The sequence below is a fragment of the Sciurus carolinensis genome, unplaced genomic scaffold (assembly GCF_902686445.1).
Source record: "Sciurus carolinensis unplaced genomic scaffold, mSciCar1.2, whole genome shotgun sequence".
Taxonomy (NCBI): domain Eukaryota; kingdom Metazoa; phylum Chordata; class Mammalia; order Rodentia; family Sciuridae; genus Sciurus; species Sciurus carolinensis.
The window spans coordinates 1,329,825-1,401,913 of NW_025920151.1; the positions used below are offsets into that span (position 1 = coordinate 1,329,825).

The 72,089-nt window shown below is 47.3% G+C and overlaps 1 protein-coding gene across 1 annotated transcript; it reads right to left on the reverse strand.

The window, feature by feature from the left end:
- Positions 1–12,826: 12,826 nt before the first annotated feature.
- Positions 12,827–51,995, reverse strand: LOC124974509 (LHFPL tetraspan subfamily member 3 protein-like). The gene is given in 5 exon segments (XM_047537717.1): positions 12,827–12,881; positions 13,963–14,093; positions 15,706–15,815; positions 51,561–51,683; positions 51,686–51,995. Coding segments are annotated over 5 exon segments (729 nt in total).
- Positions 51,996–72,089: the final 20,094 nt, after the last annotated feature.

A 72,089-nucleotide genomic window follows, 5' to 3' on the forward strand; every position in this document is an offset into this window, starting at 1 on the left:
TGCCTAATAGCCAGATTTCTCTCTGAAATCCATGAAACCAGACTTTCGGCTCCGGAAGAGCCAAACGACCCGTATCTGAATTGTGTTCATGTTCCTTCACTTCCTGCCTCGATGACCCCCGTCCTTGGTGGGTACTCGATGGGACATCACATGGACAGTGACGAGCCCCAAGAGATGCCAATGGATGACAAGAAAATGGGGCAGAGAAAGGAGCTCGGCTTTGAAACGCCGTGACCTCCATGGCGAGGGAACCCGCTCATTCCTCTCCTCCCCGCAGGCTCCTCTGTGCGTGAGGGTGCCGCTGCAGCGCCTTGTGTCTACCCGGAAGCAGAAACATATATAGAGAACAGAACCTGCAGCGCTGGGCCAAATTAAATTCCCAGGCTCTCGCCAAGAGCACAAAATGAAATAAAGCTTCCAGGATTACAGGGAAATTCACACTTAGAATGACAGCCAAAGCAGAAACCATCCCACAGAGATTGAAGGACTCAAGACCCATCTCCTCAGATCAGGAAAGAGGGGCAGCGGGGCGACAAAGGAGGTTGACTTAGGCAGCCCTGAAATACAATCTCGCCGCTCATGATTGCTGAGGCTGCCAAGGAAAGTAGCTTGGGGAGCCACCCCGCAATTTTTCTTTGGGAAAAAAAAAAAGAAACCTGATTATGTAAGAGATGAGCTCATTTCTCATTTAAAAAGTCTAAAATCTTCAGATTTCCAGAATATCCTCAAAGGAATATATGGGAAAGAATCATAAAACTTTAGCAGAAAACTTTATTTTATTTGGTTTACTTCTATTCTTTTTTTTCTTTCTTTCTTTCTTTTTTTTTTTTAGCACCAGGGGTTGAACACAGGGGCACTTAAACACTGAGCCACATTCCCAGACCTTTTTATTTTTTATTTGAGACAGGGTCTCCCTAAGTTGCTTACAGCCTCACTAAGTCGCTGGGGCTGTCTTTGAACCTGCGATCCTCCTGCCTCAGCCTCCCGAGCCACTGGGATGACAGGCTGGTGCCACCACGCCCAGTCACAATAATTGCACCTCTCCACAGAACAGACTCACCTGGCGCAAGGGTCAGATCATGGCGCTCAGCATATCCATCCTCAAACGCGTCTCATGTCTCTGTGGGGAAGACGTTGGTTGAGAGTCTGCTCTTCCTGCTGTTCTGAGTCACTCAGTAGTAACCGTGGTGACACATACCCTCCTGTGCTGGGGGCACCAGCACTGGGTCCTGAGTCATGACATCGACCTGAGAGTCCATCGGTAGATGATGTAAAGAAGGGAGGTAGAAAGGCCCAGAGGAATAGGACCACCCAAGGAGACTGTGATCCTGACGGTTGTGCAACGCAGGTGGACTCCGCCACAGAGAGACAAAGGCCACGCCATCTCACATGGTCCCACATCAGGGATCACAGAATCCCAAAGATCCCACCTCAGGGAAGTGGGAAGAACTGAGGTTCTCAGGGGTTGGTGGGGGTAATTGACAGAGGTTGGTGGGACCAGATCTTAGACTCAACGAGGCCCAGCCCAGACTGGTGTTTGTGCTCATTGCCATCTTGGATGACATACGAACTGGCTTTTAACAATTTAGTTGTGGAACGAAATCCTCAGTAAGTTATAAACTCAGATTTTCCCTCCATTAAACAGCATCTGTCTCAGTCCTTGATATCCCAATTCTCAATTTCTGTGATTTTCTCAATCCAAGTAACAGTGGGCCATCCTGTGGACTGAGCATCAGATGAGGGCCTGTCAATCCAGCATGAGGGAGAGCATGGAACAGCAAGGGTAAGCATAGTCCCCACTTGGAGACCTGGGTCCAGGGAGAAGCTGCTTAGCAGAGCCCTTCCAGGGACTTCCAGAGACTTCCAGAGGCTGCACGCCCCTGGGAAGCAGTATGCAGCTGAGGACCTGATAGATATTAGGCTCATGTAAACAAAGAATGTAGGGAAAGATTGACTCCAGGTACGGCTAGATCCAGGTGTACATGTGTGGCCACAGCTCCTTCTTTCCTCTGGGAGCACTGTTCCCAGGCAGAGCTGTGCCAGTTTGGGGTAAATTCATTGCTAGCACATCCAAGCTGACCTCCCATCAGCTACTAGTTGAAAGAGCAGGAAGAATTAGTTTATTTTCTCAACAAGACCTGGTTCAGAAATTCACTGGACTTGGACATACCACTCACCCATCCACAGAACAGTCCACATGGCCCAGGAATTAGCTAGCTTTGGATCAGGCCCCTCCCTCCCCTGGAGCCAGAGGACAGGTGAGCTTCCCCCTCACACAAATGAACTGAGAGATCTTGGGGGAGAGGCTCCCAAGTTCTTTTCCCACCAGAACATAAGATTACCAAGGCAGGAACCCTGTGTCCTGTTCGCTCCTCTGTCCCTGGTAATTATTCTGCAGCAAAGCACACAAGATCTTCCCAATAAATACACAACAGTCAACCCCAAGCAACAGAGGCCCGGTACCACAGGGCATCGATTTTAGAACTCGGTTGCATTCAGCAAACACATTCTTCCAAGGCAGCCAAGGCTAAACAGGAGTGATTTTCTATTATTCAGTGTTTCTTGGCTGCCTTTAATACTTCTGTGTCACACATAAAGAGCCCACAGAGGGACTCATAGAATCCAGGAGTCTATAGAGGGAGATAAAATCCAAAGGAGTAAATAGATATGGGCAGAGAGCTGGGGAGCAGACAGGCAGGCCAGGTCCTTTTCTCTCTGTACAGCTGGGGACTGAGAATTCCCAGAAACGGGAACAGTTAAGCTGAAAAATAGAGACAGGGCACATTTGAGAGGAAAGGCAGAAGGGGAGGACATTGCAGGCAAAGAAGCTGGTGCTGGTAACGCATGGGACCTTTTAACAATCTTAAATATCTTATTCACAAATTTCTAATCTACAGTGCATTTCAGAGCAATGTCACTTGTACCCCACAGGCCTCCCAGCCCCTGAAGGACACCCCAGCAATCTGCACCTCTAAATGTGATTACTGATGTGACAACACACAGAGGGCTAGACTGGGTGTGGGAAGACAGAACAGTTTCCAGAGTGCCCAATGGCTTTCTTCTCTCCTTTCATCTTTGAAACCTAATTTCCAGATCCTTCTCCTTTCTTCCTCTTTCCCTTTTTCTCCTCTCCTTTCCCTCCCCTTGTCCACCACTCTCCTGTCCTTCTGTATCTCCCAGGTTCCCGACCTCCTGCCAATTCGTCAGTCAGGCCATGATTCCCATTCTAACGCTCCACCTCTGCCTGGCCCTTCCAGGAACTGCATTCGTCTACCGTCCAGTTGGCACTGTGACTTCCACGGTCACTCCCTGTGTTCTCCTGAGCCTACGACTCCAGCCATCTGACCTGGGTCAATCGGCTTTGCCAATGGTGTGATACAGCAAGCGGTCCTGGAGGAGCCTATGAGCCCACGTGCGCAGGGTCAGTGGAGCAAGAATAAGAGGGCGGTCAGGGTCACTTCTGAGTTCAGCTGCTGTCAGGCAGAGCTCTTTCCAGTGTCTGTGACCCATTGAACACTTAGAAATTTTTTTCAAGGGTCAGTGTGAAGGGAATAAAGAAGCATAATTGAGGAGAGAAGCAGTTTGGCTCAACAGCAATACCAGCAACAATTAAGCACTGACTGTGCCAGTGGAAGCACTAGAAAGTCTAGAGCAGGAGAGCACAAAGGAACAGACAATGACAATCAGCCTTATTCTTTAAATAATCGCTCTCCTCCTCCTCCTCCTCTTCCTCCTCCCCTCCTCCTCCCGCCTGCCAGTAGAAGGACTGCCAGAGAAAAATTGCGGGTCTCTCTCTTAGTAGAACCATGGAGCTTGCCCCTTGCAGGCCTCCTGCATGTCAGCAGCTCTGACACTACTCCTGGTCTCAGTCCATGGCTGAGTCCTGGCCACAGGGTTGTCCAGGGAGAAGTCCAGGGTCAAGCACAGTATTACTGGAGGGACTGCTGGACAGAGACCTCAGGGTGTCTCCTCTACTGGACTTGAGAATGGTGTGAGTTGACCTCGGGTCTGTTGTGAGCAGTTTATCTTCCACAGCATGAGTCCTTCCGAGAATGGAGCCAGCTCAGGCCAGAGCCTGGTGGCAGATGCTAGGCAGGGATGACATCTGGTCAGCTCCAGCTGAGTCAGGGTGGGACAAAGCCCCAGCAAGCACAAGCTGTCCTCGTGGTCTGAGGCTCTGGTGCTGGGGGCAGATAGGGTTCGGGCTCAGCATCCCTCCTTCAGGCATCCACGCTGCACTGTCTCCTCAGAGGCTGGATGTGGGTGTCCACTGTGGCTGGAGTCCTCTGTGCATTCCCGAGCAGCCTCCACAGGCCCTGGTGTCCCCAGCCATGGCAGCTACTTGTCCCAGAGTGAGAGGAAGTGGAAATGGACCCAAGAGTGAGTTCAGGGCTGTGGGAGGGCCACGTCCCTCCTCTGCTGCCACCCTAGACATAGAGGCAAGTGCCTGAGTCTGACCATGTCCAAGAGCATCACATTCAGACGCCACCTCTGAAAGCAAGGAGCCAGAGGCTTCTAGATACTCCCTGAAACCACGGCGTCAGCCAGGCACGAGGGTCCATTTCAAGACTTGTGTCTCATGAGCCATTGATTCCACCACCAACCCCCACAATCAAACCTCTTCCTTTTTATCTCAAGTAAACCCCTGGAGCCAGGCTTTCTGTCACTTTCAGCAGACAGAGAATCCTAGGCAGCACAGAAATAAAGTATGAGGCTCTGCCCCAGGAGAACAGTGTCCCTGTATCAATGCAGTGGCCGTCACATTATGGTCTGGCTCCTGACCCTAAAGGGCTGGGATTTTATGCTGTGTGCAGAACACCGGGGCTTCCGAGAACTTCAACAGGGAATACCCATCTTGGGAGATGAAGCGACTTGCCCGGGCACGGTCTGCAGGAAGGCACAGGACGCCTCCATTCGCCTCTGCATCCTGAGCGCCTGAGGAAGTGCCTGGTGTCAATCAGACGCCTCCTGTGCAGTCCCTGAACAGGACACCCTGCTGCCAGGCCACTACTCCATGTGGGCTCGGGTCTAAGCTGGCTGGAATCGGCTTCTAGTCCCTCCTTTGGATGGCGAGGATGCGTTTGAAGCTGGAGCCCTCAGACAGCAAAGCCACCCTCCAGCCCTGGCACTGTGCCTGTGGGGGATCGTGGTCACAAGAAGACAATAGGCTCTGTGATGAGGGACGGATTAGGGACGTTCCAGCTGGCCCCACTACAGGAAACAGGACTGCCTCTCATAGGACGACTCCTAAGTCATCCCGAGAGACACACTTCCTTAAAGCCCCAGCGTCCACGGCTGCTCCGTGGCACGAGGGACCCTTTTACAAGGCCATTAACACTCGCATGCCCCAGAGCCCCACCTCCACGCTGTTGAGCGATGTTTGAGCACCACGTGTGCAAACCCCTCACTTTACTTCACTTATCTCTTAATCTGCACACCTATTGACCCTCCCAGTAGGAAACCAGGAGCCCACCTGCTGGCTGCCCCTGGGAGCCGGAACGCTGGGTCTCCTGACGGTCTGACCCTTCCTGGTCCTTTGAATTCATTTCAGGAAACACTTGCTGTGCAAATACTCCCCAGGTGCCAGTTACAGATGGACTCGATAGGAATGAACGAGCACATCCGGGCGCTGGCATCGGATTGAAACCTGACATTGCAAATGCATGGACTTTGTAAAGCCCAATACCGCATTCCTTCACAGTGCCGGAAGATGCTCCCAGAGGTAGCACAGGCCCTGAGCTGCAGAATCTACAAGGTCACGCTGACCTTCACCTTCCCTTCCCCCTGAAGCGATGTCATGAAGAAATGCTCTGACATCTCCCTCCTAAAACGAGGTCATGGAATTTCCTCTCACAGGGCGCTCTGTATGCCCAGGGGCCCAGCAGAGTCCCCCGCAGTGGGTCTTGCTTGGTTCTGTCCCAGAAGTAACCTCAGGTCATCTCTGCTAGGTGCAGTCATGTCTACCGCCCATTCCCCCGAACCCAAGCCTAAAGAGGCAGGTCCCGGGCTTGGGGTCTTCACTTCTGAAGGCTGCCATGTCACCTGCACCTTCACCGAGGTGAACTCACTTTGCTTTTCTCTTGTTAATCTCTCTTTTCGTACGACTGTCCATCACAGACCCTGCTGCTCTGGATGAGTCAAAGGTGTTCCTTTTTCTCAGGGTGATGACCTTGACAGTGAGTTAGAGCCTGTCGAGCGGAGCACCTCCCAAGCGCTGGCTTCTGCATCCTGGGTGGCTTCCAGTGTGAGCCCTCAGAGGACCTTGATGCATCAGGTGGCCATATAATCTTGGCCAGTGACAGCTGGAAGGAAGCCAGGCTGCAGCATGGCCCAGATCCTGTCACCGGCCCCAGGCACCCCCAGGTAGTATGTGGCCCATCCGTGTCCAGAGGCCCTTCAGCACAGCCTTCAACAGGAGCTGGGCTCTGAACCCGCCTCCCTGGGTCTTGACTCCCGGTCCTCCCTTCCTGAGGAGGAACGAGGGACACATACAGCTCCCGAGGCTGCCGTGTGGATTGCCAGGAAGAGAGCAGCTTGAGACGTCTCAGAGGCACCCGTCCCTGCTCTGGAGGCCCACAAGTCTGAAGTCAAGGTACTGGTGGGGCAGACTCCCTCCGGAGGCCTCAGGGGAGAAGCCACTGCCTTGCCTTCACCTTCAGAGGCCAGCTGCTCTCCTCCGCTTCAGGACCCTTCCCCAGATCTGCTTCAGTTGTCCTCACTTATTCTGCAGTCAGGTCTGCCTCCACCCCTCTCATGAGGAACCCTGGGATTTCACTGGGCCCCTCGCCCACACCGCAAGGCCTCTGTACCGGGTGAGGCATTTACTCAGAGGCTGCAGGATCCAGAAGACACATGTTAGGTGAAAGTGGCAGGGATGGGAGGCATTGTCCAGTCCATCACCGGCACAATTTCAGCTGCCCACATTTTTCTGGGCCTCGGTTTCATGTTTCATAACGTGGGGATGATGTTTTTGCCAAATGAGCTAGGTCTAGAGTAAGCAGAGTAAGACACTTGGAAGAGGCTAGTCTGCATGTATCCATCAGCAAATGCAGATGCCCCTCAAGATAATTCATTTGTACAGTATTATAATGTGAGAAATTAATTCCAATTCCTGACTGGAGGGTTCTGAAGTGGGTCATAATGCTTTAATGAAGAGGGAATGTCTGAAGATAAAGAACCAGGGCGATGAAGAGGCCCCAGTCATAGGTGGGGGTGGGGGAAACACTGCGGATTTGTTCCCTGGGACAGCAACCGGCCACTCAGGAGGACCAGCTTCAAGGGTGTCGGGCCGTTTCACTGACCCAAGTTAAAACAGTACTTGACAGTAAATACTAAATGAAATTTTCCTCCCCATGCAAAATTCAATTCACATCTTCCCATAAATCCTGCCTGAGGCCTCCGATACAATTTCTGAGGCTCATAACACCATCACAAGGTCACTCTGAAATGAGTTTGGAGGCAGCTGGCTGTGTGGCAGGCATGGAGGACCAGGAACAGGGAAATCATGCGCAGCTTCTTTCGGATGATATTTTATACTTTCAAAGTAAATCCAACTTCTCATGCCATCAACCACCTCAAAATGGTTTGCTTGCCTTTCTTCTTTGCATGATTTCACCTTGTCTCCTGAGCTAACTATGTAATGCAATAGACGCCTTCAACTTACCTTGCCAAAGTGTAGTCAGCCCTTGTGTGGTGTAGCTTATGAGCATTTCAGCTATTTCTTACTCCAAAGCAAAGAGAAATTAGCACTGTGCTCCCAATGTCAAAAAATGTGTTGACGTATTCCACTGCCTGATCATCGGAAGGCAATGACTTCCAAAGAAAGCTCTTCTTCCATGGAGACTCAGTTTCATTCCTAATGCCTCAATGGTTATGGTCACACCAACCCCAATTTCGTTTATGTTTCTCCACGGTGGTGACAGGAGAATTAAGACTCCAAGACATGCCTTTTGTAACTGATAAAAGTAATGCCTGCTTGTTGTAGAAGACGTGGAAACTGCCCACGCTTGGAAGGAGGAGGCTCCATCCTGTGTCAGCACAGGTGGACTTGGGCTTTGTCTGACATTGCTCTTCTCAGGTGGACAGCCCAGAGCTTGGCAGTCACAAAACAGGTGATGTTTTGAGTTCAGGAGTAAAAACATCACCCACAATCTCTGTCATTAAAGTTGTGCTCTATCTACATTTCAATCTCGTGTTGAGATTGGGCGTGTGTGTATGTGTGTGTGCCTACATATGCACACCTGTGCACTTTACATCGTGGTTATTAACTTATCAGCTTGCTGATCTATATGTTATATTCTATGCCTTTTTAACAGACTAGTAATTGACAGTATCTTTCCAGGCCAGGAAATTTTTTCCAACACCATTTTATCAGCTCCGTTACATTTTGCTATGTAAATTTGCTAAGGATGTTTGATCATGCCTCTCTTCCTAGCAGTTAGGGGACTTCAAATTTTTCTATTATTAATGCCAAGGTGGAAACCAGGCTATTTCTGACTATTGATGAAGACAAATCCCTAGTATGTAACATCCAAAGATAAGCAAACGCTTCAGTGACTCTTGGCACCTGTGGACTATAGTTCCTCCTCTTCTTTTTACTTTATTGTATTGATTGACTGATTGATTGAGCAACTGATGGATTGATTGAGGTGCTGGGGATGGAACCCTGACTCCCACACATGCTGGGCAAAACCTGTTGCTCTTGGGCATAGGAATTCTGCAGAGTTTTCCTGTTGTTTACAGTTACATTTGCAAAGCTTTAACACATCTACACTCCCAGCTGGGGCCTCAAGAAGCTTCGGCTTCCACATGTTGAAGATGGGCTTGCTTTTTTCTGTGTTTTACCCCATTTTAAGACACTCAGGCTTCTTTAAGGAAAAGGTCACTAATCTGGTGTGTACAGATTTAGAACTCAGGGTCTATAAACTTGCATGGGGAAAAAAAATGCATCATTATTTTTCTGAGCCTCTTAGCCTCTGAAACCAGCATATCCTGCCAACGTGAACATGCCAGCCAGGGCAGTGGGAATGGTGGCCCTTCACCTGCGATGTCCCGGGTCTCCGCGCCACACTGCATGGTTACAGGTGCCTCCCGTCAGCCCTCCCTGGCACGCATCTGCAGCCTCAGCACCATGAGACCTGCAGCCGGGCCTTGTTTCCAAGGTCTCACTCTGGATGCAGTAGAATCGGCCACCTTGCAATTCTTAATCTATTTTGAAAACTGCCTGCAGACCTCTGGGTGTGCGCTGGCTGGTGGGACTGCAGGCCTGAGGTCACACCCTGCTCCTCCTGCTCTCGGTCTTTGGCTCTCCTCACTCTCTTGTTCTCTGGAAGTGCCCTTTCTTACTTCCATGGATTCCTCCTCTTCTTCTCAAGTTTCTCCTTCTCCTGGAGTTTATGCTCAACCAGGCTGACCTGGTTTTCTGGAGAAGCGAATCCAACAGCCAAGGCAGTACAACTTCTCTCCTCCGTTCCAACCTCCAGCGCCTGACACAGCAAGTGTGGGCTGACCCTTGAAGGAAGAAGGCTTCGCTTGAATCTAGAAGACGGACCAAGTTCTGAAATCCTCTCTATTCATGCAGGAAATCCTGCTCTGTCTGTGATGTTTTGAGGTTTCCCCTGACTTGTGTGAAGCATCCACATGTCTCTGGGCACCCTGCCAGGAGCAGGCCTCGAGATGCACGCGGGTCCCCTGGCCACTCAGCCCTGGCAGTCACCCATGCAGAGGGAGACCCTGCTGGCTCTGGCAGGTTCACGCCCACCAGCAGCCCCTCCCACTGCCTGTGTTAGGCTGTTCCTGATCCTGTGCCCGGATCCCCGCCAGCACTCCTGGCCCTGTCTTTATCACTGAGGCCCAGCAGAGATGGGCCTCACATCCTTCTTCAATCTGCACCTTGGCCAACATTGCTCTGCCATTCCAGGGCCATGCTGATGAGGTTTCCATGGGAACCTGGGAGCAGGAGGCCATCTTGAGGTACCACCAACCCTCCTTCATCTTCCCACTGGAACTCTGCAGCATTTCCTCTCTACAAATTGCTGAAACAGAGGTTGGTGGCTTCCACACACACCCAGTCAGCTCTTTCTTCTGCGGGTGGGATGATGGTTCTGAATCAGGCACGCTGCCTGCACAAGTGGTTTCCCAAACCCCTTTGAAGTCTGGTGTAGAAATGTGGTCATGTTCTGACCAACGAGAAGCAAGAGAGAAAATGGGGATCAGCAGAGAAGTTAAGAAGAGTTGTCCCCACAAAACCTTTCCTGTCACTCTTCTTTGACCTGCAATGCAGATGCAATGACTGGCACCCCCACAGCCATCTTATCTATGAGGCCACCAGCCATGAGTTAGTGTGACAGGTGCCTGGGACCTTAACAGTACAGAGGAGCTGCTTTAGCAGCCCTGGCCAGTCTGGTTCATGCCTTCTTTTATGTGAGAGAGAAATTTCTATCCTATTGAAGCCATTCTTATTTGTTTTTTAAAAAAAATCCTAATCCTAAGGAATGTAGTTTGAGGCTTGTTTAGCAAGTGGTAGTCATCCCATATTTATATATTTAAGATTTCAATTGTATCTGGTTGGATCTGAAATACCAATTAAATATCAATTACTCTTTATTTATGATAGCTCATGTTATTCCTTAAAATGCATTTGCTTTAAAATGAAGCCCATTCATTACCTATGGAAAGCAGAAAGTCGGTACTGCGTGGAATAAGCAGATGATGATTCTGAGAAAGAGATGAAAGACATTTGCAAGGGACTGAGGCTTTCAAGACACATGGTGCCTGGCACTGTGTGCCACCTGACATCACCCAGGATCTGCCGTGGTGAGCCTGGGTGACACTGGTGTCAGGAGAACGCAAAGCACAGGATGCCTCTTGCCACCTATTTACCTGAGCGAAAGCAGACTTGGAAACGCGGGATGGAACTCGAGGGACAGAGTGTGATTATTGTCTGTTGCAGACAGAGCTGGTGCTGCTTTGTCAAAAGCGATCCGAGAGCTGCGATCACATTCACTTCAGCCCAGTAGGGAGGAGACGCTCCACAACCCGACCCTTCAGACAAGGAAGATGCGTGTCAGGGCAGATGAGAGATCTGCACTCACTCTGGCTGAGCTCGTCGCCCCCACCGAAGCGTCTCCTTAATCCATGAAATTACACCCGTCACAGGGACTTAACTTCATTAACGGACTTCCTGATCCGCGGTAGATTATCGTCAATACAGAGCCTCCTGCACATCCTGGTGACCATGCAGCCGCTAAGAATAACAGCACAGCATGCAGGACGGTTAAAGGACCTAGGAAGCAAAGCAACCGCAGGGCAACGGCCACTGGACAACACACTTCCTCGTTGTCCTGTGGGTCTCCCCCCTGCCCTTCACTCCTGGCCACCCTGGGACTGGCTTCCCTTCATGGAATTATCGATAGCTGAAGTAAAATAAAGTTTCAAGCGAGGATAACAGTTGAACATATGAGTAATGTGTTCTAAAGTCTCTATTCCGCCATGTACATCTTATGAAAGGTAACGTGCGCACACGGGGAAGTCCTCAAGAGCCCAATGGCTCCCTGCACTCAGTCGCTAACCTCCAGCTTTCCCCCACTTCCCCAGCTCTCAGGAGCTGCCATCTGTGTGCAGCCCTCTTGGGACATCCTCTGTTCACGGTCATACCCGTCTCTGTGTCCCTGGAAGGATCTCAATGCACTGCTAGGCACTTCCTCTTTCAAACAGGTAGGTCAGAGGTCATTCAGACAGGGTGCATGCAGATTTTATCTCACTACATCCACTAGCAGAGACCCTCCTTCCACAAACATTCCTTCAACAAACATTTATAGACAGCCCTGTGTGCACCTGACGTGCCAGAAGGCTTGGGACCCGGTTGCAAACCAGCCTGGATTCCTAGACCCAAAGGGCCACCACCTTGGACTTCCCTCAGCAAGTAGTGCCTGCCTGCCTGCCTGGCCGTCGTGCAATGACCCCCAAGCACATGTGTCTTAACTTACATGTCACATACACCATGTGCATGTAGGAGCACTTAGGCTTATGGGACCATCTCTCACACACATCCATGTGCACATGCAGCATCTTCTATGAGCATACACCACACAATGCACTACACGTACAATCACAATTTTTCTATGTCCTACTCTGAAAGCAAGTTTCCAATCCCGACATTGGAAATTGTGAGGGATGAGGAAGGTTCCCCAGGTGGGTGGTGCAAGAACACCAGGCCTTCTGGTGGTCCCTGGGTGTCCTGTCAGGACCCTGAATCTTAGAGGAGACACTGACTCAGATTAAAGAAGAGCCAGTGGCAAACGTGTGTCTAGAGACTCTCTGGGGGTATGAGATCTGGAGGTGCCCAGAAAAGAGGCTTGTGCATCCACGGACAGCAGTAGCCCTTGGAGAGGTCCATTCTTCCCTCTGTGCCCAAAACGAACTCAATTTGAATCAGAAAGTCCTTTTGCAATTCATGGACAACATCACAACTGCTAATGCGAATCACTCAAGACAGTAAATGGCAAAAAATCATGAGAGAAAATAAAAATAATAGAGCACTGGTTGAAACCCCTTCCCCCAAACTTACCCCCTCCTCTTCTGGTAAAGAACAAAATTATTCATCCATCTGTCATCCATCCATCCATCCATCCATCATCCACCTGTCCATCATCCATCCATTCATCATCCACTCATCCATCAATACATCCATCATCCATCCATCCATCTATAATCCACCCATCCATCATCCATCTATACATCCATCCGTCCATCTGTCCACCTCTCCCACTTTCTGCAGCCACATGATACAAAGGAGGGCTTCTGTAGAGAGAGCACCCCAGGCCCCTCAGCCCCCTGCTGGCACCAGCACAGGCACATGTGTGGGGTCACCAAATTCATCCCTGTGGCCACCAGGGGCAGAACTCAAAACTCAAACACAGACTGCCTCTTTCTCTTCCCATTGGCTCAACAAGCGAATCTTCAGGGGGAAGAAAGAAATCTTCAAATATAAGAGGAAGGGCACAAGCAAGGGCTGCAGAGGACCCAGATTCTCAGCTCCAACATGGAGCAAAAGGCACGGAAGGGAATTCAGTTCAAATCTCCCCAACCTGGGTTCACACGCTCCTCGGCAATGAATCAAGGAAAAAATAGTAATAACCATCAACCGAGATTCATTACCTCCATATTATAATAAATAATTGAAAATGATATATTTTCCAAACATGGAGCTATGAAGTTTAAAACTTCATTCCAGAAATAATGGGGTCCATAAGCAGATCCGTGCTTTCATTATTGTTCACATTTTCAGCAATATAAGAGCAAAAAGAAATCTAAAAGTGACAAAAATGTGACCAGACTAGGAATGCTCCAGAGCCACAATGAGGTTCTGGGAAAGCGGAATAAATCAGAAACCATCGAGTCTCCGCCTCTCTCTCTGCCCAGTGGGAACTGACTGTTTCTAATTTGGTGGGCATCCGAGAGATTTCAGGTTTTCATTTCCCCCCAGAGCGACTCACAGTTCCCTGATTTCACAGCTGAGAGTTCCCCTTTCCTCAGAAACGCCTGCTCACAAACACGGTCGCTCACAGGTTCAATCCTGCACCGCACGGTGGGAGGTCCCCCTGCACAGAGGACTGCGCCGAGGCCTTTGACACTTATAAAATGGGCCACGTTGCCAGACACCCAGACTCTCGGCTCGCCGAGTGACACAGGCTAGCAGGAGGTCACGGGGAAGTGTAGCATCTGGGGTGGGTCCTTCCACCTGCGGGAGAGTCCTCGCAGGTGCCTGAGCTGTGCTGGGGTTTGTCAGGGCCACTGTGAATAAGCACCCACGTCACCAGGGTAAGGAATCTGCCCGTCCTGCCGCAGGCACCCAGGATACCCACCAAACACGGCCACGGTCCAGACAGCAGCTGGCAAATATGGAGAAAGGTGGCCTTTGCTGCCACAGGTGCAGAGCGGGCTTTGAGGCCCGGGACTCACCTGTCTTCTGAGCCAGCAACCTTCTTCTGACAGCTGACGACGGCGGGCGCGTACCTCCCAGCGTACTCCGCGCACTGCTGGACATCCCAGATGGAGGGGCTGCTGGCGCGCATCCGCCACTGAGCCTCACCCTTGTTCACGGTGGAAGTTTGAGCTTAGTGTCCGCTGGTTCAAATAAGATGTTATGTAAATAACGTTTCTAATTTTAAAAGAGGTTCCCATCCCCCACCACACCTGGTCTGCCATTCAGCAGGTACTGGGCTGGGTGCAGGGCTGCTGCCTCCCACCCAGAACCCAGGAGGCCCACCCACTGCCTCCTGTCCCCAATCTGCTTTCACTCCAGGGGCAGCTACAGGAGCAGGACTCTGAGTCAGGGGTGCCCAAACCTTGCTGCTGCACATTAGAGACCCCTGGGGAGCTCATCAACACCCCTATATGCCAACACCAGCCCACAGCAACTACACGGGGTATGCCGGGGTTGGAGCCAATCGCTGGTGTTTGAAGAGCGTCTGACACTTCCAGTGTGCACTCAGAGAGGGGATTGGGTTCTGGGATCCTCAGCTTCCCCATCTGTGAACTGGGGAGGCTCCCGCCCCTCGCATGCTACAGCAGCCCTGGGGGAAACCGCCCCTGCAGTGCACTCCGCTGCACGTAGGCGCTCAGTGGAACTGAGGGTCATTGCTGTTAAGAGTGCAGGCAGGGTCTCTCAGCATTCAGGGTAGCTTCTAGGGACAGCAGAGAAGGTGGGCTCACAGCCGCTTCCCAGCAGGAACCTGCACGGCAGGGGCAGCTCCAGGGCACCACCTCAGTGGAACCTCACCCAAGCCATAGGGTCCGGGCTCACCTCACAGACAAGGGGCCCTCCGGGGATGTTCAGCACGTGAGTGGTTTGATCAGATTTGTATTTTGTAAAGTTCATTCTCGAGGAAGTAGAAAGAGTTTTTTTGAAAATGGGCTGAGAAGCAGGCATCCAGAAAGAAACTCCCTGGGCAGCTCCATGCCACATCCTCAGGGAAGACAAGGGCTGGGCAGAGTGGCCCAGCTAAAGGCCCACAGACCAGAAGAGGGCCTCGAGCAGCCCCACACTTGCTCACAGCCACACTCTACATTCCTCTGACTACCCCCTGCCATCTGTGAGCTCCATGCCCCTGCTCCCCTGCCCCCACCCAGGCCACCGTCTGTGTCACCAGCTTGTTTGGAAGCTGGTTGTTTTCCCTTCACTTTCAACCCACTTGCAAAGGCATGGAGACCAGCTGGGACTTAGGTAGAACAGGAGTGTTATTTCTCAATGGAAGCAGCATTTCTGGGGGCTTAGGAAGGTTTTAGAGAAGGAAAATCAGAAGTCTCAGCAGAGGGTTCCTCCATTTTCGGCAAGTCAACACGTATTCACCAACTTTCCTCTCTCAAAACCCCGAGGGAAAGAAGGTTTGGGGAAAGTAGCATATGTTGGCTTCTGTCTCTGTTTTGGGAGTCAGAAGCAGCCATGGACACTGGACATCAGCAGATCTTGCACAGGTTCCAAAGGCCCAGGGAACCTGATCCAGTGTCTGTCCTTCCTGGTGTGGAGGAGCCTCGGACAGGAGGGTGCAGGTCACAACAGGGACAAAAGGTGGTGGCAGCTGAGACGCAAGCCCCTGCTCTGGCCCTCTCTGGCTTTGTGAGTCAGGTCTTGTTGGAAGGCACCCACACCCACTCTCCAGAATCTTCCAGGCTCCTGGGGTCTCTGGCTCCTCAGCCGCTTACTCTCCTGCCCTCTACCCGATGCAGTGCCAGCGCCAGCCCTGGCAGCTCACCACCTGGGTCTGCATCTCGCACCTCTCCTGCATAACCAGCGAATGCCTTGAAGTCTCTACCTGAGAGCAGGATTGGGACAGAGTCACCTTGTGGGGTTGCAGAATTAATGAATGAACCTGCTGTTGGGAGCAGTACCCAGGGAGCCCGGGTACTGCTCCTGGAAAGCCTTAGCGACTGTGGTTGTGCATATGCACCTCAGGTGTGCCCCATCACCGGCCTCCCCAGGGACATGGGAGTCACCTGGCCCTCAGCCTCCTGCATTAGAGGGACTCCACTCTTCCGCCCCCTTACAGCTGAGCTGCTGCCAAGAGGGAGGCACAGCATTAGAAGCCAGCTGTCTTCTCAAGTCACGCCACGGACTTAAGTGGCTGTGAGGCTTCCCAGGACATGAACACTCTCCTCTCTAATCCACTCTGTTTACACAACAGGAGAGGCACTTTCCCCCTTCATTCCACTTTGCTTTTTCTGCTCACAAATCAGACATTCAGCCCCAGGCAGTTGCTGGTTCTCTCATTAGGACCCCATGCTGGGGAATTCATTGCCTCAAAAACTCTTGATTTCTGAGCTGATACCTATTTCTAAAGTCAAAGCAAATCACTACAACAGCAAAATCGTTTATTTATGATGATATTCAGGAAGGCTTTCTTCTTTTCTTCCCTTCTGTTTTGGTGTTCCTCAGGGTATGTATTCTGGGTCTCTTTATAGACTGCAATGAGCTGCTCAGAGCTCTCATCAAAGGAATTTCTGTTGTAATTTGTTCTGTGGCAATGGCCCACCAAGGAGCTGCACGCTCCTGGCTCTACCCTGGGCCACTGAAGGTCCCCATCAAGCATTTGGCTGAAGGCAGCACATGAGCTCAGTTGCTGAAGCAACAGCCAGGGAAGCTGGCCAGACCGTGCCATCCTACAGCTGACCAATCCCCAGCACCAGGCTCTGCACTGGGCATCCGCCACCCCTGTCACATCCCCGACACCCCATCTGCAACCTGTCAGCAGAAATGCAGACTTTCAGATGAAATCGCCTCAAAATATGAACAATTGTATTTGTTAGGAAAAAACGTTCAGGCGAAACTGACCATACCTAGGACCACTGGGGTATCACTGTTCCAGGCCCTAACACAAATGCATGCGCTCTATGATTTCCCAAAGTAATCAATATTGTGTTCAGATAACCTAGTCACCTCCCCTTACCATGTCCTACCTTCTTGTCAGAGATGGACTCAGGGCAGGGAATGTGATAGGACTCAGTCCTCAGATGCCGGATATTTCTGGAAAATGCTACTGCTATGAAAAGAGATGCCCTAATAGACTTCCCCTTGGGCATTGGAATGTGTCACATTGTAGAGGATCCCTGTGACAGCCTGAGGAGCAAACTGACATGGCAGGACACAGTGACAGGAGGAAAGGAACCTGGGTCATGGATGAAATGGAATGGACTTATCCAACTCTGAAGAGTGACTTGCAGTATTCCAAGTGAGCTGAAACAACGGCATTCTTCTGTTGTGCTAAGGCCATTTGAGCCGGGGCGTTCTGTTCTCTATTAAGCCTCATAATAATTTTGCAAGGTAAAGCGTGCTTGTACTTTTGTTATAAAGAGACCAATGAGGCTCCTCTTGGCCAAGGGTCCAAGGGTGTATGGTTGCTAGGGACCCAGCCTGGGTCTGAATGCACACCATCTGGATGCAAACTCACAGCTCCTTTTCAGTCGTTTATTTTTTCATTGACAAAGAAACACTGTATGTATTTGTGGTGCACAACATGATGTTTTGAAATACACAGACATTGGGGAAAGGCTAAGTGAAGCAATTCCATATTTTCTAACATATTTATTATGTGTGCTAATAAGATTTAAAAATTATCTTAGCAATTTTCAGTAATAAAAACATTGTTATTAACATAGACCTCATGATGTACAAAAATTCCCATAAACGTATTCTTCTTGTCTAAAGGAAACTTACCCTTCGACCTCATGTCCCCAGCCTTTCCCTCCCAGCCTCTGGTAACTGCAGTTCTCCTGTCTGCTCCTATTAGTTTGTTATGGTTTGATCTTTCCTGTTCTCTGAAAAATTCATGTGTTGAAAGTGTGCTGCCCCATCCAGCAAGGTTTGGAGGTGGGACTTCAAGGTGAGAATCAGGTGATTAGTGCTGTGACCCATTGGTGGATCAGTTCATTTTCTGGATTAATAGTTTGAATGGACTACAGGTGGTCACTGCAGGCAGGTAGGGTGTGGTGAGAGGAAGCAGGCCCCTGGGGCACAGCCTGGGCTCTCTCTGTCCCGTTGCTTTCTCTGTCCCTCCTTTGCTTTCTCACTGCCATAGCTGAGCAGATCTCCTCCACTATTCCCTCACCAAGACGTTCTTGCTCACGTCAGGCCTAGAGCAATGGAGTTGGCCAACCACGAACTGAACCTCTGAAACTCGAGCCAAAGCAAACTTCTCCTCCTCTAAGTTGTTTTTGTCAGGTATTTTAGTCACAGTGATGGAAAACGAACACACTAACTTTTTGAGATTCTACATGCAAATAACTCCACATGGCAATTGTATTTCTAGGACTAGCTTATTTTAGTTACCATCTTCCGGTTCATCTATATTGTCACAAAAGGCAGAATTTCCATCTTTTTGAGATTGAATAGCATTCCATGTGTTGTACATATGTAATATGTGTGTGTGTATGTGTGTGTGCATGATATTTTCTTTATCCATTCATCAATTGATGAATACTTCAATTGGTTCCATATCTTAAATAATGTAAATAACATTGTACTCAACATGGGAGATATGAAATATCACTTTGATCTAATGATTTCATTTCCCAAAGGGCCATAGTAGGACCACATAGTAAACCTAATTTTATTCTTTTAAGAACCCCCGTAGGTTTCCATAACAGCTGTGTAATTTACAGTCCCACAGGGGTACCAGGGGTCCCATCCTTCCACATCCTTGATGATAGCCACCCTAACAGGCATGAAATTGTAGCCCTTTTTGGTTCTAATATGCATTTCCCTAGTGATCATTGATGTTGACATTTTTTTCATATACCTATGGGCCAATCATATGTCTCATTTAAAAAAAAATGTGTATTCTAGTTCTTGGTCCAATTTTAGTCGGGTTGTTCTCTTACTATCCAGTTGTCTGAGTTCCTATACTAAAATAAATTAATAAAGTCAAATGTGCTTTCAATGTAGCTTGTACTGTTACCAGACAAATGTCTTCCAAAAAAATGAATGTTTCTCAAAATTTGAGAGCATGCTTAGAATACAACTCAGTACAAAGTTCTGCACCTGCTGGTCTGTCTCCATCCAAGCATTTTATCTCCCCACTTGAGAGATTTGGGAAGCAACAACAGTGCTTGCAAGCTTAGGATGAGATCCCAGAGGTCACATGCATCACACTGTCCCAAGGACCTGTGCTACTAGCCTCCTATGGAGAAATCCTTCAGAGTAGATGCTGTGGGCACAGGTGCTGGGGCCACAGGCTTAGGTGCATTGTTAGTCACATAAGTTAGTCACATAAAAGGCAAAGATTTCGACAGGTAAATAGGTTTTCTAGGAGGAAAATAAGAGAGAGGGTGCTCTGCAGAGTTTTGCAAACTTCTATTAAAATGAATTAGGACAGTTTCCATTCCTAAAACAAATACTCCTGCAAAAAGAAGAAGACAATGTATCATAGCTCAAAGTATAAAGCTCTAAACACTGTTGAACTCTGATTTCAGGGGCAGGGTAAGAAGTAAATATGAACAGTGGTCAAACTACCTATCCCACACACACGAAGTGCAAAAAGGACTTAAAAAGACCCCGCCTGACAAGACCTGTGTGATGCAAAATAAGTTGCCAAGAGAAGGCTGGATACCCGAATGGATGACTGGTGGTCACTGCAGGCAGGTGGGTGTGGCAGGAGGAAGTAGGTCAGTATTTCTCTAGAGACCAGGCTTTCAGAACCTAGCCAATCCAAGTGTTCCGGAGAAAGCTGAGCTCAGGAGTCAAGCCTCAGTCTCACACAGGTGTTAATGCTGTGGCACTTCGTCGTCCCTCACCGTGGCCAGCACTGGGTGAGACCTCTGCTTACGCCAGCCCTATTCTGAGCTGCCTGACAAATGCTATCTGCCAACTCTGATCCACAGAATTGACTCTTAGTCCAGTTCTGCACATGGGTGCTACCTCTGCAGCCTCCCACCAGGGTCTGGCCAGACTGCTGGGGTTTCTCGCTCTGACTGTGTCTCCATCCATGTCATCACTAGAGACTCCCAGCATCTCCTCTTGTGCATCCATGATGTAATCCAAGTTACAGAAAAGTAATCTCTCTCTTAGTCCTCAGGGCTTCTGAACAGAAGAGACATTTCACCAAGTACTTTTAGGACCAGAAAGCAAAGACCAAAGAAATGTTTCTACGGGCTAGAGAGGTGTTATCATCACGACTGGAATGTTGGGGACAAAGCAGGGTGGAAGGAGCCCCTTTCGCTGGAAGGATGAACCTGCTTCTCAGATAGGAAAGATCCCATCCACCTGCAAATGTCGGTCCAGCCTCCTACACATCTGAACTGTCCAGAGAAGCAGTGAATTCAGAGCCCACTAACCATGCTCAGCAGAGCCCACCAACAGGAAACCATAGGGCGTGGCGCTGTTGAAGGATGGTGAGTCTTAGCACTGCATCTGGTCTGGGAGCTGCCACTCCTTAGTTTTCCACATCATAGTTTCCTTGACGGTGAGATTTTAATACCCAGAGGAAGAAATTGAGGCAGGTTCTATTTTGTTGATTTTTCCAATGTGTCGAATCACCTGTTATAGACTCGTAAATTGGTGCTTCATTGACACGGTGTTCTTCCTGGCTCTCCAGGGACTCTGACATAAACCAGTACAGGCTTCATCACGGTAGCCAGTGAAGAATTCACAGCCCTGCTTCCCGAGCTCTTCTTTCCTGGAGAAAGAATCTGGGATCTGGCAAGAGGCATGCTGGGAATGATTACTGATGTCCTCCTTGGACAAGTGCTAGAGACCTGGATGGTATGTCTTGTCTCAGCTTCAAAGTCCTTAGCTGGTCCTGAAGGTTTTCAAATCCCAATCTGAATGCCGTTTTCAACCGCCAGTGTTGCATAAACCACGTTCAGAGAACACAGACAGGGATTTTTGTGGTTGTTGTTTGTTTGTTTCTGGAAAGCTGCATGCCCAGTTAATATGGCTCTCTTGAAACCTTCTACGGATGATCTGTGACTCGCATTTGATGATATTGGTGCGAGTCTTCACAGACGAGGAACCAGGGCTAAACAGAAGCTACACAGAGCCAGCATGGCCTCCACTAGTTGTTAGGACTGTAGTCTCAGACAGAATGATCTCAATATGTAGCAGCAACTCTCAATATGTAGCAGCTTATTTTAACCATCATAGGCTGCACAGGCTTCCTTTGTCCTTCACACGTTGAATTGGTTGTCTGACATTCACAGTGGGACACAATGCAATATTACAATAATCATTTTAATATATAGACTGCCATTCCAACTAGCCCCCGGATAAGCTTGTCAAAGTAGGCTGCAAACCCTGCCCATAACAAAAGAGTCCCACATTCAATTAAATGCCTCACAGGTGGAAGGTCTGGTTACCATTCAAGAGTTCAGAATAGCCCGCACAATATGCAAAGTTAGGGATTTCTTTGGAAACTGGATTTAAGTCTTGTTTAGATTCTGAGCCTGAGGATTCTGTGTGCCCGTCTACTGAGCCAGCAGCGTCCCATTCACCACCTTTGCAGGGAGCCCAGAATGAGTCTGTGGACATCTGCTGGCTTCCTGGTGCTGAGGTCACGTATGCTGCACTTGGTAACCTCTCTCACATGCTATCGTGATAATCAAAGTTTAAGTGAAAGGAAAATACCCCACATTGGAGGACTTTGACATTTTTCATATCATGTTATGTGCATTTTCTTGGTGGTCCACAAACCTCGGGCACCTGGGCTAACATGTCTGATGTACCTCTGCCACACGTGCCATCTAGAACACCACTGAGTGTCATTGCTAAGACACTTCTGCCGGCCTGCATCATGGCTTCTGGCCCTCGGCCGGCTCTCTGAAGGGAAGGGGTGAGCATTTGTAGGCTGTCAGCATCCAGACTGTAACACACCGATGACCGTTCATAGATTGGTGCCACCCAGAGACGAAATGGGGAACCAAATTCTCCCAGCGAAGCTCAAGTCTGATGGGCGTAAGCAGAGGCGGGCCTTGACCCGTCACTCAGCACACTGCATCCGCCTGGAGTGCTGATTGGTTCAGCCCTAGTCAGCTGGTGCAGGTTCGGCCAATGAAATATGCAGAGACCAGCTCCATTTGCAGCCTCCCCTGCAGGAGTCTGGAACCTCCAGGACCTCCAGGAACTCCGGGCCTCTGGTCTGGATGAATTTAGGCTGATCTGTGGGAAGAAGTCTGTGAAGGAGCCAGGGAGGCCCTGGTTGAAAGGGAAACTGCTCAGGTGTTTCTGGAATCTCCCCCCCCGCGCCCCCGCCCGGGGTTAGGGACGGGAGGAGAGTGGGAATTGAACACAGAGGCGCCTAATCGCTGATTCCTGAGTCACATCCCCAGCCATTTTAAAAAATATTTTATTTAGAAACAGGGTTTCGCTCGGTTGCTGAGGCTAGCTTTGAACTCGCCATCCTCCTGCCTCAGCCTCCTGAGCTGCTGGGATTTCAGGCGTGTGCCTTTGTGCGGTTCTCTAATTTTGATCAGACCATACTCAAGAGTAATCTTACTCTATACGCCCTAATTATGTAATGCAAACACTGCAGGTTTCTTTAAGCAACTCTGTGCGAGGGTAACTGCTCCTTAACAGGCACCTGTTAGCATCCAAGGGGTGAAAGATCCGTGTCACTCCTGGAACGTCTCTCTGTCACTGCTTCAACTTGGGGAAACACTGAGCCTTCTGATAAAGCAGATGTGTGGGGCAACTCATGAGGAAGTAATCATGGTTTAAGTCTCACTCTGAGCACCTGTATATTGGCAGGGGCCCATGGATGGGTGTCTGTCATGGTTGAATATGTAGAGGTGCTTCTCAAACTACAACTGGGGCTGTGTCCATCTGAAAACATCATAAACTGAAAATGTCCTAGGTTGAAATGAATTTAATACATCTCACCTACTGAAGACCATCCGTGACACTGTGTGCTGCACAGTATGGGCTTTTCCACTTCATATGTCTGACTGGGTGGCAGATGTAGCTTGCAGCCGCTGTTCCTCACAAAGTGAGAGTCTGTGTCACGCCCTGTCTATCCACAACAGGGAAAGACCAAAACTGGAGATGCCAAGGTGCATCCCTTCTCTATCACTGCAAAATCATCTGTTCAATATTCAAATTCACATTTTACCCCTTTTTGCCAAAATTTCACTACCATGTAGTGTCTCTGTTCTTGTTCTGCTGGCCTTAGGTCTCACAACACACCCACACCTTCTCTGCTGCCTGGACTTCGTTTTCCTCACTTGTTTCATTGTTTGGATGTCAACATGATCTTATCTTGGCTCTTCTGCAGCCTGCTTTAGATTGAAAACAGGAGCCATCACTAAATAACAGGCCAGGGTACAGTGAGGATTTTCTTTTCTTTTTTTTTTTTTTTAAGGAAACTATTAAATTTAATAAAGAACATCTACCAAAAAATTGCAGTTAACATGATATTTAACATTGAGAAAATAGTTTTATTTTTTTTTTATTGTAAACAAATGGGATACATGTTGTTTCTCTGTTTGTACATGGCGTAAAGGCATACCATTTGTGTAATCATAAATTTACATAGGGTAATGTTGTTTGATTCATTCTGTTATTTTTCCCCTTCCCCCCGCCCCTCTTTTCCCTCTATACAGTCCTTTCTTCCTCCATTCTTGCCCCCCTCCCTAACCCTAACTCTAACCCTAATGCTAACCCCTCCCACCCCCATTATGTGTCACATCCACTTATTAGCAATATTATTCATCCTTTGTTTTTTTGAGATTGGCTTATCTCACTTAGCATGATATTCTCCAATTTCATCCATTTGCCTGCAAATGCCACTTCTGTGTTTTCTCTGCAGAGGCAGCCCCTCCGCCTGGGTCTGCTCCTCCCCTCTTATGACCTGATGCTCACCCTGCAGTATGAGCTTCAGAAACATTCTTCTCTCCCTCTCCCCCAAGTGCATCAGGCATTCTGCAAATAACCAAGGTACTGCCATTGTGAGAAAGACCTACTTTTCAAATCCTCCTGAGCAGAGGCCCTCCACTGGCTCCCGTTTCCTATATTGAGACCCTTTCATTCTTTTTCCAAATCACCAGAATAGTTTTTTGTAACCCTTTGCTAAGCTAAAATAGCACTCTGTCCCATTTTTACCTGTACGTTCATTAAACTGCACTGTAAGCCTTTCAGAGGCAGAAGAAAAGGAGCTATTCATCTCCCCATCCTCGGCACTCAGCATGGCGAAAGACACCAGGTGCGTGACGACCAGGTGACTGGATGAATGGATGAAAGGGAGAAGGAGCCCTGGGACTTCCTCCTTGACCCGTGGGACAATGTGAGCCAATCACAGCCCCCGGCACCCTCCCACGCAGGCAGCGCTGTGGACACTTGCAGTGGCTGACCACACCCTCCCTGAGTGTGTGTTCTGAGCTTGAAGGGGGCCATCCTGTTCCTTTCTGGCCAAGAGCCTTGAAGCGCTCATGGCTTGAAGTTTTGGAGGAGGAACGGAAGTGGAGGGTGCAGTGTGTCTCATGTCTGGTCCTGTCCCCCGAGGCCCAGCCTTGTGGCCTTAGTTCACCAGACCCAACACAGCCTCTCCCTGCCTCTTCTCTGGGTTAGTCCAGCAGTGCTCATCTGAGAAACAGTTTTCTTCCCAGGAGACATTCAGCAGCGTCTGAAGATAGCTTTGGTGGTCACAGCTCAGGGGAGTGTTTGCCACGGGCACCAGCAGGCGGAGGCCAGGGACACTCACCCTGCCACCCTGCATAGGACCACCTCTGCACACAAATGGCAGGCTGAGGAACCTGATCCTCCGCTCCTCACTTCCAACAAGGATCCTCACCCACATATTGGCACCAGATTCCTGAAGGCCACACCCTGGCACAGAAGGCTGCACCACCTGAGAGGCACCCACCAGGTGAAGAATGCACACCCCCAAACACTCTGCTGCCAAGGGAAGGTCGTGTCAGGAGACCTGCTTTTCATTTGCACGCCTCCTTCGCTGGAGTTGAATGGACGCAGAAGAACCTTCCTTTCTTGGTTCTGCTCCAGTTTGGTCAGTGTGACAGGCCCAGCTGTAAGTTCAATCTGGTAACAGTGGGGCCAGGAGACCACTCTGGGCTTGCGAGTGGGTGTGTGCCATTTCCTCTGCGCTCAGACTTTGGTCCCTGCCATCCTATCAGTTAGCACAGGCCCCTGGATTCTTAATCTAGTGCCACTGGAGTATGAGGAGCCCCTGTGGAGCCAGGCTTCCTGGAGGTGCACCACCTGGGCAGGGAACACCTCTGCAGATTTCTCCCGCTTGCCTTCGTTTCTGTCTCTGGGGGGGAGTTCTGTTTCTTTGCTGTGCCCTCCCCTTCAGCAAGAAGGGGAAATGCCACACTGTGCTTGGTGACTCTGCACTCTGGTTCCAGGCAGAAGTGTTACTAACCAAGCCAGGCAGTCCAGCTCATTCTAGACACCGGTAGGCCCAGAACATTCCACCTGGTCCTCCGGCACTCACCTTGAAAGTGACACACTCTCGTGATTTGTGGACCTTTGCACAGATACCACACCTGATTGAAAACTCCCTTGGTATTCATTCAGGGCTTCCTTACTTTATCAATTATAGCAGGGTTGATAGCTCACGATTAGGAAATACAGACTCCGGAGCAGCACAAATTGGACCCATTTCCTTGCCTGATACCAGAATGGGCTCCTGCGTCGCTGGCCAGAGCCTGGGTCTCATGCAGGAAGTGGAGGCCAGGTTGCTCGTGTGGCACTTGGCAGGCAGAGAGCTCCTCCACGTGTCAGGCACTCAAGCTCATCCACCCCTCCCTCCTGGCTGCAGCAGAGAGGACCCCAGGAAGGAGCTTTGGAAACTCCGTGCTTCTCCAGGGAGTCCTCAAACAACCTCCAGTGGAAGAGAAGAAGCCCTTTGAAAAGATTAAGAAGCCAGCCTCGGAAGTGGTAAGCAACTTTCCCGTGGCAACGGGAGGAAGTAGAACCAGGCTGTGTCCTTGCAGGGTGGCTCCAGACTCCGCCCCGGCTCTTGGGCATCTTTGTAGTGTATTTACCCAAACACGGTTTCCTTCCTAGAGATGGTTTGAAATGTGTCATCAGCAACATGAATAGAAAGGATAAAAAGTGTCTTAATCCCATGGGGAGAAGAAAACCTGGGCACAGAATCAGAGAAGCAGTGGCAGGGAGCAGGTGTCCTGGATAAGGGGCTGGGCTGGGAGTCCAAGAATTGCGACATCTATTACAATGAAAAATCCAATAGGGAACAAATAATGCCTCCAGGCTCCAGGGGAGGAGGACTGTGAAGGTTTCAGCCCTTCCAGAAACTGAGCAGAGTGCAAATGTAAATGTGTCCAGGCAGTTCTTGGGCTGACATCACTCTTAGCAAGGGACAAGGTCACTGTTGTGCTCAGCATCAAACAGGAGAGGGGTTCTCTTGCCTCCGCACACATCTTCAAACACACCTTGCTTTCTCCTCTAGAGCAGAGCCTTGTGCCTTAAAGTCCTCCATGGAAAGACGAGGCCCTTCCAGATGGAGGCAGCAAGGACCAAACTCCATAAAGCTGGTGCCTTCAGAGGTTAGCTCAGCTTAATCTGCCGCAACCCAGAGGGTGCAGGGAGGTACTAACCGAAAGGAGGCTGGGCAGTCTCACCTCTGAGCAGCCAAATGACACTTTGTATTTGAACAGTGGTCACAAAGGAAAAATTTGACAAGCATATACTGTGAGTAATAGCAGCTTACAGAGTTCAGCAAGAGCTGAACAGGCTGAGCCCTGCTACTTCCTGAGCAGGCTCACCTTTCTGCCTGGAAAAAGCTCTCAGCTGGTGTTTTGAACCCGCAGAGACACTAGGGCCCAGAAAATTCTTCCCAGGAGAAACAAGAATAATAATTCTAGGTTTTTGTTTCATGATTTGCATCTTGTAAATTGTCACAGGTAGGAAATGCTTTACCCACCATCCTGTCCCATTTTGCTTAAAGAGCCCCGAAGCCACAAATGTTAGTTGATTGACTGACTGATGAATAATGAAATCCTATCCTATTTATGTAGTGACAGGGCTCGGTGGATGGCCTAAGCTTAGCTTTTCTTGTAACAGAGAGAAGCCAAAGTGCTCAGAGTTGAATTGACTACTGAAGGTCACAGTTGGGGACCAGAAGGGGAATCTTCCCTGTATCAGAGGCAGATCAGAGCAGCAGTTATGAGCAGGGACAGCAGAATGACAGGTCCCAATTCCAGCTTTGTCTGTCATCTGAGAAATTCTAGCCCAGTCAACTCAATGTTCTATCTCTCAGTTTCCTCATCTATGAAATCGAGGTAGCAACATCATCCACCCACCCTCCAGAATCATAGAACCTTAACCTGTGGGAAGGGAGATCCTTAGAACAGGGACAGGTGCCCCGTCATCATTCCAGAGAGCAGCTGTGACGGGCTCACCTACTGTTGCTGCCATCCTGTGCCTCAGGTTTAAGAACCCAGGTATGACGGAATAGAGGCTATTTCACTGTCTACCCATCTCTGCTTCTTTGAGTAATAACACTTGGAATTTTTTCTGGGACGCTCAGCTTACCAATTGTAGCCTGTACTGTTTGGGTGCACTGGGTGCAGGAGACCAGGGTCAGCTAATCCAAGCACGCTGTGAAAAGTGCTTAGTTTAGAGTCAAGCACAAGACCTGAATTCTCCTATGGAACCAATCCCAGGTCCTGTACTGAAACTCTCAGGAATAAGAACCTGGGGGGCTCAGCCTGGGGCCTGGGCCTGGCCAGGGTGATGCATCCTAACTAAGGCGATGCAGCACCCACCCTGGAGACAGAGTCCATGTCTGTGACTTGAGATCCAGCTGGGCCTCAGGTCTGCACTGTCTAGTGACATGAGCCAATGTCCCATCTCTTCCTTCCACCCCACCTGGGTTGCTTTTCTGGCCCATGAACCTGAAGACATCCCTGTTGATATCACAGTGGTTTCTGCAGGAGCTCAGAAGAAGGGGACAGGGAGCTGCCTAACTCTGAGCATGGCCTGTGTTTAAACTCTGAACCGGGCATGGAACAGGAGTTGAGTTCCTCTTTTCATGAGCACAAAATAAATATTTCTCCAAAAGAAGCCAGGCAGTGAGGGTCGTGTTGGAAAGGGTGGGTGTCAGAGACAGGCTCAGATGGTTGGAGGCACACGGGGAGGCAGGCAGCCCTGGCAGTGCCACTGGGCGATGGGAAACAAGGTGTCTGCAGCTTCGAGATGCTGTGTTCAGGGATTCCAATGAGGAGCGCTACTTCCTAGCAAAGGCAGCTGAAATGGAATGAAAAATGAACTATACAATTAATATTGAAGTCAAAGTGCACAGTAGGAACAAAAGGTGAGAAAGGAGGGTTATCTGTGAGCCAGCCAGCAGGACATGCATGCCTCATCTCCAGTCATAGAGGAAAAGCTGACTGGGCACAGCTGTGAATGCCTGAGATCCTAGCGGCTCGGGAGGCTGAGGTGGGAGCACCTCGGGTTCCAGGTCAGCTGTAGCAACTTAGCAAGTGTTTCAATCAGCTATGTCCCTGCTGTGACTAAAGGACCCGACCAGCACAGCTGTAGAGGAGGAAAAGTTTACTCGAGGGCTCACGGTTTCAGAGGCCTGAGTCCATAGAAGACTGGCTCTGTTGCTTTGGGGTGAGGGGATGCAGGACATCATGGCAGGAGAGAGTGGCAGAGGGCAGCAGCTGACGTCAGGAAGCAGAGAGACAGTCTCCACTCTGCAGATACAAGATATACACCCCGTAGCCACGCCCCAATGCCCCCCTCCTCCAGCCACACCCACCTCTTCAGTTAATCCCGCTGACTGGGTTGAGACTCTCACAACCCCATCGTCTTTCCTCTGAACCTTCCTGCACTGTCTCACTCGTGAGCTTCTGGGGGACACCTCGCATCCACACCACAATAGCAAGGCCCTAAGCAACTCAGTGAGACCCTGTCTGTAAAGGAAATATAAAAAGGGCTGGGGATGTGGCTCAGTGGTTAAGCACCCCTGAGTTCAATCCTCAGGACCAAAAGAAAAAAAGGAAAAATAGGTGACTGCGTTACTGAATGAAGTAAAAATTAAGCAATTGTTGGCTTGATGATTTATATTTAAATGCTCAGTTTCTGGTGATAGACAAAGGGATAAAAAGTCACACCTGTAGTTTATAGAAAAGTCAGCCACGTCTGCTCAGGAGCCACCTCCAGTATCTCCAGATGTGCTGCAGACTTCCACACTTCCTTCCAGGCCGACAGCGCCACCAGGGTGCTCCCTCTGCGAAGTTATTCCAAGCCATAGCGGGACGGGACCGCCGCAGGGACAAAGGGCAGATGTGCTTGGAGGCCTTAACCCATGGCCTGCTGCCCATCACACTCCTCTCCCACAGGCTCTTGTCCACCATGACACCAGGTGCATCTGAGTTTCCAGGGTGCCTTTGCTGTAACAACTCCTGTGTGCCTGTCAGCTCCAGCAGCCCAACGCCACCAAAAGGCAAGGTGTCTGCAGGAAGGGAAGAGAAAGATGGGGCAACCCGGGGCTCCTTGTCTTCCCCCAGCAAGACGAAGAGAGAGAGTGCTGGTAGAATGTGCTCGAAGAAATGAAACAGGAATTATCGGAGTCCTTTTATGTCGTGTCTCCATTACTCTGCAAAGAAAAAAATGCATATGCAGATGTGCAGATGAGACCCAAATTGTTTAATTTGAGAGGTGCCGTGTGCACCTCACTTTGTTATGTCCATCTTTGAGTCTGCCTCTGTGCGAAGTGAACATAAATAGCAAAATTCGTATGAATAATTCAGATCGTCGATGTTCTTTAATGACCTTAAATAGCAACGTTAAAACACATCATGCCAAGTCCAGAGAGGAGAAACTGGAAGAAAGGAAGGCAGTTTATAACTTAGAAACTTTGATAAGTGTTTTCCAGGCTTTTGGAAGAAAGGGAACTGCATTTTTATTTTGTCCCACAAATTATGGTGCCCACTCTGACCACAGACTAACATAATGCACAGACATGATGTGGGTTTGTGTGTGGGTCGTGTGTATCCAGAGGTGAGCTGACTGTCCCTTCCTGGAGCATGGAAGCTGTATTTTCACATGCACGGTGCCACGTTTCTGCTGAGCATTGACTATTGTCCAAGTCTGTCACCTGCATGTAAGTTCCTGCAGGTCTAGGTCTGACTCCCACAGAACCTGGCGTAAGAGCAGATGCACAATAAATGTTTGGTGTCTTGAAATTTTCTCCCCAACCAGGCTGCAAAACTCCTGTGAGATTTTCATGTCCGCTGTCTTGCCTCGGTGCCTGGCGTGGAGCATCTGGCAGAGGGGACCTCGGGAGTCTATGTGCTGATGCGCCCAGTGCAGAGGTCAGCCTGGCTCTTCTCCAGACAGCATCCCTGGACCCTGAGGGAGAGCTCCATGGCTTTGCTCAGAGGACCTGAGGTTCCCTGTTGTGTTATGTTCCCTGTTCAGGTTGTGGTAATCCTGCCCAGCACTAGAGGTGGACACAGGGCCCTAACGTCGCAGTGATAAGTCTGGAGACTTATGTGGGGGACAAATCCATCTGCAGAAAGAAGAAGGTGCAGCAGAAAGCAGAAACAAGAGGTGGGAGGAGCCCTTCGGTTCCAGCTTTGCCTAAAGCCATCACGACCCTTCAGGTCCTGAGCTGGGCATTTCCTCTGGGGAGCTAGGGTGTGGGACAGACACCTGGCCGTGCCATCGCCGCAGTGCATCAATAGTAAGGTGGCACAGGAGGAGGGCTCTTCCCTGGCCGCCCATATTCGCCCAGGTGCAGCTGCTGTGTTACGCTGCTGACTCACCCAGAAGGGACTTCAGGTTAATTTCCTGACCAGCTGGCAACATAATTCTAGGCACATGGAAGGTAACTTTATCTTTCTTTTGACAGAAGCTCCATCAAAAAACACCCTGCCTCACCCCACCAGGCACAGACGGGGCTGAAAACAAGCTTCCTGGCGCTGGGGCAGCTTTGGGATGCTGATGCGGTCGTGAGCCCTTCCTGCGCCTCATTAGCTCCTGGTCCAGTTGTACCGAAGCCTGAGAACTTAATTACTGCAGAGGCAAGCCGCTCTTCGCTGTCTTCCAGAGCAGCCACGTGTTTTATTTATTTATCTCCAAGAGTGAGAAAATTCAGCCCCATGCTGACAATGCTTGATTGACTTCAGATGTTCTGGAAACTGTTTCACCAGCAAACAACGCAGCTACTAATCCCATAAAAGCTGGAACTCATCCTATAGTCAGAAAGAGACTCTCCAAGGATCATCACACGCTACCAACTGCATTTTTCTTTCTTCCATGAAGATGTTCAAAGAAACTATAAAGAAAGCATGCTTTGGTGCTGGAAAACGCAGCATCTGGAAATTCAGAAAAAGCACCTTCCAACCAACTGAGCTCGCTGACTCCACCAAATGGAGGTGTGTCTGAGGTGCTGAGGAGGGTCTTGTGCCTCTAGAGACCCTCTTGGACTGAAGAGAGCTGGCACCACCACAGAAACCGCCCACGTGTAAAGTTGGGGTATAGTAATCATAGGTGACATTAAAATGGTGACATTAGCACCACAGCTCTTGAAAAGCTCCCCTCAACTTGCGCAGCCTCCAGGATTTGAAATAGAGGCTGACGAGGCTCAGTTTGCAAGCAGCACCCGTGTCCTGTCTTTTCCTTGAGGGTCAGGTCAACCCGAGATCCCGGCTTTGTCACCATCTTTAAGCAGTTCTACGTGTGGCCAGTACACATAGGACCCTGTCTCCCACAGCCATACAGCTATAGGACTGGACAGCAGTGTTTTAGTAAATTTCACAAATGGGAGATGAGTGAGAACAATGCAGTGGAGAAGGGAGCCTGCGGGGCGGGGGCCTCCCTGGGGAGGGATCTGCACGGAAAGGAAAAGGACTGCATCGTCCGCAGCTCAGGTCGCCTGGTCCCAGGAGAAGGAGGGACGGGGATCCTCAGCATTCTCAGCTCCCCAGCAGATGAGCTGAGGCCATCTGGACCTGGTCTTGCTAAGCCTTGAATGTTTTTGAGCTTCAGATCTGTTCAGGCCAAGCCGCCCTCAAGTTCACAGATGTCAAATTGTTCATATTGTGTCTTTAGGGAAAGGAATCTTTCCAAGCCCCAGAAGCAGATCACTCCAGTTCAGTATTTCTAAGGAGTAATAAAGCTTTTGAAAAGGGCCTTTCATAAGTTTCATCTTTTAATGGAAATTACTGGTGGCTTTATGGGGTAGTGGCCTTCAGAAGCTTTAAGTCTGGCTTCAGTTAGCTGATGTTTTATTTCTGCTCTCTCTCTCTCTCTCTCTCTCAACCCTGGTCTTACATGTGTTAAGCATGTGCCCTGTCATGAGCTACTCAACCCCAGTTAGTTGACCATGTCCCTGTTTTCTTGTAACTAGACTGTGATTGCTATGGGCCAAGGTGCCATGACAGACTGAAAAATAAAAACAGTGGAAATGGAGAAAGAGCAGCTGCCACCTCAGAGGCTTTCCCGAGACCCTGCCTGGACCTCCTCAAGGGAACGCTCGAGGGCAGAGGAGTCCAGCCTGCAAAGTGTCAGACTGAAACCGGCCCAGGCATTTTCCCTGTCTATACCTCTCCTCTCTTCTCCAGAGTCTCTGAGAAACCCCAACAGTTACTACCTGCTCTTGATACAAGGAGAAAACTCATTCTAACATTATCACCTCATGTGCATGTGTGATTGCATGACTGATGTGATCCTGTGATACATAAAATCAGAAAAATGAGAGATTACACTCCCTTTATGTATGAGCTATCAAAATGTATAAATGCATTCTACTGTCATGTACAACTAATTAGAACAAATAAAAAATTTTTAAAAAATTCTCTACTTATCAACAGATAAATAGAAAACTGAGCCTTAGCTTTGTACTTATTTTTGAGTCAGCCCTTATATATTTTTGTTGAATCAATAACAAATATATTGCTGGGCTCAGTGGTGCCTGCCTATAATCCTGGAAGCTTGGGTGACTGAGGCAGGAGGATCACTAGTGTTAGGGGCAGTTTTGGTTCGTCGATAACTCCCAGAAAAACGCTCCGCAGACACAGGTCTCACACGAGGAACTTTTATTTTATGCGGACAATTTGCGTCCACTCGTTGAAAAGGGAAGAAGGAAAAGAAGAAGATGGCACAGGGTTTTCTCCTCAGATATTGGAATTTCCTGGGCTGGGAGGAATCAATCACGGATGAGAATTATTACAGACTGACTGATGGACCAATGACATATTAGAACAGTAATGTGGGAGGCAGGATGATCACGGCAACGTAAGCCGAAAATTCCTGTAACGGGAGAGGTGGGCGGAACGCAGATTGACAGGTTGTTAGGAGGCCAGATTCCTTACAAATAGTTCAAAGCCAGCTTCAGCAAGAGAAAGGTGCTAAGCAATTCAGTGAGACCGTGTCGCTAAATAAAATACAAAATAAGGCTGAGGATGTGGCTCAGTAGTTGAGTGCCCTCATTTCAACCCCTGGTATCCCCCACAAAAAAAAAGAGCCAAACTGAAATTTAGTTGGAAAAAGAAGAAATTCTCCATGTTTTGCAGTAACAGCTCCTGCCTGGGCTTACAGCCTTCACCCTGAAGGCCGTCCAGTGAGTTTTGGATGTGGCTACCCAGCCTCTGCAGTCCTGTGACCACCTCCTTGCAACAACTCGTAATGCATGCCTATCATATCTGCAGCTGATACCACTGAAATAATGGCTACCAGGTATGGCCAAGATCAGTTCAGAGTCCACCATCTTGGCCAACAACTTTGCCCCACCCACTCATGGTGGCAGATAAATGAAGCTAAAAGTGCATCTTATCTAGCTAAAAAAAATCTTTGAGGACCAATAATTTCAAAAATTTTTATTTAAAAAATTGCACAACTACTTATTATATGTGTTTCTGAGACATTCTGTAAGTCATAGGAATATCCCTGGAGCCCCAGGCACCTTTCCCAAGGCTTCTGGATTGTTACATTGTGCTTCCTCCTGTAGCCAGTAAGTCCCCAGAATAAAACCAGTTCTGAGAGGCCTTTTGTTCCTCTTCTGCCTGCTGAGTTCCGGAGCCAAACTCCCAATGTGACACTCAGGATAATGTCCATTGGTTTTCCTCTCCTTTGTCCCTAGGACCCTCAGTTCCCACTTCTAAAACCATAGGGATGGTATAAACTTCCGCCAGAGAAAAACTAGGATGTTTGCTTCAACTTCCACAGTGATTTCTGATTCCTGTGGCAGGCGTGCACTCTCTCTGAATTCCAGCGAGCCGGCTATTTACACTCTATTCTTGTGGCCTCAGATGACATGCCATCTCAGCAGCATGTGCTTTCAAAACTCAGCTACCTGTTGTTCCCTGAAAAAAATGAAGAAGGTCATTTCAAGTATGATAGTACTTGGGTAAAAACTCGATAAAAATCAGCGCTGCTGAAAGCACAATTCTTATGTCAAGGGAGCAACAGAAAATGCAGAGAAGACAGACGCTGTGCAGAGCTGCTTCCCTTCCCAGTCTCCCTGTGGACAAGAGTGTCCACCAGTGGCTGAGAGTCTCGAGGAGGTAGCAGAGCAGCCACAGGAGGGTCATTACAAAGAAAATGGCTGGCCAGTGGTTACTGCATTTTATTTGACAAGTTTTCTTGATCTTGCATGACAAAATGTGGAACAGTCGAGCCTTTGACCTCTAGGAAAGCTAGACAAACAACAGCAAAGACAAAGGCTCCTATAGAGACCCGGGGAAAATGAGAGAGAGAAGGAAGGGAAACAAGCCAGGCTCAGCTGAGAGAGGAAGATGCAGGAGAGGAGCAGAGACCACAGACCCCAGAGACAGGAAGGGTGGAGTCTCAGAAGCAGCAGAAAGAGCAGGTGACAAGAGTGGGGTGAGCCTGGGCCGCTGGCCCCTTTGACTCCCAGGTGCTGGGTTTCTTCCGGCTCAGCTCCGGGGCTGCGTAGCCACACACCTCTGCTCTAACTGGGAATAATGAGACATAGAAAGTTCCCGAAGGAGGAGCTGTCACCATGCATACTTTACACAATGGGAAACCGATGCTCAGAGATGTTATCTGGCACGTCCAAGGTCAAACGTCTGGGAAGCAGCAGCTGCGAACTTGAGTGAGCCCAGCGTTGCAGGAGCTGGGCCCGTGGAGCTGGAGCCCCTGCTGCATGAATGAGCCACTTCACAGACCCAGTGCTGCCACTCAGCACACCCCTCCGCCAGCACTGGGCAGGCACACGAGAACCATGCGCCCTCAGGTCCCGGACGAAGACTCTGCCAAGGGCTCGGGCATCTTCTCACGGCCAGGCACCAGGCTCCTCTCCAAGGAGCTGAGATGAGGTTCAGGAAGGAGGGAGGCACCTGCCATCTCCCCTGCTCTGCTGGGCTGCCGTCGCCAAGTGCCCTGGGCAGAGTGGACACACGCAAGCCTCGCACAGTTCTGGGGCCCAGAGGCCCGAGGTTGGGTTCAGGTGAGGGCCCTTCCTGGTCTTCAGGCCATGACCTCTTGACTGTCCTTGAATGGAGACACAGCCTGGCCTCCTTGTCTTCTTATTCAGACACTAGTCCCACCACTAGGCTCCGTCTCCAAAGACCACGACATGGAGCCATGTCGATAGCATGGGCCACAGGGGAGCAGATGAGCATTCCTGAGGCAGGTCCCTTCTCACAGTGTCAGAGGAGCAGGGACAGCAGGAGACCCAGAGTGCTGTGGTGAGCTGAGCCCTGACATCCACACCCCAATCATGGAACCTGTGAATGTTGCTTCTATGGCAGAAAAGAGGGGGGTTTGCAGACAGGAGAGTTGGGATTGTGAGGTGTGTGGTCATGGATTGTCCCTGTGGGCCCTAATAAAACTGCACGTGTCCTTGTAAGAGAAAGGCAGAGGAGGACCTGGGACAGGTGGAAGAGGAAGAGGGACATGGACCACAGAGGTGGGGGCTGGAGGGACCTGCTGCAGGCCAGGAACCTGGAGGCCTGAGGTGGGAAGGCAGAAGAATCCTTGGGGATCTCAGGGGAGCCTGGCCCTGCTGGCCCCAGGGCTTAAGCCTGGCTGAACGGGGTTGGCTCTCTGGCCACCACAACCGTGAGAGCACACTTCACGCCATTTGACGTCACCTGGCTTGTGGTAGTTCATCCTCACAGTAACCAGAGACCATCACAGACCCAGACAGGGTGTCTAAGGCAGAGGCCAGCAAACGCAGGAGCTGAGACAGAGCCCAGGGCAGGTGAAGGGAGCAGAGCGTAGAGGACTGGAGTCGAGTGGTCGGAAAGGAGGAGACCACAGCCTCCCCCAGGACGACCCCATGCTTCAGCCACTTGGGGTTTTGCTTACTCGTGATCCCAGGGACAACACCAAATAATCCCTGTACAGGTGGTGAGGCCTACCTCCGGGCCTCCCGAACCTATTAGCACTTCAGCAGGCGCTGCCTGATCACTGCAGCCTGCCATGCATCCCCGCTGCAGCCTTCCGACCACCCCAGGCCGAGTTAAGATTCAACACAACACAGCAGAGCTGGCACACGGGTCTCCGCTGTTTAATCAACACCTGGACTGCCTAGTTGCATGCTGAGAGGAGCAAGCTCTGCGGCCGCGGGAGCACCCTGTCCCAGACCGCGGCCCTGCCAGCTCTCATGCATCTTCAGCAACTGGAGGAGGCACGCAGACCTCCGGTGCCTCTCCATCCCCTGGGCAGGTCTGGTGTCTGGATGTTTGACAAAGAGATGGGAATGGAGGACAGGGAGACAGAGACCAAAATGGACAGAGGAAGACAGAGAAAAAGACCAAGGACCTGAATTGCTCTGCAAAGCCAGAAAACAGAAGGACGAACTGGAGACAGAAAACAAAAATGTAAATGAAGACAAAGACAAAACAGAGACAGAGAAAACCCAGGCAGAGAGACAGAGGCCCAGAGATGAGCAGAGAAGGAGGAGGGGGAAGTGGAGGGGAAAGGGAGGAGGAAGGAAGGAAGGAAGGAAGGAAGGGAGGAGGGAAGGAAGGGAGGAAGGAAGGAAGGGAGGAGGGAGGGAGGGACGAAAGGAAGGAAGGGTGGAAGGATAGAAGGACGGAAGGGAGGGAGGAAGGAAGGAAGGAAGGAAGGAAGGAAGGAAGGAAGGAAGGAAGGAGGGAGGAAGGAAGGAGAGAGGGAGAGGCCAGGCTAGTTTTAAAAGGAGACCAAAAGTCCCAAAGAGAGGCAGAGAGCTAATTAGAAAGATGGAAATGAAAGCAGCACCGAGGGATGGAAAGACAGACAAAGAGAAACGTGCCAGAGGTGGAGAGGACTCTGCAGGGCCAGGAGCGAGAGGGAGACACACCAGCTAGCTCTGGAGGACGGTCGCCACACCCAGGCTGCAGGCAGTCCTCCTCACCAGCTCTTCACACTGCCCTGTGTGCAGCCCCGGCCTCTGGCTCCTGGCACACACCCAGAAAGCTTCGCAGTCAGGAAGCATGTTGGGAGCAGGGACAGGAAGACCTGGGAAGGGCAGGAAGGAAAGGGAAGGCTCCTCACCCTGGGACAAAGCTTGCCTGCACTGCTGTGGAGAGGCTGAGGTCAGAAGGGCCAGATGTCCATCCCAAGACACGCTGCGGTGGGCATCACGGACAGTCAATCTTGAAATTCATTGTCTGTTTTCTATTCATACTTCATTTATTTTTGGTGTCACTACTCTAAGTCCCTGTCATTTTTAACAGCTGGATATGTTTTTCTGTTTGTCAAATACTGAGCTTTCTATCAACAATGATACATACATATTTTCCATTTCAATTCCACAGCACCTCACTTTTTTTGTTTGTTTGTTCCTGGGGATTGATCCCAGGGGTGATTTACCACTGAGCTATACCCCCAGCCCTTCTTATTTTTTATTTTGAGACAGAGTCTCCCTAAGTTGCTGAGGCTAGTCTTGAATCTCCAATCCTCCTGCCTCAGCCTCCCTAAATTGTGGGGATTACAGGCATGCCCCACCATGCCCAATGGCACCTCACTCTTGATCTTCATTGATACCAACTGAGGACCATGCAGAATATTCCTTCCCTCTCATCCCCAGACTTCCAAAATCAGTCTCCAGACACTTAAATAAATGGCCCTATGATGCATTGCTTACTAAGCCTATGTTGGGTTCCCTTCAAAATCATCTTTTCCATTGTTTTCTAATATGACAAAGACTATGGAGAATGCTAATTAGTTAAGTTCCACATGTCTGCTTCCGAGTTAAGGCTGCTTTTCAGATCTGCAACTATTTAATATTCATTTCCATTACCTTTCACTACTACTCTTCCACTAGGCCTTTCATTGATAGGTCCCAATCTTAACATTTCAGGCAGTCAGAAAACCAATTTCACTCGGATTATCACTTAGGAACTTTCCTCTTGTTGACCACACAAAAGTATCCCCTACCATGCTGCAGACCTTGGTCTCAGTAAGCTGGGAAAGATGTCAAAACCCAGCTGCTGCAATTCCATGGCAGCAAATCTACTGCAGAAAGGTTTGATTTCTTCTTTCACTCTTTCCAATAGTAGTCAGACATGGTTCACATTTATATTAGTCATAAATTATGTCTCTTCCTCTTGCAAGCCACTCATTTTTTCCACATTAACAGAGGAGATGAGAAATATGCTCATGATTACATTAAGGACAATTTAAACTCTGAATAGTACAGGACCCTGTGCCATAGTCATAATTTAAGAGCTTATGTCTTTAATTTGGATGTTAATTATGTCAGCATTCTGTGTGCTTAGAGAGGTTGTTTATTTCTTTCTTTTAAATGTTCCAGTGACTTTTCATAATAGTACTATGTTTAAGTAATCAAATAATTTATCTAGTACTGCTATATGAAGCAGCCTCTTACTGTCATTAATATCTCCTTGTTATTATTAAGAACAAAGGTCATTGTCTTGGTCTTTCCCTATATCAAATAAAAATGCCAGTGGATTCACTGTAAGTAAAATTCACATTAATTAAATCTGGTGCTGACCCCCAAAGTTCAGATATATTATGGAAATCACACTTTAAAACTAGCTCAGTTATCATGCTATTAAGCCCCCAAATTAGAATTCTTCTGGAATTCTTTGCTTCACGCCAGGGTAAACCAAAATTCTCTCTACTTCTCTCCCATAGTTTATCTCCTCACACCACACAGGGAAGTGAACTGAGCCACATATTGCAACTCTAGCTATATGCTCTGCTGGGGTATTTTTGTTTTCCATTTACAATTTTGTTCTCTTTGAAAGTTGTCTGAGGTAAGTGCAATATACTAACCTGGCCATCTTCACTCTTTGCTGGGTCATAGCATCATTTCAGAGAAAAGCAATAATTACCAAATAGGTGTTTTCATGTCAAGCATTTAATATTCTTCACTTTCATTAGGCTTTTATTATATTTATTATTTATTTACAAACAGGTAAGCATCTTGTTAACATTTTTACAGAGAAAAGGGGCTTCTATTCAGATCTACAACTAGGAAAAAACCTCCTAATAATGTATCATATGGGTTATATAGGACCTGTTATTTTTAACAGATCTTCACTTAAAATTTAGCTGTTATCAAAATTGTTTGTTTTGACATTCATATTAATATATTTTCCAACATCTCTTTGAGTGTCACATTCCTTGTCACACTACATATAAGAAAAAGAAACAGTTTCTAAAATTATTTCAAATTTTTTCTTACAAGTTTGGTTTGGTAAAGAGAAAGTTATTTTTAAATTAATTTTTAAATTGACAGATAAAATTATATTCACCATAAGTATATATAATGTGTTGTTAAAAAATAAAAACTGCCTTTGACAGCACAATACATTCTCTCCTCTGTACCTGAGAGAATGTTTACAATGCTCTGTCAGGGTAAAAAGCTTTTTTCAGAACATTCTATAGCACTGAATTCAGGATGGATTAGCAACTTTCTGAGGTAAGACTCTACTTTCTCACACTGCTCACAACTAATCAGATGGCAAGGTCTGGGGCTTGTCCTGAACACTGAGTCTTCACTTGAGTAAATCCCAAGCTTGTACCCTCTTCAGGGCACCTCCTTCTTTCTGCACACACCACCCCACCTGAGTAGCTGAGGCAGGCTCCCTGTCACCCCAAGAAGAGCACATCTGCACTAATGCACAGTAAGAAGAAATAGGAAAATGGAGAAAAGATACCCTCTTCTTTGGTCATAATTGCTACTGAAGTGCATAAGGAAATTCAACATGGAACAGGTTCCTGCTGTGCATGAAAGAAAGCCTAATCTCCTGATTCTTATGTAAAACCACCATTTTGAATTTTTTCATCATGAGAAACTAAGTGGAAGGGAAATTTGTCTAAAGTCTGAGATATGATTATCTTCCAGTAGTATAATAAAGACTAATACCAATACACAAGAAAAGTATCCATTTGGGAAAAAGTTCCTCACAAATTAGGCTGTCATGTCACAGTCATTGTCAAAAAGAATAGGGAGAAGTTTTTTCACTGTGGTCATTGCTGATGCCATTGAGAATAATAAGTATCATGGTTTTCAAGGTATACAGCATTGCCTTTTCACCACAGTATGTAGGAAATGTAAGATCACTCCTTCCTACTTTGTTTTCTTCACCCCATTAATCATTGTTTTTTTCATTAAATAAGTCAATGAAAGTGTGCTGGATATCTACTGTGTGCTATACAAAAACATAAACTACAATGTGCCAGGATACAGCGTTAACAACAAGAAAGCAACAGCAACAATACTTACAATCACAGAGGGCTTCCTTGCTATGAGCTGGGCACTAAGGACTGCCATTAGCTCACTTATTCCTTGCACTAATCTCCTGAAGTAGGTAAAGTTAGAAGCCTATTTGCAAATAAGCAACATACATACAGAAAGATTAATTTCCAGGCTGCATAGTCAGTGTCAGATCTAGGCTTTAAACCTGTATTTTTAACTCCAATATCCATGCTCTTGACCTCTAAACCATATAAAGAAAAGCAGGTTTTTCAAGATGGTGGACTAGAAGGCGGCTGCATTTCATGTTGCTCCAGGATGCAGGATTCAAAAGAGGAGATAGTGAGAGATTTGGGACCAACTCAAAGCCACTGGGTGAGTCTCTACCATTGGGGAGCCATCCAGGATGGGGCAGTAGTAGTCCCGAAATGCAGGGAACTTTGTGAAGTAGAGTTGCCCATCGAGACACCCCTCCCCCCACTGGTGCGGTAAACATGGACCACTGGGAACATCGTAGAGGTGGCTGCTCAGCACAGAGCTTGGACTGGGAGCAACCACTGGGACTCCGGGCAGCTCTCTGAGGAGGAGCTGCATGGCTAGCTGTTTGGACTCAGAGCGATCCCTTCTGAACACCGGGGGGTTGCCTGGAGGAAGAGGAGGAACGTGGCCGGTCACTTGGTCTAGGAGTGACTGCATCAGAGACACAGGCGGTTGCCAAGGGAGGAGGTGAGTGGTGAGTTGTTTGGACTCAGAGCGACCACTCCTGAACACCGGTGGCCTGCCTGGAGGAGGAGCGCAGTGGGTCGCTTGGTCTCCGAGAGACCGCTCCTGAACACCCTGGGGGCTACTCCAAGGAGGAGGAGGAGGAACAGGGCGGGTCACTTGGATTCGCAGTGACTGCCTAGGGCTACGGGCGGTTGGTGGGAGGAGGAGATGCGACGTGAATTGCTTGGACTCCTAGTGACTGCATCGGAACACCGGGTGACTGTCCGGAGGAAGAGGTGTGTGGCGGGTCTCTGGGTCTCAGAGCTATTGTACGGGGATCCAGGTGGCGGCTCAGAGGAGGGGCCACATAGCCAGGTGATTAGGTGAAGAGCAGGGTACCAGGACCGGCTTCTTGGTGGAAGAGCCGCACAGAGACATGCCTAGGGGCAGAACGAAGTTTCCAGGACTCCAGGCAGATTCTCTGAGGAGAGGCAGCCTAAGGAGACTCGTCTGCAAAGGGTTAGGCTCCCAGGCCCAGAAGGTAGGTTTGGGCCCCTGGAAACGTTGCAGAAGAAGACAGCCCAGCTCAGGCGGTAGTTGTAGATTGAGGGGAAACCTCTAGGAGGGGAACTGACCAGCGAGACCTCCCCACCGAGTGAGTCTTCCCTGCCGAGTGAGGTTTAATCACAAGGATGGTAAAACCAGAGACACAGGCTCAAACAGGCCTTGCCTCAGCCTGAAGCCTAGTTCCCCTTTGGATGACCATTGGTCAACAAGTGGAGGCACCTCTGCCCACTATCAGGGAATATACCCCACCTGAGGGTCACCAATCCTAGAGAGGAAGCTTCCTTGTGGAGCACCACATTATCAACTTCCTCCAAGACTGCAGGCTACTGAAGGATAAGAGGGGATATACTAGCAATCTTCAGGGACATTATAAGTCAATAGAGGAAATCTGCAATATCTTAATGACCCACTGATTCCTGAACAATATGAGAAAACAAGGGAAGAAAATGCCCCAAACAAATCTAGATGTTACATCAATAAAATCCAATGACAGCATGGCAGAAGAAATGACAGAAAGGGAGTACAGAATGTACATAATTAAAATGATCAGGGAAGCAAACGATGAGATGAAATAGCAAATGCAGGCATTGAATGATGAGATGAAAGAGCAAATGCAGGCATTGAATGACGAGATGAAAGTGCAAATGCAGGCATTGAATGATAGCACCAATCGACAGTTAAAAGAGCAAATACAGGAAGCAAAAGATCATTTCAATAAAGCGTTAGAGATATTGAAAAAAAAAACAAACAGAAATCCTTGAAATGAAGGAAACAATAAACCAAATTATGATCTCCATAGAAAGCATAACCAAGAGGATAGAACACCTGGAAAACAGAACCTCAGATATTGAAGACAAAATATTAATCTTGAAAACAAAGTTGAAAAAACAGAGAAGATGGTAAGAAATCATGAACAGAATCTCCAAGAATTATGGGATATCATGAAAAGGCAAAATTTGAGAATTATTGGGATTGAGGAAGGCTTAGAGAAACAAACCAAAGGAATGAACAATCTATTCAATGAAATAATATCAGAAAATTTCCCAAATCTGAAGAATGAAAAGGAAAATCAAGTTCAAGAGGCTTATAAGACTCCAAATACACAAAATTACAACAGACCCACACCAAGGCACATTATAATGAAAATACCTAACATACAAAATGAAGACAGAATTTTAAAGGCTGTGAGAGAAAAGCACCAAATTACATTCAGGGGGAAACCAATACAGATATCAGCAGATTTTTCAATCCAGACCCTAAAAGCTAGAAGGGTCTGGAACAACATTTTTCAAACTCTGAAAGAAAATGGATGCCAACCAAGAATCTTATACCCAGCAAAACTTACCTTCAAATTTGACGAAGAAATAAAATCATTCCATGATAAACAAAAGCTGAAAGAATTTACAAAAAGAAAGCCAGCATTACAGAACATTCTCAGCAAAATATGCCATGAGGAAGAGATAAAAAACAAAGAAGCAAATCAGCAAAGGGAGGAATTATCCTAAAGGAACTGTCAAATAAAGGAGGAACCAAGATGTGTCAAAAAATAAATAAATAAATAAATAAAATTTTAAAAATGAACCAAATGACCGGGAATACAAATCATATCTCAATAAGAACCCTGAATGTTAATGGCCTGAATTCATCAATCAAAACACATAGACTGGCAGATTGGATCAAAAAGAAAGATCCAACAATATGTTGCCTGCAAGAGACTCACCTCATAGAAAGAGATACCCATAGACTAAAGGTGAAAGGATGGGGAAAAACATATCATGCACATGGACTCAGCAAAAAAGCTGGAGTATCCATCCTCATTTCAGATAATGTGGACTTCAAGCCAAAGTTAGTCAGAAGGGATAAAGAAGGACATTTCATACTGCTTAAGGGAATCATAAATCAGCAAGATATAACAATCATAAACATCTATGCCCCAAACAGTGGCTCATCCAGGTATGCCAAACAAATCCTTCTCAATTTTAGAAACCAAATAGACCATAACACTATATAATACTAGGTGATTTTAACATGCCTCTCTCACCACTGGAGAGATCTTCCAAACAAAAATTGAACAAAGAAACCATAGATCTCATAACACAATCAATAATTTAGACTTAACAGACATTTATAGAATATACCATCCAACCGAGAGCGAATACACTTTCTTCTCAGCAGCACATGGATCCTTCTCTAAAATAGACCATATATTATGCCACAAAGCTAATGTTAGCAAATACAAGAAGATAGAGACACTACCTTGTATTCTATCAGATCATAATGGATTGAAGTTAGAAATAAATGACAGAGAAAAAACAGAAACTACTCCAACACCTGGAGATTAAACAATATGCAATTATATGATGAATGGATAACAGAAGATATTAGGAAGGAAATTAAAAAATTCTTAGAGGTAAATGAGAACAAAGAAACATCATATCAAAATCTCTGGGACACTATGAAAGCAGTACTTAGAGGAAAATTTATTTCATGGAGCACATTTAATAAAAGAAGTAAAACTCAACAAATAAACAACCTAACACTACAGCTCAAAGCCCTAGAAAAAGAAGAACAGACCAACACCAAAAGTAGTAGAAGACAGGAAATAGTTAAACTCAGAGCTGAAATCAATAAAATTGAAACAAAAGAAACAATACAAAAAATTGACAAAATAGTTGGTTCTTCAAAAAAATAAATAAAATTGATAAACCTTTAGCCACACTAACAAAGAGAAGACGAGAGAAAACTCAAATCACTAAATTCGGAATGAACAAGGAAATATCACAACAGACATGACTTAAATACAAAACATAATTAGAAGCTATTTTGAAAATCTATACTCCAACAAAATAGAAAATTTCGAAGATATCAACAAGTTTATAGAGATATATGAATTGCCTAAACTGAACGAGGAGGACATATGCAATTTAAATAGACCAATTTCAAGTAATGAAATAGAAGAAGTCATCAAAAGCCTACCAACAAGGAAAAGACCAGGACCAGATGGGTTCTCAGCTGAGTTCTACAAAACTTTTAAAGAAGAGATCATTCCAATACTTCTCAAAGTTTTCCATAAAATAGAAGAGGAGTGAACCCTCCCAAACTCATTCTATGAAGCCAATGTTACCTTGATACCTAAACCAGACAGAGACACATCGAGGAAAGAAAATTTCAGACCAATATCCTTAATGATCATCGATGCAAAAATTCTCACAAAATTTTAGCAAATCGCATACAAAAACATATTAAAAAGATACTGCACCATGATCAAGTGGGTTTCATCCCAGGGATGCAAGGTTGGTTCAACATCAGGAAATCAATAAATGTAATTCACCATATCAATAGACTTAAAGTCAAGAATCACATGATTATTTCAATAGATGCAGAAAAAGCATTTGATAAGTTATAGCACCCCTTCATGCTCAAAACACTAGAAAAAATAGGGATAGTGGGAACATTCCTTAACATTGTAAAGGCCATCTATGCTAAGCCCATGGCTAATATCATTCTAAATGGTGAAGAACTGAAAACATTCCCCCTAAAAACTGGAACAAGGCAGGGATGCCCCCTTTCACCACTTCTTTTCAATATCGTCCTTGAAACTCTAGCCAGAGCAATTAGACAGACCAAAGAAATTAAAAGGATATGAATAGGAAAAGAAGAACTCAAACTATCCCTATTTGCTGATGATATGATTATATACTTAGAGGAACCAGGATATTGCACCGGAAAATTTTTAGATCTCATAAGTGAATTCAGTAAAGTAGCGGGATATAAGATCAATGCACATAAATCTAAGGCATTTTTATACATAAGTGAAGAATCTTCAGAAGGAGAAATTAGGAAAACTACCCCATTCACAATAGCATCGAAAAAAATAAAATACTTGGGAATCAATCTCACAAAAGAGGTGAAAGACCTCTACAATGAGAACTACAGAATACTAAAGAAAGAAATTAAAGAAAACCTTAGAAGATGGAAAGGTCTCCCATGTTCTTGGATAGGAAGAATTAATATTGTCAAAATGGCTATACTACCTAAAGTACTATACAGACTCAATGCAATTCCAATTAAAATCCCAATGATGTACCTTACAGAAATAGAGCAAGCAATTATGAAATTCATCTGGAAGAATAAAAACCCAGAATAGCTAAAGCAATCCTTGGCAGAAAGAGTGAAGCATGGGGGTATCGCACTACCAGATCTTCAACTCTAGTACAAAGCAATAGTAACAAAAACGGCATGGTATTGGTACCAAAATAGAAAGGTGGATCAATGGTACAGAATAGAAGACACGGACACAAACCCAAATAAATACAATTTTCTCATACTAGACAAAGGGGCCAAAAATATGCAATGGAGAAAAGATAGCCTCTTCAACAAATGATGCTGGGAGAATTGGAAATCCATATGCAACAGAATGAAACTAAACCCATATTTCTCACCATGCATGAAACTAAACTCAAAATGCATTAAGGACCTCGGAATCAGACCAGAGACCTTGCATTTTATAGAAGAAAAGTAGGTCCAGAGCTTCAACATGTCGGCTTAGGACCAGACTTCCTCAACAGGACTCCCATAGCACAAGAAATAAAAGCAAGAATCAATAACTTGGATAGATTCAAACTAAAAAGCTTTCTCTCAGCAAAGGAAACTATCAGCAATGCAAAGAAAGAGCCTACAGAGTGGGAGAAAATCTTTGCCAATCATACTTCAGATAGAGCACTAATCTCCAGAATCTATAAAGAACTCAAAAAACTCTACACCAAGAATGTAAATAATCCAATCAACAAATGGGCTAAGGAAATGAATAGACACTTCACAGAAGATCTACAAGCAATCAACAAACATATGGAAAAATGTTCAACATTTCTAGTAATAAGAGAATTGCAAATCAAAACCACCCTAAGATTCCATCTCACCCCAATTAGAATGGCGATTATCAAGAATACAAGCAACAACAGGTGTTGGCGAGGATGTGGGGAGAAAGGTACACTCATATATTGCTGTTGGGGCTGCAATATAGTGCAGCCACTCTGGAAAGCAGTGTGGAGACTCTTTAGACTCTTGGAAGGGAACCACCATTTGACCCAGCTATCCCACTCCTTGGCCTATACTCAAAGAACTTAAAATCAGCATATTACAGAGATACAGCCACATCAATGTTCATAGCTGCTCAGTTCACAATAGCCAGATTGTGTAACCAACCTAGATGTCCTTCAACTGATGAATGTATAAAGAAACTGTGGTATATATATACAATGGAATATTACTCAGCCATAAAGAATGATAAAATGATGGCATTTGCAGGCAAATGGATGAAATTGGAGAATATCATGCTAAGTGAGATAAGCCAATCTCAAAAAACCAATGGACGAATGGTATCACTAATAAGTGGATGATGACACATAATGAGAGTTGGGAGTGGTTAGTGTTAGGGTTAGAGTTAGGGTTAGGGAGGGGGGCAAAATGGAGGAAGGAAGGATTGTATCGAGGGAGAAGAGGGGTGGGAGGGGTGGAGGGGAAGGGAAAAATAACAGAATGAATCAAACAACATTACCCTATGTAAATTTATGATTACACAAATGGTATGCCTTTACGCCATGTACAATCAGAGAAACAACATGTACCCCATTTGTTTACAATAAAAAAAAGAAAACAAACGAGGCCTAAGGGAACTTTCAGGGTACTGGAGAAGAAAGACACTGACAAACACACAAACAGCCTCTAATTTTAAATGCAGATGTGATCAATAAGAGCAGGATACTATGTGAGAGGATGGTATAACATTGCAGAGACTCTTCTTGAAGGCTAAGAAATGCAGTGATGATCTTTAGTGACTCTCACCTCTCCTAAATGACAAAGTTATAAATTTAAGAAAGTAAATGAGCTAAAATAAACCTGGGGAAGGGCTGGGGGTGTGGCTTAGTGGTAGAGTGCTTGCCTTGCATGTGTGAGGCACTGGGTTCTATCCCCAACACCACATTAAAAAAAATAAATGAACAAAATAAATGTATGAAAAAAGTTGGGGGAATAAACTGGAAGGCTGGAAGGAATTTACTAAACAATTTGGATATTAAGCCTTGCCATCTTGATTGTCCTTCCTTTTGACATATTCAGAATGATGAGGAATCTGGAAAATACAACCCACTTCTGTTCTTAACCCTTTGAGAAAATCTAGTCTTCATAAATGAAAGTACCTCCTCATCTGCTACTTTCCACCACTTTTTCATTTGCTGCCTTTCACCAAAAAAATACACCGTGAATTCACAAGCTTAAGGTCTACCTTAATATTATGTATATGCACATGTATATATATAGAGAGAGAAAGAGAGGTTGGGGGATTTCATTGGTCTAAAATCTTGAATACACAGGCTCCTGGAAACAATTCAAGATATTGCTTACTGTCAGCAAAACAAACAAAACATCTCTATGTTATTTGGCAATTAGTAGACTTGAACAGACTAAAATCCTGTTTTAAAGAAAAGAGGAACATAGAAACAGCGAATCAAGTTCCAAGAAGAAGAAAATTCCCTTTTTATATTGATTTAACAAAAATACCCCCACCCAAAAAAAGAGAATCCTAGACTTTGTTACCTTACCTGACCAATTACAAGTCCACTTCTTCCTTATGGTGTTAATCACACAGAAAAAAAAAAAGCTTTTCTTCTTAGGGAGTTATCTGACTATAGATTTAGGATAGTTCTGTATCTTTGATTGTCATTATTTCTTTTGTCTTCTGTCCTTAAATCAGTCATGGTCTCAAAGGACAGGATTTCACCCAAAGGTAGTGTGACATATTTGCTCTTAGTTCTGTGTTTCCAAGCTTCTCTCTTCTGAGGTTATTAATGACTTAAAGAGACAAGGGAGAGGGCAAGGTGTTCTTAATGGTGGCAATAATTATATGTGTATCACATATCGAGATAGATAAGCAACATCACTTCTGGGTCTAATAAATTAAGTACTTTTTCTGGTTCATTATTCAGTCATAAAAAGAATAATTTTTGATATTATATTGTCACAAGAAGGTATCTGTATCATTTAAATGTATCATTCCCTATAGGATTTTATATTTTACTTCATTATGATTTATATTACTACATCTAAATGCTTAGGTAACTAAATATTCAAGTTAATTACTTGACTTCCAATGAGAATTCAGCACTCTAGTAAGAACATGGTACATTAGGTCTCATCTTTCATATGTAGCAAATTAACTTGAGATTAGCCTAGGTAAACTATAAGCATAAGAAGCCTATGTAATATTAAAGAGGTGTAGTCTAAAGATTATAAGCTATACTTTCAAAGGAAATTATGTTAAATTTCTTATTAGTGTTATGATATGAAAATTTTTAAAAATCTTAAACCATGTTAAACATGAAATTCTTCAGAAATATCACATATACCTCACTCTTTAAAAATCTGTGAATATAACTTACTTTGATTCATATATGACCCTTTATCATAATCCATTCTTCTTTTATTAATACACTTCATTAATAAGTAAGTAGAAGTAAACACTAAATAAATTGCAAATAAAGGTTTTTAAGAAGTATGCCACTTAAGGATCTGAACTTCTCAAAAAGTAAGTAAGTGCCCTTATATCGTGTGTGATACAAATGTTCCCATCATATTTTACATGACATGGAAACTAGAATAGCATATTGATGTCTAATATCTTCAAACAATACATCATATTTCACTATCTCCAAATAAATTATTTGTATGTGCTCTATTTCAGGAAAGGAAAAGAAAAAATGATAATGGTTGCAGTTTGTACTAATTTCAAAGGTTCTAATTCATTCCCAAAGATCATCTTCTTTCTTTCTTTTTATTTAAATATATGGAACATTAAACCTCATAAAAATAACAAACTTAATAATATATTGTTGAAAAATTACCTACAAATTACTTTCAGACCTATGAAAACAATTTAATTTGAATCACCAGTCTAAATAGGTCATTTAACTTAGGAAAATTAAAATTAGCTGTGCAGGGTCAATTCTTTTCCTAAAACATCTGCATCCTGTTTGTCCTATTCAAAGTAAAACCAGAGCTGTCAAGAACAACCATAATATATGAATGTATTCCAAATCTCAGAGTTAATCTGCTCTTGAAATATCTATAAAAGTTAACATTATACATGGAGGGAAACCAAAGTGAGGGAGTTCTTCAAGAAGTTAGGGGTGGAGGGACAAAAGGAGAAGGTGAACTCTTACATTTCAGGAAGGTGACAGAATATGGGAGGGGGATAGGCCTCATCTGGTGCTCATTTCTTGCTTTTCACATATATACTTTCACAATAAATGCAAGCCAAAATCCATCAAGACACACATAATACAAAACAAATGTTTCCACACAAGTTTAGACTTCCACAAGCTTTTCTTATATCAAACTAATGATAAATAATCATGAAAAAATGTTGTTATCTGCCACCTTTAAGAATTTAATCACCGTATGACACTCTGATAAACTTGGGAATTAAATTCCTACTTGCCAGAAAACCTTCTCAGGAATAATAGAATAAACAACAAAATCTTGAAACTAAGATCCTTGAAGAATAAGAATAATAAAATGAAACAAATGAGAAAGTTTGGATGCCTGAGGCATTCTATATTCCTCCACAATGAAATCACTCATAAAATCAAAAGGACCTCAACGATGTCAGAACACTAAGGTGTCAAAGATCCAAGGACCCTTGACTTTAGAAGGAAGGGCATGCAAGATTGCTGACAGAGACAGAAAGGCATCAGGGGAGCTACAATAGAAGCCAGTTTTTTTGTTTTTTTTTTTTTATTTCAGGACTCTTCAAAGCCACCAGGAAATGCATTCCTCCTTCTTTCTGGTTTAAAAGTAACTTTGATGCTCAGAAGACAAAAAAAAAAATTACTTTCATATTCTCCAGCTGGCAACAATCTATGTACAAGCAGAGTGACCAGAGATGTTAATGAAACAGGTTTTCTATTTGCCCACTTCCCTAACACCACTTTCCGAAAATGAGATTTTGAGAAATCTTGATTCCCTGAAGAAGTCTGTTTAAAGATTAAATGGAAAGACCTTTGCTCTTACAAGGAAGCAAACTGAAGACTTGGCATTGGGGACTTGCTAAGGAACACTCTAAGCTACATTTTACTTGAAAGTATGAAGCCCAAAACAATTAGGATTTATTCATCTCCAGATGGATGATAAGATATTTAAAATTGTCCAGTACAGGGAAAAACAATTTTACTCCAACTTCACACACACACACACACACAAACTATGAAGCAGAAATAGTCCCAGCGAGGGTCAGAGCTTGCTTCTTCCTCTACAATGTCTCCAAATCCGCTTTTCAGCTCCCTGTGCCAGTTCCTCCTAGCACCCCATAACCACCACCCAGCCCAACCTCTCTAAGCTGCTACTTCGCCGCTGCCCCCTGGTCCCTTCGTCTTTAGTTCTGGGCGGACTCAGCCCAACAACCACTCTGCGTCCAGCGCGTCCCTTTGGGTGGCGTCCCTAGCTCTTGGGAGGTTCTTCAAAGCCTGGGGAACAGCGCTAGTGCCTGGAATGGGGAACCCCCACTTCCGGCCTTTCAGGGCTCCTTCCCCCACACCCCGCAGTCCCAGAGGTTTAAGTTACAAGGCACCCTCCTATTCTGGCCCCTCCTGGGCTCAAACACCCAGGGGGTCCTTGCCTTCGCGGAGGTGAGCTTGCACTCACCAGAGGTGAGCAGCCAGGCACATAGCTTGTACACAGTGGCCGTGTTGCAGAAGAAAAAGAGGGTAAAGCAAATGATGCATGCGATGTTGAGCATCATGGAGAGGCCGATGACGAAGAAGGCGACTTCAAGGCGCCCGAGGGCAACGTGGAGAAGTCCGTGAAGCTGCCCCTGCAGCTCAGCTCCCGGGAGAAGCAGTTGCTGATGCAGTAGTGGAAGAGCCTGAAATAGCCGGCTTGCGGGGTGTCCACGCTGTCACCGATCCAGTAGGACTGGATAAAGCACACTACATTGACCATGGCAAAGCAGATGGTGAAGATGGCCCACAGCACTCTGATGGTCTGCGAGTTCCGCACATAGTTGGTGTGGTACACCTTGGCAGTCTCCTGAGCCAGGAGCATCGCGGCAAAGGCGGCGGCGGCTGTGGCTCCAGGCATTCTCCCCCTCCTGCTCCTTCGCATCCTGGTCCTCCCCCTCTCAGCGCGCAGGAGACACATTCTCGGAGCCGCACGCGATTCAATTCCCCTGCCTCTGCCTCAGCCCAACAGCACCTCTTCCAGAGTCTGCATCCTGGCTCCCGGAAGGAGGGTGGGGGAGCTCGGAGCACCCCTCAGGTTTGCCTGGCACTGCCTCCCAGCCCGGGCTCCAGCCCTCCTCACCACTCTCCACCCTTCTTCCCGCTGCCGCCGCTGCTGTTGTAGCTGCTGAAGGCGGCAAATCCCGCGTGTCCCAGCTCTGTTCCAGTCTCTGGCCAGGCCCGCGCTGCCAGTGACCAGGGCACAGAGGAAGGCGGCGACCCTGGAATGACCCTTTTATTTGGCAGACGCAAATAAGAGAAGCGGGCCTGGAGTTTGTGGGGCGAGTGTAATCTAATGATGGGAATCGCAGGACCCACGGGAATCCCAGAGGCATCTCGGGATCCCGGCTGGTGTTAGGGGCCGGTCTAAGAGACTGATTCTGGGAGCATTTCATCGCCGCACAGCAACGTGCTTAGACCTCTGCTGCTTTGCAGAGGCACGAAATGACAAGCGAAAGCAGACATACTGCCCCCAAGAGACCTTCTTTTTACCACCACACAACTGCCCACACCACTCGCCCACTCGCGCTGACTCCTCAGTTATGTCAAGTGGACAGGTAGAGACAGAAGTTGAGCAGGAACCCGATAATCAATAATGTAAAAAGACAAACCTCAAGGTGGTTGCCTTAGCTTATGCAGCCAAATGAACTACAGCCACTTGATGATACAGATTGTCTCTAGCTCAAAACCTTCCCATGGGCGGGGGATGTGTGGAAACGGAAGTGACCTTGTCATAGAATTTTATACTTTGTTTGAAAACAGGATAGTTTGGCCAGTGTTCCATTTATTACACATTCATTAACAGTTGCTTTGTACTAAGGATACAAAAAGGATGACCACCAGATGATGTTTTAATCATCTAGGTATTTCCACTTCCCCCACAACCCAAAACTTTAGTCAACTAGAGTTGCTCTCAGGGCACTTTTCCCTGATTATCTGTATATGATTCCTTACATTTTCATGGAGTATTGCTGTTGTATCCCTTGCATTATGCTGTTTCCATTGTTTATTTTGAGCCCCCTGCCTTTTCCAGGTTTCCAGTTGCTCTTTTAACAGTCCCTCTCTTGCAAACTTCACTTCTCTATTTTTGTTGAGTTTTTTTTTTTTTTCTTTTTGGTTTCTTCTGATTTGGTTTCTTCTTCTGACTTGATATAAAGAAACATGTAGCCACCCTGTAAAACAAGACTTCTCAATAGCAGGAATAGATTTTGGCAACAAACCATTTTGAACTACATGACCACTGAATTCTCTAAGTAAAAAGAAAAAAATTCGGATAGAATCTGATCCCTAATTCTATACTCAGTTGGCTATATAAATGACTAGTCAATGGAAGAATACCTTAAATTATAAGGTTTCATCTGGCTCTTCATTCGATAACCTGAAGATTTGAGATTGCCTGGAGAGACAGAGGCAGTGAGAGGAACATGGGATATGGGACACACGACATATAATAAAGGGCAGCTTCTGCAACTGGAAAAAATTTGAAAGTGTAAGTGTGCAAAATTAACATTCAGCTTTTCTCTGGGTAAGCAGTTCATATATCACAGTTCAAGGTCCATCAGACTGGGATTTGAAAACCAATAGATGACAGAATGAGCATGGAACATGTAAGTGAAAGCAAATAAGAATTTTTGGCAAGTGGGATTGCAAATGCTAAGGAACACCTGGGTAACAGGAGAATACGCACACTATTCAATAACCCAGGAGGACACAAAAACACCTAGGTGTCAGGAGACTGAGCACCCGGTTCAATAACCCAGGAGGACACAGGAACACCTAGGTGACAGGAGACTGTGCACCCTGTTCAATAACCCAGGAGGACAAGGGAATACTTAGGTGACAAGACACTGTGCACCCTCTTCAAGAACACAGGAGGACACAGGAAAAGCTGGGTGACATGAGACTGAGCACCCTGTTCAATAACCCAGGAGGACAAAGGAACACCTGGGTGACAGGAGACGGTGCACCCTGTTCAATAACCCAGGAGGACACAGGAACACCTAGGTGACAGGACACTGCGCACCCACTTCAATAACCCAAGAGGACACAGGAAAACCTGGGTGACATGAGACTGAGTCTCTAATCAATAACCCAGTAGGACATAGGTACACCTGGGTGACAGAGACTGTGCATCTTGTTCAATAACCCAGGAGGACACAGGAACACCTAGGTGACAGGAGACTGTGAAGCCTGTTCAATAACCCAGGAGGACACAGGAACACCTGGGTGACATGAGACTGTACACCCTGTTCAATAACCCAGGAGGACCCTGGAACACCTAGGTCACAGGAAACTGTGCACCCTGTTCAATAACCCAGGATGACACAGGAACACCAGGATGACATGAGACTGTGCACCCTATTCAATAACCCTGGAGGACACAGTACACTTAGGTGACATGAGACTGCACTCCCTGTTCAGTAACCCAGGAAGACACAGGAACACCAGGGTGACAGGAGATGGCGAACCATGTTCAATAACCCAGGAGAACACAGGAACACCTGGGTGGCATGAGACTGTGCACCCTGTTCAATAACCCTGGAGGACACAGTATACCTAGGTGACATGAGACTGTACTCTCTGTTCAGTAACCCAGGAAGACACAGGAAAACCAGGGTTACAGGAGATGGCGAACCGTGTTCAATAACCCAGGAGGACACAGGAACACCTTGGTGACAGGAGACTGTGCACACTGTTCAATAACCAAGGAGGACACAGGAACACATAGGTGACATGAGACTGCGCAACCTGTTCAAAACCCAGGAGGACACAGAAACAACTAGATGACATGAGACTGAGGACCCTGTTCAATCACCCTAGAGGACACAGGAACTACTAGGTGACATGAGACTGTGCACCCGGTTCAATAACCCAGGAGGACACAGGAACTCCAGGGTTACGTGAGACTGTTTACCCTGTTCAGTAACCAAGGAGGACACAGGAACACCTAGGTGTCAGGAGACTGCACACCCTGTTCAATACCCAGGAGGACACAGAACCACCTAGATGACATGAGACTGAGCACCATGTTCAATCACCCTAGAGGACACAGGAATTACTAGGTGACATGAGACTGTGCACCTCTGTTCAAAAACCCAGGAGGTCACAGGAACACCTGGGTGACATGAGACTGTGCACCCTGTTCAATAACCCTGGACAAAACAGTACACCTAGGTGACATGAGACGGCACTCCCTGTTCAGTAACCCAGGAAGACACAAGAACACCTGGTTGACAGGAGACTGCAAAACCTGTTCAATAAACCCAGAAAGACACAGGAATACCTGGGTAACAGGAGAGGGTGCATGCTGTTCTATAACCGAGGAGGACACAAGAACACATAGATGACATCAGACTGTGCACCCTTTTCAATAAAACAGGAGGACACAGGAACACATGGGTGACAGGAGACTGCGTACCCTGTTCCATAACCCAGGAAGACACAGGAACACCTAGTGTCAGGAGACTGAGCACCCGGCTCAATAACCCTATAGGATAAACGACCTACTAGGTGACATGAGACTGGGCACCCTGTTCAATAACCCAGGAGAACACAGGAACAACTTGGTGACATGAACTGCACACCTGTTCAATAACCCAGGAGGACACAGGAACACCTGGGTGACATGAGACTGTTCACCCTGTTAAATAACCCAGGAGGACACAGGGACACCTAGGTGATATGAGACTGAGCACCCTGTTCAATAACCCAGGAGGACACAGGGACACCTATGAGACAGGAAACTGCACACCCTATTCAATAAACCAGGAGGACACAGGAAAACCTGGGTGACATGAGAATTAGCACCCTATTCAATAACCCAGGAGGACACATGTACACCTGGGTGAAAGGAGACTGTGCATCCTGTTCAATAACCCAGGAGGACACAGGAACACCTAGGTGACAGGAGACTGCACACCCTGTTCAATAACCCAGGAGGACACAAGACAACTTGGTGACTGGAGACAGCACACCCTGTTCAATAACCGTGGAGGACATAGAAACACCAGTGTGAAGGGAGACTGTGAACCCTGTTCAATAACCCAGGAGGACACCGGAACACCTGGGTGAAAGGAGACTGCACACCCTGTTCAATAACCTAAAAAAACAAAGGAACACCTAGGTGACAGGAGACGACACATCCTGTTTAATAACCCTGGAGGACACAGGAACACCAGGGTGACATGAGACTGCACACCTTGTTCAATAACCCAGGAGGACACAGGAACACCTAGGTGACAGGAACTGCAAAACCTGTTCAATAACCGAGGATGACACAGGAACACATAGGTGACATGACACTGTGCAACCTGTTCAATAACCGAGAACACAGGAACATCCAGTGACAGGAGACTGCGCACCCTGATCAATAACCCAAGAGGACACAGGAAAACCTGGTTGACAGGAGACTGCACACCCTGTTCAATAACCCAGGAGGACACAGTAACAACTAGGTGACATGAGACTCTGCACCCTGTTCAATAACCCAGGAGTTCACAGGAACACCTGGATGACATGGACTGTGCACCCTGTTCAATAGCACAGGAGGACACAGGAACACCTGGGTGAAAAGAGACTGTGCACCCTGTTCAATAACCCAGGAGGAACAGGAACACCTGGGTGACATAAGACTTTGCACCCTGTTCAATAACCCAGGAGGAAACAGGAACACCTAGGTGACATGAGATTGCACACCCAGTTCAATAACCCAGGAAGACAAAGATGCACCTAGCTGACAAGAGGCTGCGCACCGTTATCAATAACCCAAGAGGACACAGGAAAACCTAGGTAAGAGGAGATTGCACACCTTGTTCAATAACCCAAGAGTACACAGGAACACCTGGGTGACAGGAGACTGTGCAACTTGTTCCATAACCCTGGAGGACATATTACACCCAGGTGACATGAGACTGCACTCTCTGTTCAGTAACCCAGGAAGACACAGGAACACCATGTGACAGAACACTGCGCTTCCTGTTCAATAATCCAAAAGGACACAGGAACACCTAGTTGACAGGAAATTGCACAACCTGTTCAATAACCCAGAAAGGTACAGGAACACCTGGGTAACAGGAGACTGTGAACCCTGTTCAATAACCAAGGAGGACACAGGAACACCTAGCTGACATGAGACTGCGCACCGTGATGAATAACCCAGGAGGACACAGGAAAACCTAGGAAAGAGGAGATTGCACACCGTGTTCAAAAACCCAAGAGGACACAGGAACACTGGGTGACAGGAGACTGCACACCCTGTCCAATAACCCAGGAAAACACAGGAACACCTAGGTGACAGGAGACTGCGCAACCTGTTCAATAGCCCTGGAGGACATATTACACCCAGGTGACATGAGACTGCACTCTCGGTTCAGTAAGCCAGGAAGACACAGGAATACCTTGGTAACAGGAGACTATGCACCCTGTTCAATAACCAAGGGGGACAGAAACACCTGGGTGACTGGAGACTGCGTACCCTGTTCAATATCCCAGGAAGACAAAGGAACACCTAGGTGTCAGGAGACAGTGCACCCTGTTCAAAACCCAGGAGGATACAGAACCACCTAGATGACATGAGACTGAGCACGATGTACAATCACCCTAGAGGACACAGGAACAACTAGGTGACATGAGACTGTGCACATGTGTTCAATAACCCAGGAGGACACAAGAAAATCTTGGTGACATGAGACTGCACACTCTGTCCAATAATCCAGGAAAACACAGGAACACCTAGGTGACAGGAGACTGCGCAACCTGTTCAATAGCCCTGGAGGACATATTACACCCAGGTGATATGAGACTGCACTCTCGATTCAGTAAGCCAGGAAGACACAGGAATACCTTGGTAACAGGAGACTATGCACCCTGTTCAATAACCAAGGGGGACAGAAACACCTGGGTGACTGGAGACTGCGTACTCTGTTCAATATCCCAGGAAGACAGAGGAACACCTAGGTGTCAGGAGACAGTGCACCCTGTTCAAAACCCAGGAGGATACAGAACCACCTAGATGACATGAGACTGAGCACGATGTACAATCACCCTAGAGGACACAGGAACAACTAGGTGACATGAGACTGTGCACATGTGTTCAATAACCCAGGAGGACACAAGAAAATCTTGGTGACATGAGACTGCACACCTGTTCAATAACCCAGGACGACACAGGAACACCTGGGTGACATGAGACTGTGCACCCTGTTCAATAACCCAGGAGGACACAGGAACACCTGGGTGAAAAGAGACTGTGCACCCTGTTCAATAACCCAAAAGGTCACAGTAACACATGGGGGATATGAGACTGTGCACCCTATTCAATAACCAAGGAGAGCAGAGGAACAACTGGGTGACATGAGTCTGTGCACCCTGTTCAATTACCCAGGAGTACAGAGGAACAACTAGGTTACATGACAATGTGCACCCTGTTCAATAACCCAGGAAGACACAGGAACACCTAGCTGAAAGGAGACTGCGCACTCAGATCTATAACCCAAGAGGTCACAGGAAAACCTAGGTGACAGGAGACGCACACCCTGTTCAATAACCCAGGAAAACACAGGAACACCTAGGTGACAGGAGACTGCGCAACCTGTTCAATAAACCAAGAGTACACAGGAACACCAGGGTGACATGAGATTGCATACTTTATTCAATAACCCAGGAGGACACAGGAAAACATAGGTGCCAGGAACTGTGAAACCTGTTCAATAACTGAGGAGGACACATGAACACATAGGTGACATGACAATGTCCAACCGTTCAATAACCAAGAAGGACACAGGAACACGTAGTGACTGGAGACTGCGCACCCTGATCAATAACCCATGAGGACACAGGAAAACTTAGGTGACAGGAGACTGCACACCCTGTTCAATAACCCAGGAATACACAGGAACACCTAGGTGATAAGAGACTACGCAACCTGTTCAAGAAATCAGGAGTACACAGGAACACCAGGGTGACATGAGACTGCCCACCTTGTTCAATAACCCAGGAGGACACAGGAAAACGTAGGTGCCAGGAACTGCAAAACCTGTTCAATAACCAAGGAGGACACAGGAACACATAGGTGACATGACACTGCACAACCTGTTCAATAACCCAGGAGAACACAGGAACACCTAAGTGACAGGCAGTGGGAAACCTGTTCAATAACCGAGGAGTACACAGGAACACATAGGTTACATGAGACTGTGCATTCTGTTCAATAACCCAGGAGGACACAGGAACACCTGGGTGACATGAGTATGTGCCCCTGTTCAATAACCCAGGAGGACACAGGAACACATGGGTGACAAGAGACTGTGCACACTGTTAAATAACCCAGGAGGTCACAGTAACATCTGGGGGACATGAGATTGTGCATCCTGTTCAATAACCCAGGAGGACACAGGAACAACTAGGTTACATGACAATGTGCACCCTGTTCAATAACCCTGGAAGACACAGGAAGACCTAGCAGAAAAGAGACAGCAACCCTGATCAATAACACAGGAGGACACAGGAAAAACTAGGTGACAGGAGACGGCACACCCTGTTCAATAATCCAGGAGGATACAAGATGACTCGATGACAGGAGACTGCACAACCTGTTTAATAACCCTGGAGGACACTGGAACACCAGGGTTAAGGGAGACTGCGGACTCTGTTCAATAACCCAGGAGGACACCGGAACACCTGGGTGAAAGGAGAATGCACACCCTATTCAATAACCCAGGAAAACACAGGAACACCTAGGTGACAGGAGACTGTGCATCCTGTTCAATAACCCAGGAGGACACAGGAACAACAGGGTGACATGAGACTGCACACCTTGTTCAATAACCCAGGAGGACACAGGAAAACCTAGGTGCCAGGAACTGCGAACCTGTTCAATAACCGAGGAGGACACAGGAACACATGGATGCCATGAAACTGTGCAACCTGTTCAATAACTGAGGACACAGGAACACCTAGTGACAGGAGACTGCGCACCCTGATCAATAACCCAGGAGGACACAGGAAAACGTAGGTGACGGGAGACTGCACACCCTCTTCATTAACCAAGGAGGACACAGGAACACCTGGTTGACAGGAGACTGCACACCCTGTTCAATAACCCAGGAGGACACAGGAATACCTAGGTGACAGGAGACTACGCACCATGTTCAATAACCCAGGATGACACAAAAACACATGGGTGATATGAGACTGTGCACCCTGTTCAATAACCGAGGAGGACACAGGAACACTTGTGTGACATGAGACTGTGCACGCTGTTCAAAAACCCAGGAGAACACAGGAAGACCTAGGTGACAGGAGACTGCACACCCTGTTCAATAACCCAGGAGGACACAGGAATATCTGGGTGAAAGGAGACTGTGCAAACTGTTCAATAAACCTGGAGGACACAGGAACACCAGGGTGACATGAGACTGTGCTCCCTGTTCAATAAACCAAGAGGACACAGGACCACCTAGGTGACATCAGACTGTGCTCCCTGTTCAATAACCCAGGAGACACAGGCACACTTGGGTGATATGAGACTGCACACCCTGTTCAATAACCCAGGAGGACACAGGACACCTAGATGACATGAGACTTAACCCTCTTCAGTAACCCAGGAAGAGACAGGAATACCTCGGTGACAGGAGACTGAGCACCTGTTCAATAACCCAGGAGACACAGGAATACCTGGGTGACATGAGACTGCACACCCTGTTCAATAACCTAGGAGGACATAGAATAACCTGGGTGTCATGAGACTGTGAACCCTGTTCAATAACCCAAGAGAACACAGGAACACATAGGTGAGATGAGACTGCACCCTTTACAATAAGCCAGGAGGACACAGGAACACCTGGCTGACATGAGACTTAGTACCCTGTTAAATCACCCAGGAGGACACAGGAAAACCTAGGTGACAGGAGACTGAACGCTGTTCAAGAACCCAGGAGGATACTGGAACACCTAGGTGACATAAGACTGCACACCATTTTCAATAAACCTGTTGGACACAGGAACCCATGGCTGACATGGGACTGTGCACCCTATTCAATAACCGAGGAGGACGCAGGAACACCTATGTGACCAGAGACTGTGAACCCTGTTCAATCATCCAAGAGAACACAGGAACACCAGGGTGACAGGATACTGCAAATTGATCAATAACCCAGGAGAACAGAGGAACACCTGGGTGAGGTGAGACTGCGCACTATGTTCAATAACCCAGGGGGACACAGGAACACCTAGGTGTCAGGAGACTGCGAACCCTGTTCAATAACCCTGGAGGACACAGGAGTACCTAGGTAACATGAGACTAAGCACCCTGTTAAATAACCCAGTAGGACATAGGAACACCTAGGTGACAGGAGACTGTGCACCCTGTTCAATCACCAGGAGGTAGAGGAACACCTAGGTGATATGAGACTCTGCACCCTGTTCCATAACCTAGGAGGACACAGGAACACCTTGGTGACATGAGACTGCACACCCTGTTCAATAACCCAGGAAGACACAGGAACACCTGGGTGACAGGAGAATGTGCACCCTGTTCAATAACCCAGGAGGACACAGGAACACCTGGGTGACATGAGACTGTGCAACCTGTTCAAAAATCCAGTATGACAGAAAAACACATGGGTGAGAAGTGACTGTGCACCCTGTTCCATAACCAAGAAGGACACAGGAACACCTAGGTGACATGAGACTGTGCACCCGGTTCAATAATCCAGGAAGAAACAGGAACACCTAGGTGACATGAGACTGCCCTCTGTTCAGTAATCCAGGAGGACACAGAAATACCTAGGTAACAGGAGACTGAGCACCTGTTCAATAAACCAGGAAGACATAGGAACACATGGGTGACATGAGACTACGCAACCTGTTCAATAAACCAGGAGTACACAGGAACACCTAGGTGAAATGAGACTTAACTCTGTTCAATAACCAAGGAGGACACAGGAAAACCTATGTGACATGAGACTGAGCACCCTGTTCAATAACCCAGGAGGACACAGGAACACCTAGGTGTCAGCAGACTGCGAACCCTGTTCAATAACACAGGAGGACACAGGAACACCTGGGTGACATGAGAGACTGCACCCTGTTGAATAACCCAGGAGGACACAGGACACCTGGGTGACATGATACTGCCCACCCTGTTCAATAATCCAGGAGGAACACATATGTGAGATGAGACTGCACCCTTTTCAATTAGCCAGGAGGTCACAGGAACACCTGGGTGACAGGAGAATTAGTACCGTGTTCAATCACCCAGGAGGACACAAGAACACCTAGGTGACTGGAGACTGCACACCCTTTCAATAAGCCAGGTGAACACAGGAACACCTGGGTGACATGACTCTGTGCACCCTGTTTAGTAACCCAGGAGGACACAGGAACACCTAAGTGATATGAGATTTAACCCTGTTCAATAACCCAGGAGGACACAGGAACACCTGGGTGACATTAGACTGCACACTCTGTTCAATTACACAGGAGGAGACAGGAACAACTGGGTGACATGAGACCATGCACCCTGTTCAATAACTGAGGAGGACACAGGAAAACCTATGTGACATGAGACTTAACCCTGTTCAATAACCCAGGAGGACACAGGAGCACCTAGGTGACATGAGTCTGAGAACCATGTTCAATAAACCAGGAGGACACAGGAACACCTATGTGTCAGGAGACTGTACACCTTGTTCAATAACCCAGGAGGACACAGGAACACATGTGAGATGAGACTGCACCATTTTCAATCACCCAGGAGGACACAGGAACACCTAGGTGACAGGAGACTGCACCCTGTTCAATAACCCAGGAGGAAAAAGGAACACCTAGGTGACATGAGACTGCATACCTTTTTCAATATCCCAGTTGGACACAGGAACACTTGGCTGATATGAGACTGTGCACACTGTTCAATAACCCAGGAGGACACAGGAATACCTTGGTGACAGGAGACTGTGCACCATGTTCTATCACCCAGGAGAACACAGGAATACCAGTGTGACAGGAGACTGCAAATTATTCAATAACCCAGGAGGACAGAGGGACACCTGGGTGAGGTCAGACTGCGCACACTGTTGAATAACCCAGGAGGACACAGGAACACCTAGGTGACAGGAGACTGTGCACCCTGTTCACTCACCCAGGAGAACAGAGGAACACCTAGGTGATATGAGACTGTGCATCCTGTTAAATAATCCAGGAGGACACAGGATCACCTAGGTGACATCAGAATGTGCACTTTTTTCAATAACCCAGGAGGACACAGGAACCCCTGAGTGACATGAGACTGTGCACATTGTTCAATAACCAGGGGGACACAGGAACACCTAAGTTACATGAGACTGCCCACACAGCTCAATCACCCTAGAGGATATAGGAACACCTAGGTAACATGCGACTACACAACCTGTTCAATAACCCAGGAGGACACAGGAACATCTGGATGACAGGAGACTGCAAATTGTTCAAGAACCCCGGAGGAGAGAGGCAAACCTGGGTGAGGTGAGTTGCGCACACTGTTGAATAACCCAGGAGGGCAGAGGAACACCTAGGTCACAGGATACTGTGCACCATGTTTAATCACTCAGGAGGATATAGAACTCCTGGGTGAGAAGATACTGTGCATCCTGTTCAATAACCCAGTAGGACACAGGAACACCTAGGTGACAGTACACTGTGCACTCTGTAAAATAACCAAGGAGAACACAGGAACAACTGTGTGACATGAGACTGAGCACCCTGTTCAATAACCCAGGAGAACACAGGGAAACCTGGGTGACATGAGACTGAGCACCCTGTTCAATAACCCAGGATGACACAGGAGCACCTAGGTAACATGAGACTGAGCACCCTGTTCAATAATGCAGGAGGACACAGGAACACCTAGGTGTCAGGAGACTCCTAACCCTGTTCAATAACTCAGGAGGACACAGGAATACCTTGGTGACATGAGAGACTGCACCCTGTTCAATAACCTAAGAGGACACATTAACACCTGGGTGACATGAGACTGCCCACCCTATTCAATAATTCAGGAGGACACAGGAATACATAGGTGAGATGAGACTGCATGCACTGTTCAATAACCCAGGAGGACACAGGAACACCTGGGTGACATGAGAATACGCACCCTGTTCAATAACCCAGGAGGATACAGGAACACGTATGTGACATGAGAATTAACCCTGTTCAATAACCCAGGAGGTCACAGGAACACCTCGGTGACAGGAGACTGAGCACCTGTTCAATAACCAAGGAGACACAGGAAAATCTGGGTGACATGAGAATGCACACGCTGTTCAATAACCCAGGATGACACAGGAGCACCTAGGTAACATGAGACTGAGCACCCTGTTCAATAACGCAGGAGGACACAGGAACACCTAGGTATCAGGAGACTCCTAACCCTGTTCAATAACTCAGGAGGACACAGGAATACCTTGGTGACATGAGAGACTGCACCCTGTTCAATAACCTAAGAGGACACATTAACACCTGGGTGACATGAGACTGCCCACCCTATTCAATAATTCAGGAGGACACAGGAATACATAGGTGAGATGAGACTGCAGCATTTTCAATAAGCCAGTAGGATACAGGATCACCTGGGTGATATGAGATTTAGTACTCAGTTCAATCACCCAGGAGGACACAGGAACACCTAGGTGACATAAGACTACACCCTGATCAAGAACCCAGGAGGATACTGGAACACTTAGGTGACATAAGACTGCACACCCTTTTCAATAAACCAGTTGGACACAGGAACACATGGATGACATAAGACTGTGCACCCTGTTCAATAACCGAGAACGACACAGGAACACCTAGGTGACAGGAGACTGTGAACCATGTTCAATCATCCAAGAGAACACAGGGACACCAAGGTGACAGGATAATGCAAATTGTTCAATAACCCAGGAGGACAGAGGAACACTAGGGTGAAGTGAGACTGCGCACACTGTTCAATATCCCAGGGGGACACAGGAACACCTAGGTGACAGGAGACTGTGCACCCTGTTCAATCACTCAGGAAGACATAGAACTCCTGGGTGACAAGATACTGTGCACGCTGTTCAACAATGCAGTAGGACACAGGAAAACCTAGGTGACAGGAGACTCTGCACCCTGTTCAATCACCCAGCAGGACAGAGGAACACCAGGGTGAAGTGAGACTGCGCACACTGTTCAATATCCCAGGGGGACACAGGAACACCTAGGTGACAGGAGACTGTGCACCCTGTTCAATCACTCAGGAGGACATAGAACTCCTGGGTGACAAGATACTGTGCACGCTGTTCAACAATGCAGTAGGACACAGGAAAACCTAGGTGACAGGAGACTCTGCACCCTGTTCAATCACCCAGGAGGACAGAGGAACACATAGGTGATATGAGAATGTGCACCCTGTTAAATAACCCAATAGAACACAGGAACACCTAGGTGACAGGAGACTGTGCACCCTGTTCAATCACCGAGGTGGTTGAGGAACACCTAGGTGATATGAAACTCTGCACCTTGTTCAATAACCCAGGATGACACAGATACACCTGGGTGACATAAGACTGTTCACCCTGTTAAATCAGCCTAGAGGATATAGGACCACCTAGGTGTCATGACAGTACACACCCTGTTCAATAACCCAGGAGGACACAGGATCACCTAGGTGACATCAGACTGTGCACCCTGTTCAATAACCCAGGAGGACAAAGGAACACCTGGGTGACATGAGACTGCACCCTGTTCAAGAACCAGGGGGACACAGGAACACCTAAGTTACATGAGACTGCCCACCCTGTTCAATCTCCCCAGAGGATATAGGAACACCTAGGTGACATGAGACTACACACCCTGTTCAATAACTCAGGAGGATACAGGAACACCTGGGTGACATGAGACTGAGCACACTGTTCAATAACCCAGGAGGACACAGGAACACCTGGGTGACATGTGACTGAGCACCCTGTTCAATAAACCAGTAGGACACAGGAACACCTAGGTATCAGGACACTGCACACCCTGTTCAATATCCCAGGAGGACAGAGGAACACCTAGGTGACATGAGACTGTGCACCCTGTTAAATAACCCTGGAGGACACAGGAAACCTGGGTGACTTGAGACTGAGCACCCTGTTCAAAAACCCAGTAGGACACAGATTCACCTAGGTGACATCAGACTGTGCACCTGTTCAATAACTCAGGAGGACACAGGAACACCTAGATGTCAGGAGACTGTTCACACTGTTCAATAACCCAGGAGGGCACAGGAGCACCTAGGTGACAGGAGACTGTGCACCCTGTTCAATCACCCAGGAGAACACAGGAACATTAGGGTGACAGGAAACTGCAAATTTTTCAATAATCCAGGAAGACAGAGGAAAACCTGGGTGAGGTGAGTTGCGCACACTGTTGAATAACCCAGGAACACAAAGGAACACCTAGGTGACAGGAGACTGTGCACCACATTCAATCACTCAGGAAGATATAGAACTCCTGGGTGACAAGATACTGTGCATCCTGTTCAATAACCAGGTAGGACACAGGAACACCTAGGTGACAGGACACTGTGCACCCTGTTAAATAACCCATGTGGACACAGGAAAACCTGTGTGACATGAGACTGAGCACCCTGTTCAATACCCCAGGAAGACACAGGGAAACCTGGGTGACATGGGACTGAGCACCCTGTTCAATAACCTAGGAGGACACAGGACGAACTAGGTGTTAGGAGACTTCGCAACATGTTCAATAACCCAGGAGGACACAGGAACACCTGGGTGACATGAGACTGCACACAGTGTTCAATAACCCAGGAGGACACAGGAACACATAGGTGAGATGAGACTGCACCCTTTTCATAAAGCCAGGAGGACACAAGATCACCTGGGTGACAGGAGACTGAATATTCTGTTCAATCACCCAGAAGGACACAGGAGCACCTAGGTGACCGGAACTGAGAAACCTGTTCTATAACCGAGGAGGACAAAGGAACATATAGGTGACAGGAGACTGGGCACCCTATTCAATAATCCAGGAGGACACAGGAAGATCGAGGTGACAAGAGACTTCACACCCTGTTCTATAAACCAGAAAGAAACAGGAAACACCTGGGTGACAGGAGACTGCACACCTTGTTCAATAACCCAGGAAAACACAGGAACACCTAGGAGACATGAGACTGCACTCACTTTTCAATAACCCAGGAGGACACAGGAACACCAGATGACATGAGACTGAACACCCTGTTGAATAACACAGGAGGATACAGGAACACCAAGGTGACAGAAAATGCGAAACCTGTTCAATAACCGAGGAGGACACAGGAACACATAGGTGACATGAGACTGCGAACCCTGTTCAATAACCCAGGAGGACACAGAAACCCCTGGGTGAACTGAGACTGTGCACCTGTTCAATAACCCAGGATGACACAAAAACACATGGGTGATAGGAGGCTGTGCACCCTGTTCAATAACCCAAATGACACAGAATCACCTAGGTGATATGAGACTGTTCACCCTGTTCAATAATCCAGGAGGACACAGGAACAATTAGGTGACATGAGATTGCCCTCTGTTAAATAACCCAGGAAGACACAGGAATACCTAGGTGACAGGAGACTGTTACCCTGTTCAATCACTCAGGAGTACATAGAACTTCTGGGTGACAACATACTTTGCACCCTGTTCAATAACCCTGGAGGACACAGGAACATCTCGGTGACATTGGAAGACTTCACCCTGTTCAATAACCCAGGAGGACACAAGAACACCTGGGTGACATGACACTGAGCACCCTGTTCAATATCCCAGAAGGACACAGGAAAACCTGGGTGACATGAGATGGAGCGCCCTGTTCAATAACCCAGAGGGACACAAGAACACCTAGGTGTCAGGAGACTGTGCACCCTCTTCAATAAACCAGGAGGAAATAGGAACACTTAGGTGACATGAGACTTAAGCCTGTTCATTAACCCAGGAAGACAGAGGAACACCTGTGTGACATGAGACTGCCCACCCTGTTCAATAAGCCAGGAGGACACAGGAATACACAGGTTAGATGAGACTGCACCCTTTTCAGTAAGCCAGGAGGACCCAGAAACACCTGGGTGACATGAGAATTAGTACCCGGTTCAATCACCCAGGAGGACACAGGAACACATAGGTCATAGGAGACTGCACTCTGTTTAATGACCCAGGAGGACACAGGAACACCTAGGTAACATGAGACTGCACACATTTTCAATAACCCAGTTGGACACAGGAACACCTGGGTGGCATGGGACTCTGCACCCTGTTCAATAACCCAGGAGGACACAGGAACACCTAAGTTACATGAGACTGCACAACCTATTCAATCACCCTAGAGGATATAGGAACACATTGGTGACATGAGATTACACACCCAGTTCAATAACCCAGGAGGACACAGGAACATCTGTGTGACCTTGGGAAGACTGCACCCTGTTCAATAACTCAGGAGGAAACAGGAACACCTGGGTGACATGAAACTGCGCACACTGTTGAAAATCAGGAGACTGTGCACCCTGTTCAATCACCCAGGAGGACAGAGGAACACCTAGGTGATATGAGACTGTGCACCCTGTGAAATAATCCAGGAGGACACAGGAACATCTGGGTGACATGAGACTGAGCACCCTGTTCAATAACCCAGGAGAACACAGGGAAACCTGGGTAACATGAGACTGAGCACCCTGTTCAATAACCTTGGAGGACACAGGACCACCTAGGTGTTAGGAGACTGAGCAACATGTTCAATAACCCAGGACGACAAAGGAACACATGGGTGACATGAGACTGCACGCACTGTTCTATAACCCAGGAGGACACAGGAACACCTGGGTGACATGAGACTACACACCCTGTTCATTAACCCAGGAGGTCACAGGAACACCTAGGTGACATGAGACTTAACCCTGTTCAAAAACCCAGGAGGACACAGGAAAACCTGGGTGACATGAATCTGTGCACCCTGTTCAATAACCCAGGATGACCCAGGAATACCTAGGTGACATGAGATTGAGCACCCAGGTCAATATCCCAGGAGGACATAGGAACACCTAAGTTTTAGGAGACTGCGAATCCATTTCAATAACAAAGGAGGAAAAAAGAACACCTGCTGACATGAGACTGTATACCCTATTAAATAACACAGGAGGACAAAGGAACACCTGGGTGACATAAGACTGAGGACCCTGTTAAATAACACAGGAGGACACAAGAACACCTGTGTGACATGAGACTGAGAACCCTGATCAATAACCTAGGAGGACACAGGACCACCTAGGTGACATCAGACTGTGCTCCCTGTTCAATAACCCAGGAGGACACAAGAACACCTGGGTGACATGAGACTATGCACCCTGTTCAATAACCCAGGAGGACATAGGAACACCTAAGTTACATAAGACTGCACACCCTATTGAATCACCCTAGAGAACATAGGAACCCCTGGGTGACATGAGACTGCACACCCTGTTCAATAACCCAGGAGGACACAGGAACATCTGGGAGATATTGGAAGACTGCACCCTGTTCAATAACCCAGGAGGACACAAGAACACCTGAGTGACATAACAATGAGCACCATATTCTATAACCCAGGAGGACACAAGAAAACCTGGGTGACATGAGACTGAGCACCTTTTTCAATAACCCAGGAAGACACAGGATCACCTATGTGTCAGGAGACTGCGCACCACGTTCAATACCCCAGGAGGATACAGGAACCCCTGGGTGACATAAGACTGTGCACCCTGATCAATAACCCAGGATGACACAAAAACACATGAGTGACATGAGACTGTGCACCCTGTTCAATAACCCAGGAGGATACTGGAACACATAGGTGACATGAGACATAACCCTGTTCAATAACTTAGGAGGACACTCAAACACATCGGTGACAGAAGACTGAGCACCTGTTCAATAAACCAGAAGGACACAGGAGCACCTGGGTGACATGAGATTGCACACCCTGTTCAATAACCGAGGAAGACAAGGAACACCTGGATGACATGAGACTGTGCACCCTGTTCAATAAACCAGGAGGACCCAGGAACACCTAAGTGACATGAGTCTTAACCCTGTTCAATAACCAAGGAGGACACAGGAGAACCTAGGTGACATGAGACTTAACCATGTTCAATAACCCAGGAGGACACAGGAACACCTAGGTGACATGAGAATTAACCCTGTTCAATAACCCAGGAGGTCACTGGAACACCTATGTGACATGAGATTGAGCATCCAGTTCAATAACCCAGTAGGACACCGGAACACCTAGGTGTCAGGAAACTGCAAAAACTGTTCAATATCCCAGGAGCACACAGGAACACCTGGATGACATGAGACTTCCCACCATGTTCAATAACCCAAGAGGACACAGGAACACCTAGGTGTCAGAAAACTCCGCATCCTGTTCAATAACCCAGGAGGACACAGGAACACCATGGTCACATGAGAGCCTGCACCCTGTTCCATATCCTAGGAGTACACAGGAACACGTGGGTGACATGAGACTGCCCACCCTGTTCAATTACCCAGGAGGACACAGGAACACATAGGTGAGATGAGACTGCACCCTTTTCAATAATCCAGGAGGACCCAGGAACACCTGGGTGACATGAGACTTAGTACCCTGTTCAATCACCCAGGAGAACACAGGAACACATAGGTGACAGGGACTACACCCTGTTCAATAACCAAGGAGGACACAGGAACACCTAGGTGACATGAGACTGCATGCCCTTTTCCATAACCCAGTTGGACAAAAGAACACCTGGCTGACAAGAAACTGTGCAACCACTTCATTACCCAAAGAGGACACAGAAACACCTAGGTGACAGGAGACTGTGCACCGTGTTCAACAACCAGGAGAACACAGGAACAGCAGGGTGACAGGAGACTACAAATTGTTCAATAATCCAGGAGGACACAGAAACACCTAGGTGACAGGAGACTGTTAACCCTGTTCAATCACTCAGGAGGACATAGAACTTCTGGGTGACAAGCTACTGTGCACCCTCTTCAATAACCCTGGAGGACACAGGAACATCTGGGTGACAGTGGAATACTTTACCCTGTTCAATAACCCAGGAGGACACAAGAAAACCTGGGTGACATGACACTGAGCACCCTGTTCAATATATTAGAAGGACACAGGAAAACTTGGATGACATGAGACTGAGCACACTGTTCAATAACCCAGGAGGACGCAGGAACACCTAGGTGTCAGGAGACTGTGCACCCTGTTCAATAACCCAGGAGGAAATAGGAACACTTAGGTCACATGAGACTAACCCTGTTCATTAACCCAGGAGGACACAGGAACACCTATGTGACATGAGACTGCATACACTGTTCAATAACCCATGAGAACACAGGAACACATAGGTAGGATGAGACTGTACCCTTTTCAATTAGCCAGGAGGACCCAGGAACAGCTGGGTGACATGAGACTGAGTACCCTGTTCAATCACCCAGGAGGACACAAGAACACATAGGTTATAGGAGACTGCACTCTGTTTAATAACCCAGGAGTACACAGGAACAACAAGGTGACATGAGACTGCACACACTTTTCAATAACCCATTTTGAAACAGGAACACATGGGTGACATGAGACTGTGCACCCTGTTCAATCACCCTAGAGGATATAGGAACACATGGGTGACATGAGACTATGCACCCTGTTCAATAACCCAGGAGGACACAGGAACATCTGTGTGACCTTGGGAAGACTGCACCCTGTTCAATAACTCAGGAGGAAACAGGAACTCCTAGGTGACATGAGACTGAGCACCCTGTTCAAAAACTGAGGAGGACACAGGAACACCTGGGTAACAGGAGATGGGGCACCCTGTTCAATAACCCTGTAGAACACCGCAACAACTAAGTGACATGAGATTGCGCACCCCGTTCAATAATCCAGGAGG